We start from the raw sequence: 72,089 nt of genomic DNA on the forward strand, positions 1-72,089 counted from the left end.
TCTGCATTGTTATTTATGAGGGTCAAACAGTTTTACACCACAGGAAGCCTGGTACAAAAATAGAGTACTTTACCTCCAGACACTGATCTGATCCTGCATTTCCAGGGAATAAATTTGTGTTCTGTTTAAAATGTACCATATTGGCTTAGAAAGACAGTGCCTTCACTTTCTTAAAAACAAACAAACACAACAAAACAACAACCAAAAAAAACACCACACATTTTAAAGAAATTGGAAAATGTTTCTGTTATTATTCTTAAGTTTTCATTTTCAACCTAACTTTTAAACTTATATTTTATTTCTCTTTCCAAAGGAGATCATACAGAATTACTTTCCCCCATTTTCTTCAGTACCTGTTACTTGGTTTCCACTCCTCTCTCTGTATCTCGTTCTACAGAAATGGCCCTTTATTGCCTTCTCTATTCATTTGCTTCTTTTCCACGCTATCTTTTTTTTTTTTCCTCCTCCAAATACACCTCATCACAGTTCTCAGCTAATCAGTGTCTCTTTCATACCTTACCTAGTCCGTGACATTCTTCTCACCCTTGGAAAATATTGCCAGAAGCCAATAACCAGAGAAATAAATGGATTAGACAAAGATTACAAGAAAATGGAACAAAAGAGGCTCCCAAGTAAAAAGTTCATCTCGGTTCACTTTTCAGATTTACAGTATAGGCTGGGTATAGCTAAGCCTACATATTTACTTTTATTTCATTATGAGCTGTGGAGTTGCCAAAGAATTTGTCTATGTAATGGCCCAAGTACTCTCTGTATTTATTTCAAGGTCACCCACCTGTGATTTTGAGAGGATGCTCCAGGAGGGAGCAACAAGCCCCTGCTTGTTGCCATCCATTAAACATCATGAGATGAAGCTAGAATAAGGCCATTTGTGACAGAGTTCTAGTTCAGACAAGAAGAAAGAATCATGCCTTACTCTATCCACAAAAGCACTGCAGCACATACACCTCTGTTTTCTCAAGACTGCATTTTGTTTCCTGGTGGTATAGATTTTCAAACTGGATCTTATTGCTCCTACTGCCTGCCCTCCAACAGCATTTGGTGGCTTACCCTGGAGCTCTTCGCCCCAGCCCAAGAACTGGGATGCCTACAAAAATAATTGTTTCTTATGCATCCCAGACTGACTTGGTCCCTGTCACTCCTGCTTCTCCAACATAATTCCGGGGTGCCATCAAGTTTATCATGTTCCATGATGATTTCAGAGGTCAGATGGAAAAATTATGAAAATATGTAGTCTTATAAATTACAGAAAGAATCACCAGATCCACTTCTAAACGTGGACATACTGAAGCCACGTTTAATCAGGACTGAACACACTGTAGGTCACCAGGACTTCAGACTGTTCCAGATGTTGGCTGAAGGGCCAATCCTGGCTGTGACTCGGCTTTATAGAGGGCAGATACATCACCAGGAACTAATCTCTTAACTGCTTTAAAAGTCATTGTGACTTCTAGCATTGACTTCAAGGGACCAGAACTTCAGCCAGGTAACTTACAAGCAAACATCCTGCACTGTTTTGTAGATTTTTTTTTGTTGGTTTTAGTATTAGGATTATTTCATTATTGCTATTACTGTAACTCTTAATAAGACTGGAAATAGACTGAAATAAGACTAGGACATGTGATTAAAATGATACATGAGCAACGATCAAAACACTAGCATTAATGTGGCATAGTAATTTTCCTTTACAAATATATGTTTTGTTCTATATAGATGTGAGGATGTGTTCATTTTGCTTTTTGACAGTATTAAAATATTTTCCTGTCATTATATAATGGCTTGTCTGTATATGGAAGCAATATAATGTCCTGGCTCAAAGCTTGTGTTCCTGCAGCACCACATCCAAGCATTTATCGCCTATGAGTAACTGAAATAAGTTTACTAAAAAAAAAAAAAATCCTTAAAAATAGCATATGCAAATTGCAAGTTCTTGCTTTCTTGCTGCTTTGGATGCTGAAGATCTAGTAGTATGTTTACAATGGTAACATTATAATTGCAAGGTCAATTTAGTTTTAGTTAAAGCAATGACTGCTTGCAAGTGCTGCAAACCCATCAGCACTAATATACATCCAGTACATTCCATTTCTGGCAAAACAGCAGACTAATAGGCCACATCCAGACTCAGGTAGAACCAAGCTGTCTGTGTAACAGTAGGGCTCAGCACAGCCTGAAAAAAGCCCGTTGGGCTGCCGGAGTGCCATCACTGGCATATTCAACCTCCTTGACTGGGTTTCTGTGTGTGAGGTCTTTGGCATTCCCTTGGTGTCAGGAACATTACTGAAACATAAAAAACTTTTATTTAATGTCCTGAAGAAATAAAATTATACCAGAAGTGAGCCAAGCAGCCACAGCTACATGGCTATAGAGAAGAACAGGACCAGCCCTGAAGCTGAAGGTGCCTCAGGGTGTATCCTGTCCCAGGGCAGTGCAGTCTCCAGGGGGACCCTATGGGAAGGGGCAGCAGACACAGCGTAGTCACAGCCCCACAGCCCCACATCCGCCTGCACTGGATGGGGTGGTCCTGAGGCCTTTGGGGACTGGGTAACAGGCTGTTGAACTGCAACTGCACTGTTCTTTTGGAGCATGGAATTAACATTTATTATTTTATCTTTTCAACAATGAACAAATACAATCTACAGTGTGGTTGCACCACACCGTCCGTACATTTTTCTTTGAGCCCCAAAGCAAGATTTTTTTTTTACTGAAAGAAAACAAATTTGAGCAGTGAACCAAGTCGTTGTTAAACTAAAAAACACTTAAGTTCACCTCCTGAAGACTAGTATCAACTCCGGCAAAAGCTGGACCCGCGATGTGCTAACGCCGACGGCAGAACCGCCCCGGCAGCCCGGGCCCGTCTGCCGCCGCGCTTCCGGCCACCCAGAGCTTAAGGCGCCGCACGGCTCCCCCCGGGGCACGCACCGGCAGGGCGCTTCGCCCCGGCGCTGACCCGCCTCCCGCGGCAGCCGGGAGAGGCGTCGGCGCTGGCGGGGCCGGGGAGCGGCGGGGCCTGGGGGCGGCTGCCGCTCGCTCCCCCGCCCTGTGAGGGCGGTGCGCTATTGACGGCGTCAGCCCGCCGGGCCTCGCCAGCCCACCGGCCCCTCCGACCGGCTGCCGGCTCCCGGCGGGTGCTCGGGTGAGCCGCGCCGCGGGAGAGCGCGTAGTGGAGCGGCGGGGCGGGCTCCCCCGCCGGGAGCATCGGGCAGGTGTCGGCGGCCGCTGGATGGGAGCCCTTCTCCGCCGGGCACGGCCGCGCTCGCTCTCCCCGCCGGCTGCGGGAAGGAGGACGGCAGAGCATGCCACCGGCGGGGCGGTTCCGCAGGGACTGACATGCTGCTGAAGGAGTGAAGGCGCCAGCCCCTCCGTCTCTCCGCGCGGTAGCGGAGGCGATGCTGCAGGGCGCTTCCTGGGCTCTCCCGCAGGCTCCCGGCGATCGCCCCCAGCAGCCGCGCTCCCTGCCGTGAGCGGCGCGGTCCCGGCCGGGCCGAGGCGACGAGCGGCGCGGGCCCGCAGCCCTGCTCGGGGCGGCGGCGGCGGGGAAGGCGCTGCCCGCGCCCGCGGGGCCCCGCGCGGCGGGCGTCTCCGCGCGGCGGATGCGTGTGCATGAGCGCTGCACCGAGCGGGCGCAGGAAGCGCCCCCGCTCCGCCGCCTCCATCTTCCAGGGCAGCAAGACCCCGCCGCACGGCCGCGACACTGAACGCCGGGGCAGCAGCTCCGAGAGCGCCTACCAGACCCAGAGAGCCCTGGATGACTGCAAGATGGTGGGTACCACAAGTGTGCTTGCCTCAATTTTTATCCCTTCCGAGTGTTCTCGCCTCTGGCGGCGGCGCTGCCCCTCCCGCCAGCTTGCCTATTCCCATCACGTGCAGTTGCACTATTTTTAAAACTGCGGTCCCCGTCGGGGGTGCTGCCCCGTAGCCCAACTCGTAGAGCGCTTCGAAGGCGGGAGGGGCGGGAAAGCGAGAGCTGTGGGCAGCCGGCCGGGTGCTGCGGGACAGGGCAGGGACCAGAGCCCTGGCCCGGGCACACGCCGCCTTTGCGGTGCTGCCAAGCAGCTGGAGTTGCTTTTTGCTAGAGCCAGCCAAATTTGTCCCTAGACTTGCACTAGCTGAAGCCTAAATAGGTAAATAGTTGCCTCCACTGCATCACTGCACTCTCGGCTTGCTATGTGGTGCTGCAACCACACTCTTCCCCTAAAATCCTACTAAAACAGGACTCAGAATTTGACACTCTGAAATTCCACTCTGATATACATGATACCTGTTTCCAGACTCCCCAGAGTAGCTGGTTGCAAGTGTAAAACCTCAGATCAAACACCCACATCCATGTTAATATTTTTGGACTGTCACATTATGATACGACATGTTTCTCCATTCATATTAAAAATGCTTGGATCCTGACACTTTCCTCCAAACTGGCTCCATGTAGCCCATATCTGGCTCCTTGAGCTACAGTCAGCTTGACACTGGGCCCCAAAATTGCTTCTCTAACCAATGACTGAAATAGAAAACAAATGAAGTTGCTGTGCTACTTTGCTTGAAAAATCTGGATATTGCTAAAGCTGTCCAGTTGCATTAGGAATGTACCTGCTACTTCTGTTCTGCCGTATCCTGGCTTTTTTTTTTTCCCTCTAATACTGCAAAATGTACTGGCAGATATCTACTCTGATACTTCAAAATTGGGAGCAACTCCCAGTCCACCCAGGAACAAAAGCTGCCACAGTAGCTCTATAAATACACCCAACAAGTGGATCCTACTGGGTCCTGCCTTTTTTCTCATTCCCAACAGCATAATGCAGTTAGTTAAACAGAAGTGCCAGCTTTATAGAATTCGCTGATCAGAAATAAAATATGATTTACAGATGGGCTGTCAAGATGCAGTAAGAGTCAGGAGATAAAACCAATGTGGTTTTTTTTCTGTTTCACTGTGTTGATGCTGCAACATCAGTGTGATTTTGTTTTCGTTGGCAATGCTGAGGTGGCTGAATGTGTCCTCTGTTCAGACAAGGGATGTCAGGTGAGAACTGGTAAATGTGTGTGGCACAGCCAGTTACCACTTGCAGGATAAAACGCTTTTTTTCTTAATACAAAATAATTACTCGATGACACAAAGTAGTAGTGTTTGGGTTTTTTTTTTTTCCTCTAATTTGCTTTTATGCCTGGTCTTAAGATACAGAATGAGAGAGTTGAAGCTAGGTTTAGCAAATATTGTGCCTAGAGCTTTGTTTGGTGTGTGCTTTTGATTTTGTTTGGGGCTTGAGAGCAGGATGGTGCAGATGTACTGAAATGCACTGGGATTGTTTTGCTGCTCCAGAAGCAGAGAAACCTATTAGCTACTCTTATAATGAAATTTAAGAAAGTATGGCCTGGAAAACAGGTCCTGATACTACATCTCAGTTATACAGAGTAGTTACAGTGGGATGCATGAAGAGACAGAATGTAATACTGCAGGGAAAAGCAACTTACGTATTTTCTGATTATGAGAATTTGAGAACTTGACTTTAAAATTTGGTAGATCTAATGGAATCCAGGTTTTTAGAAGACTTGGATGTTGGCATATGTTGAACTCCTCGTGGTAGTGGTGACTGCAGAATTATGAGCAGTTGCTTTTGTCTGGTTTTATGTAGTTTGGAAATTGAGGTCAAATTAGCAAAACACGGGTAAATAAATACTCTGTTCTTACTGCTCCATGCCTTCCACCCCCATTCACCATGTGGAGCAAATGGTCTGACATGCTTTCTTTCAGAAGACAGCAAATGCTTCATTTTGTTAAAATATAATCCCACCTATGTGATCAGCAGAGCTAAACAAAAATTATTTTTCCATCACTGTAGAAGTTACCTATTAATCCACTAGCATCCATGTATATGTGCTGGATATTAGGTTTCTGTAACAGTTGTAGTGTTTATTTATTTTGTCTGTTTTCCCCCCTCCACAATGGAAAAAGTGCTTTCTAGAATCCTAACTGGAAAGTGCCTATCTCTTTCGTCTTCTCAGCCAATAATTTCAGATTAATTTTAAGTCTGAAGTCTGGGTTAGAGGCCAATGACAGAACAGAAATAATTACAAAATAAATTAGCAAAATTGCCAGTGTAAAAGCAAATGCTACCTTCCAGTCCCTAAATGTACTGTTAATCAGCAAGCAGGAGGGGCAAGGGTGATAATTTCTGGAGATATGTTTGTCTTTTATGATAGAAAAAAATGACCTCATGCTACTAGTAAAATAGCTGTTTTTTTGTCTGCTTTATATTTACGACTAATAACTCAAACACTTTCAGAGATTAGAAACAGAAACACTACTTTCCTTCAAATGAACAGAAGAGGCAGCTGCCATGGAGGCCCTAATCATTTACTAAATCTTGGGCACTTGATTCTGTATGCCATGAAAGTGGGAGCAGCATGAACAAGCCCTATATTAGACGCGTTTTTTTACAGTCTTGATTGTTTTTATTAGTGTAGTTAAATGTTTCATGTAAGTAAGTCATCTTTGTTTTTCAGCTTGTCCAGGAGTTCAATACCCAAGTGGCTCTGTATCGGGAGCTGGTTATTTCCATTGGGGATGTCTCAGTCACCTGTCCATCTCTGCATGCGGAAATGCACAAAACTCGAACCCGAGGATGTGAGATGGCCTATCAGGCTCATCAAAAACTAGCAGCAATTTCTGGGTAGGCATCTACTTATGTTTAATTGAAGCTGTACTCGTGTGCACGTCTTTGCTAAATACTACGTTAGGGAACTTTCAGCGAAAGCATTGACTTGTGTTTCTGTTTTCAGCATAGAGATGTATGACTGCAAATTCTACAGAATGCTCATATCCTTATGATAGTGCAACTTTGGGTCAAATCCTGGTTGCCTTACCAAGGTGGTATCCTACTGGTTTCACTGGATGCTTCTATGTAAGGTGAACAGGATTTTACTCTGTATCACTAGACAACTTAAAAGGATCTAGGGAGAAACTTTGTGTTTCAGGCATGAAATAGCAATAGCTTTCTGCCCAGTCCTTCATTGGGTATACCTAATTGAACATTTACAGACAGCTGGCTTAGCTCAACTAGAGAATTAACAAAATTAAATGAAAAAAAATAGTTAGGTGAAAATTATGTAAGGGGAGGAATACAAATATTATTGTGAAAACTTGTGTTTACATTTTTTATGGTTTTAAATCCTTCTTTGTGTTGAATGGAATCATAGAATTATTTTGGTTTGAAAAGACCTTAAGATCATAGAGACAAACTGTTAACCTAACACTGAAATGAGGACTGAAGCTATGCAAGCATATAATATTTTCATTTATTCTTTCATATTACATTATATACACTCCTTCCATAGTGACAGAATGGATCATCACATAGTTGAGACTATGCCTCATTACAAGATAAACTAGGGTAAATACGTGTGTCTTACAAAATGGGAATTCATGCTGCTTACACAATGTCTAATTATTTGCGGATTCTTCATATTAAGGTGACTGGGGTGTTTGTATTAACACATATACCTTCTAAGTTGTGTCTGACTGCACTTCATCAGAACTTTGTCCACCTGCCTTGTCCACCATGAACCATTGTGTACCACTGAAAAACAGCTTTCTTTTTTTGCAGTTCTACCTAATGCCCCTTATAGTTCTTTCACCACTCTGATGTTCATGAAAAATCTGTCATAGGTTTAGTGTATAAGAGAAGACCATACTAATAAGCTAAACAGAAGAAAACACTAGTTGGTTATTTTAGTAGAACTGTCAGTGTTTATAGATGTAATTTTATGCAAAGACTCTTGAGTTGTTATTGTAGCTTCTGATTGTTCCTCAGACATGTGCTTTACGTTCCTAAAGTCTATGAGGATTTAAGAAAAAAAACAAAACAAACAACAAAAAAAAGGCACCAAAAAAAACCCCAGCAACAACAACAAACAAACCACAAAACCACAACCAAAAGATACAGTTCTTTTTAACCAGTGTACACTACCTCAACATGGTAGCACTGAAAATGTGGAAGCAAACAGTAGTAAAACTGATCTTGTGCACCTTTAGGCTCGAAAGAGAGACCAACATAAACTAAAATAATACTTCTGAACAGCAGAACCTAACTCAGATTTTTTTAATCTTAGTTTTCCCCCATAAAGAAAACCATCAATATGTGCTAATTTAGAAGTATAGAGTTTTTTAAGTAATCACTTCACAACTGGGAGTCTGTCATATACACAAAAATGTCCTGAAGGTTGTGCAGTTGCTGCGAGATTGACATTTAACTAATCTAAAACTGTTTTAAATAACTCTGATAATAATGTGATACCCATAACAACTGGTAGGTGTTAGAAACCCTCTGGAAGTTACTTGTTTGGTTTGACAGATACTTTACAAGATGTGCTTCACATCCCCACTGCTCTACAGCTGAGGAAAGCTGTACGAGCCAACTTAACTGGTTTGGTGTATCTGTGAGAAAAGATGGGAGATGAAGATTCAGTGTAGAAGAGAAATAGAAGGACAGGAGTAATAAATAGTCTTAGAGGTTTAGTCATTATTTCAAGAGGAAGAACTGTGTTGTACATACAGCATAAGATCTGGAATGGGAACAAAATTTGGTAAGAAGAAAAATCATCAGGGAGAAAAACACATGGGGACGGGAATGTATTAAATCATCCTCAGTATCGAGTGATCAGGATTGCAGTGCATTGCTCAGGAATCACCGGTAGTCAGCAGGTGGGACAAAGGCTCATTTAGCTCACTGCTTTAGTTCATAGTGCACAGCACTGGACTGTGTGAACTTCTGGGTAACACAACAAATTCTGTCTTCCAGAGCTTGTTAAAGAAAGACGATTGCTTTCCCACCTAGAAATAATGACAGCAATTAGCTAATTTTGTTACTAGACTATGAAATTTCATTATATATATCAGCTTTCTGTTAGTTAAGGTCATCAGTAACATTCAGTTAGTCTCAAAGTGACATGCGCTGTTGCAGGGCACTGAGTTTCTTTAAAGAAACTGGCATCACTGTCTAGGACAACATTTAAGTTCATTAATCTTGTTTGTACTGATGTCTTCTTTGGAATATTAGCAGACAGCTTCATTTTATGGTTCCTGTTTGAATACATCAGGATTTGAGACTCTTAAACACACTCCTGATTCAGGCAGATAGAAGGAGCACCTGTTTCCCTACTTAACTCACGTGTTCTGCAAGACTAGGGCGAGTAAAAAAAGGTACAGAGACTTGGAAGGAAGTAAACAGGAACAGAACCACTAGTGGTGAGAAAAACAGCTCTGAAAGAAAATTTTGTAATTGTGGGAATGGAGAGAAATGAGGTGGAGGTAATGCCTAAGGAATTAAACAGGATAGAAGTCATGAGGAGGAAAAGAGCTTTGATGATGGGCATATCAGTTCTGGACATCAGAGTAGGACAGTGGTATACTATGGACAAGAGAAGACTGCAGTTGTAGCTGTAGGAAAAGTGTACAATGATAATGCCATCAAAAGGATGTACAGCTAGGGAGATCAAGGAAGTGAAAGCCACACTTAAAAGAGAGAAAATAAAACAAAGGAGATTATGACAAAGATAAGGAAGTAGCAAGGAAACATAACCCTTGTGAATTACGTTTACATTCTACGTGGTTTTAAATCCTTCTTTGTGTTGAATAGAATCATAGAATCATGAAGTTTGGAGTTTCCACTGCATTATGAAGTTCGCACTGCATTAGACTGCATCACCTCATGGAGCTCAAATCTGACAGCTGCCAGTAGCAGAGATTTCATAAAAAAGCCTGTAAAAAACAGGCTGTGTGTAAAACGATGCTTTCCATAGTATACTTGCCACCACCCAGCAATCTGTACTTCAGAGATTATCTGAGCCAAAGGCTGCATCTGAACAATTTGTGTCTGACAAATACGAGTTCTCACAGAAGATTTCAGGATTTGTCTAAGTATCAAGGTCTTTTACTCAGAAAACACTAAGGTTAATAACGACACCTTTACACTGTGGTGTGTTTAAAAATGTTACAAACCGATTTACTAAAAAAAACAAACAAACCAACCAACCAGCCAGCCAAAAAAAACCCCACAAAAACCCCTCACCAAGTGATTATTGAGAAATTAAACTTCGGATTCAATCTCCAACTTAATAGGTCCTCATAACTATTACATGCTCTTAACTTGCTCTATTATGTATTTTTCTTGTAGAAATAGGTGGATTTTTATCAAAGGACAGATGCAGTTTACCAACACTATCATGGCCTTCAGAGAATAAAGATTAGAAATAAAAGTAATTTAAATTGAAATATCCTAGTTCTAGTTGATGATCTTTTAGGAATGCAAGTGAAAGTAAACTCTTCTTTCAGTGTTGGTTTTCTCAGGACCTCAGGTCAGTTCCTGTTCATGACACTCTTACTAAAAATTCTTAGTGATTTTTAATGAACTGTATTCTAAAGAAAGTGAGTAAGGTTTGGTCTTTTCACTACATTTTCTGCTCTATTAATTTATCAGAAGTTAAATATCTCGAAGTAATTACATGATGCACCCTTGCAGCGTCAGATGTCATGATCAAAACTGGAGAAACTAAAGCAGCAAGAAAATGAGTCAGCATGATTTTTTTCCTGAAGGAAAATAAAAGGAAAATACTTGTAATAATTGGAAGATGGGGGGAAAAAAGTGAAAAATTTGTATTTTGGAAGGGGGTCTGCTTTATGGGATGGTAAAGACTGGTGTCATTTTAGAAGTCATCAAATAAAGAGTCAGCCTTATAGGTGAAGTTCACTAAGTCTGGGATTTAAATGGAAAGATACCTCAGAACTGTATTTTAAGATACAGGTCTGCACAACTGGGTACACACTTTTGTAAATGTCCCTTTCATATTCTCAAGCACTTGATACGCTTACATAACACAAGTACTTCTGTGTGCACTTGGCACACTGAAACCAGAACTGGCAGTATCTCTGTGACAGTCTGATATATATGTTGACGGTGTCTTTTTTTTTCATTAAATGAAACTGTGAGGGGAACTCAGGGGTGCATGGCAGTGTACGTCTCTGTGAACATAGCTTTGAACATGGTTGTCCTCTCTTGTTCAGACTGGTGTTGCAAAGTCCTGACTCTAAGGAGGAATAAACCCATACACCAGGACAGGCTGGGGGACAAACACCTGGAAAGCAGCTTTGCAGAAAAGGACCTGGGGGGTTCTGGTGAACACCAAGTCGAACATGAGCCAGCACTGTGCCCTTGTGGAAAAGGGGGCAAACAGCCTACTACGCTGCATTAGAAAGTGTTGTCAACAGGTTGAGGGAGTTGATCCTTCCGTCTACTCAGCACTGTTGAAGCTGTATCTGGAATGCTGGCTCCAGTTCCGAGCTCCCTCATAGAAAAGAGAATGGCAAATACTGGGGCAGGTCTGGTCAATGGCCACAAAGATGATGGGAAGCATGCAACATCTGATACACAAGGAGAGGCTGGCAGACCTGGGATTGTTTAGCTCGGAGAAGGCTTGGAAGGGGATCCTATCAATGTGTGTAACAAGTATCTGATGGGATAGCGTAGAGAAGACTTGGTGATATCCAGGGCAGCAGGCACTAGGCACAAACTGAAATACAGAAAATTGGATTTAAACATTTTTAAAACCCCTTTTTTACTGCGAGGTTGTTAGAATATTGGAACAGGTGCCCCAAGAGTTTGTGGAGTCTCCATCCTTGGAGACACTCAGAACTCAGCTGGACATGGTCTTTAGTAACCAGCTGTAGCTGACACTGCTTTGAGCAGGAGGGTTGGACTAGATTAGTTCTAGGTGTCCCTTCCAGCCTGTGACAAAAGTCACTGTAAATCTTTTCACTGGGAAGATTCCAGGATAAAGTTTCCTTACTTGGCATTGAGGTGCATCTTTTATAAAAGTTGTTAATGTAGCTTCCCCTGAGTTCAAGAAAAGCTAGAGAAGCAGAACTAAAAATCACGCCCTGGTTGCATTCCTGTAGTTATTGCAGTGGACAAAAATGTTACTCTAGTGTTGCTTTAAGTATATAGTTTTAGGTAATTTCTGCTTTTGTTTTCCTTTACAATCTATATTAGATTTCTGACATTCTCCATAAGCAATAGAGAGTAGTTTCTCAGACCAAATTAATATTAGATTGGTTCCTAAGGTTTTGTTAAAACATTCTATTGGCACACAATTGTAGCCAAATTTTTATTGAAATGTCTGGGTTTTCCTCAAATTATGACACTTTAAAATTATTATCTGCTTTCTAAAGCACACAGGCAAATTAGACTACTCCAAAATATCTTACAAATTAAAAGGAGACATCAGGCTTATAACTTGATGACGGCTGCATTAAGACAGACATAATAGAAACCATTTTAAGTGTTTAACTCAGATATTCAATAAAGCAGTGCTGGCAGGTGTTATAGCTGAGAGAAACAACACGCAGCAACACTTAGCTCAACAAGCAAGAATTTTTATAATCGTGATGCCAGCAGATAGAGCAACACACTAGCCTCTGCCCAGGCTACATACCAGCCAAGGAGCCTGTAGGGGGATGCCTGCCCTCCCTAGATGTCCTGGCAATCACTGCCGTTGTAGTCCTCTAACTGTATGTGTCAGAGATGCGGAGAGTGGGATTCATGTCGATCCCAGGAGTTCTGAATTACAGGCATTGCCCCTGTATCCTACTTCAGTTAGCATTGTTTCAACAACCAGATGAAAGTTAAGAATAAGGTAAGTGCTTCATAGAGCTTGCACCGTGATAACCAGAATGTGGCCTGTTGAGAGTATAGTTAAATATTAAAAATAATGTGATGATATCTAAGAAAGCAAAGGAAGCAGTTAATATTCATTGCAAGAATCAATAGTAACACATAATAATACCAACAGTATAGTGCCCCCTGAATGCATAAGGGGATTTTTTGCCAGAATATTAAAGATATTTAAAACGGTAAGACCATAAAATCTGGTCTTAAAAATGCTATTAAGTAAGTACAAAATGTTGATATTCTTCAATTCTGAAAACTGTTGGAAATATAAAATTTCCCATTTGTACTTACAGGCATATACTAAAATAATCTCATCAAGTTGTTCCAATCTGGCAAGGCAGATTCCATAATTCTTATAATCATTCAGCAGCACCTTACTCAGCAAGTTGTCCTGATGACTTAAGTGGGGCTGTCCAAAATGATAAAAGTCAGGGATACGTTTGTCTTCCTTTGAAGAAGAGCTTTCAGGTTTGGGAGCAAGTTCCTTCCTGAGCATTCTTGCCATACAAAGTCTCGTTTTCACTCAGCCTTTACATTCAGCTTCTGTAAACAGTAAATGCAACTTTCTTAAATGGTTTCAATTTTCTTGAGATTTTAAGCATATCAGATTCTAAGGGCAAATTCTGACTGTGTTTGTTCCACTTCATTTGGAACATGTTCAGTGATTTGTCAGTTGTGAAGTGGCTCCAGACTTGCTACAGTGTGTCAGAGACTGCACCTGTTCCAGTGACTCAAATCCCATTTTGACTAAATGGAGTTGGTCTACATGGGAATGTTTTGGAAAGCAAGCTCAGAAATGGATATTTTGCAAACATGATCTTTATGGACAAACTAGCGCATGATAGTACAGTAAATATACCCTATCTTACTCCTTTCTGAAGGGGATAAGACGCATATATATTGTTCTTACTAGCTTCCTTTGCAAAAATTTCTCTTAATTGTGCAAGCCATGTGCATATAAAATGATCAAAGTGACACTGAAAAGCTAAGACCATTTTCTAGGGAACCGAATTAAGGTGGGTTCTGTTGTTGAGAGTATAACCTGTTTACTCAATTTAAGTTGCAAGTTGAAAAATCATTTAAGTCAGATACCTCAGGTTCTAATAGGCGAATTCAGAAAGCAGATAGTGGAGGAGAAAACAAGGTTACTTACTAAAGCTAGAGATCTCAAAATAGCTAACCTCTACAGACTCACTTTTCCTTTGTACCTTTGTCTTTGGAACTGTGCTCTAATAGGCATTTGGGATTTGAAGACACAAGGTATTAATATCTCCCTTTATAGATCTATCTTTCATAACTGGAGGCCAGATTTAGTAAAGGGCAAACATACCTGTAACTGAATTTAGCATTTTCTTCTCTGTGTCCAAAACAGCAATTCTGAAAAACCTGAAGGTTCTACATCTACAGTGACACGATGTAACTTAGTTTTGACAAAGTGGAAGAGATTATCACCTTGCTTAATGGTTAAATCTCATCAGCAGGCCGAAGTGAGGCATTCTTGCTTGTCCATATTCTGGTGAGCTTGATCCCATATGTGCTGTCAGAATACCCTCAGAGCCTAACACACACTGACAATTTTGAATTCCTCACAAAACACAGTGGCACTTGCCTTCTTTCTTTTAAACACAAGCTGAAGGTGGATCAGCTTAATGTCTAGACCACTTGCACCTACCTCCCAGAAAAATGCTCTGACTACAGTCAGGGTAAAGCAACAGCTAAGAGTAGGACAGACATCATCTTAGTCAGTTATTTGCCCCTTTCTTCCATCTCAAACTCAACTAGCACATTTACAGCACCTCCCAGTGCAGCACTGCTGGGGCACTCAAGGACTGCACATGCTGGGTAAGACAGGTAAGCCTGTCTCGTATGTGAAAGGTCCTCTAACGGAAGAGATGCTGAGTCCCAGCCCAGGAGCCAGGGACTCTCTCTGTGCTCAAGGATCCCCACAAATAGCCATATTCTCCCTGGCAGGCATAGAGCAACACAGCTTTTCCTCTGTGATGTGACCTGAAGCTGTGAGGTAACTGCGGGGAAGGCGGGGGCGTGTTGCCATTGTGCATGCCGTTGTGTATTGTGCACAAGGGAGCAAGATGGTTCAGAGGTCTGCTCTGCACTTGGGTTTCAAGCAGTGCCACTGCAGGTAAACACAGAATACTGCCAAGGAGATTCCTTGGTGGTAAGGAGAATTTGCATTCCAGTCCTTGCTCCCAAGACTTTTTCTGTGCTTTAAGCAGATAAAACCTGTGAAGATGCCGGGGAACAGAGGTTCGGAACTCACATAAATACTGACTGAGTACTCTTCAGTGTTCTGCATCTTCAGCCTTGTGAACATAAATTCATCTACACAGCACCTTGGTCTAGAGCTGGAGTAGGCTGCAGCTTTAGGGTGGTTAGGCTTCCATTTTGACATGCCTTCTGCATTCAGCACTCCATTCTGGACCCACAACTCCAGCCTGGAAGAGGATACCAAAAAATAAGGCGTTGCTGTATTTTAAGTCCTTCATTGGAATGCTCTTCTCTGCTGTGCACAAGCAGCATTCCACTACGGTTAGATTCCAGAGGATTTGTTTTTCTAAGTATAATTTGGAAATAATGGGGTATTCTAGCTGTAGGTAAGCCTATTTATCTGTAGCAATTGGTGAAATAACTACTCGGTTTTACACTTCTGTTTAGAGCTATACAGAGCTTTTACATCAGAAACTAAAGTGAAGGAAAACAACATACAGAGCCAGAGAGATTTGAGGACTGAATGGCGTTGGCAGGTTCCCTTTAGAAATGTTGCAGCATCAGAGCTGATCTTGTTCAGACAATTCAGTGTTTCTGCAAGCATTTTCTAACTTCTTGCCCTTCTCTTGCCCCACTTTGTCCTTCCTTCAGAATTCCTGCTCTCACTGTTAGATATAAAAGGCTTTTTAGACTTCATCTATGAAAGCAGGTTTCTTAGGCAGTATTCAGCCAGAGGATCCATCCAGCTGTTAGGTACATCTGTAGAAGCAGAAACTGGGGAGTTTGAAATACCAACAAAACTTCAGTGTTGACTTTTTTTGCAGTTGCTGTTATCTTCACTCCAAATTTTCCCATACCCTTTTTTCCCTCGTTACCCTTTTCTTCAGTGTTTCTGTTTCTTGCCTTTTTTTTCCATGTAGCCCATCTCCAAACAGTAATTAAATTAAAATCAAATTTGCTGTTGTTAGCTGTTTGGGAACTCTTCAGGGCAGAGACCTGAACGTGCTTATAACAAACCCACTGGAGTCCTTTGACCTTTAGATCTGTGGCATTACTGTAACAAACATTGTTAACAAGAATAATATATTTTTAATATTTATTTTTTTATGTTTTGGGAGAAGTCTTGATAATCTTATATTCAACTTCTGAATGATGTTTTAGGTGAATCACTTCTTATATAGGAGTACCTGTACTTATTATCTCTGAAAAATACTGTGTATATTATTTAATGCTTTTACATCGTATTTCAGTCTTTCAAGGGAAGGCATAATATTAAAATATTCTATTTTATTATTCCTATGGTGTTTCCTAAATAAAGCATGTAAAGATTACGTTATTGTCATATGCTTTGCCTATTTTTATTATCGAAAATTGATTTTAAATGTCAAGTTGCTGGAATTCTAGGCCCTAACACATAACACCATATTGCAACTCCTGTATGTATCTTAGCATGTCGCAGGTGGAATCGGTCAGTAAGCTCTTCTTGAACTTTTGTCTGGAAATCTTGTATCTGTAAATAGTGCTTTAAGAAGGGATTTAGAACTAAAGTTTAAAAGGTATTTAAGACTTACAAGTGCAGCTGATTATGAATCTTTCATGTTGTGCTAATGACCCTATGCCAACAAAAATATGGGGTACCATAGAAGCCTACATGGGTTCAAAATTAATGCTGGACTAATCCAAAATCATTTTTTCATTTCAGTACTTCGGAGAGAAAATTTCTTTCTTGGCAACATTTTGCAAAAAACACATTTGTTGAAAATAAAAAAAAATATATATCAAAGCTTCATGCCTAGTTTCACAGATGTGTTTAAAAGTTGCAGTTGCACTGACTTATAACCAAGACAGTCAAAAATAATGTCTCTATGCCCTGTTTACGCCCACTACTTTGAGATCTATCTCACTAGCATATTTTAGTAGTTTTCGTCTCTAGATTTGTACTGAAACACAGCTGAGGCCAAAGCTGAAAATTTAGCAATGTATTTTAAGTGTTTCTTTCCTGATAATCTCCTTAAATACCATTTGATTAAGAAATCCCACATGGCTGCAATTTTTCATGTTAGACACTCAGCTTGCCTTGGTTCTGTATAGCTTTGGTTCTGTTGCTTTCAGAAAACTACTTCTGATTCTCACTAAGTCTTATAAATTCAGACTATTTTAGCAATATGTTCATGTATCTTAACAGAAGTGAGAACATGAGATAATGAAGTTGTGCTCTAGAAAAATATTTCAACATGGGCTCTTAGAATTCCACGTATACTGGGTGTTAGCTTCCAAATTCTTAACTCTTTTTTAAGTTTTGGACTGAAATTTTCCTGTTAGCAGAAATATTTTTACTAGTTCTCAGTAGTTCTCAGCATTCTGAAACTCTTTTTTCTAGTTACAAGAAACAACTTTGATTCCGTGCCCCTCACTGAAATCAGCTGTTGCAGGACCATGCAATTAAGTGCACATCCTTCTCACAACCGTGTTCTGTCAAGCGCCTTCAAGTGCTAGACTTCCCTCAGTCATCTCAGTAAAGAATTTGTATTTATCGTCAACTTTAGTGCATGGAGGTGTGCTCTGTTAAGATGTCAAGTACCAAACAATAAAGGATGCCCTCAACAGCATCATCAGTAACTTGCAAAATCAATCTCCAACCAAAGGAGATCTCAGATCTGTCAGGCTTACACAAGGAAAATCCTAACCAAATCTAAATTTATTATAAGGTGTGTGATATCTATTCTGATTTTTCTAATTGCTTAATAGTTCTGTTTCATAACAATTAAATATTTGAAACCATTATGTGGGCATTAAGGTCTTACATGGACAGGGCGTTAAATTAAGCAGTATTATCAATTAAATGATGTTTAAAGTCATGCTTTAAAATTAACATATACTGAAGTGCCAGCTGTTATTAGATACTGTTTCCTCTTTGGTGGATCTACATTTAGATTTTCTACATAATTTTTAACTATAAGAGAAATAATATACTCAGTTATTGGTATATGAACAGTTATTCACTGTAGCTCTTCAATTTCTCTTTATGTTTCGTTTTTTACCTTGCTGTTCTTATATTTCATATGAATACTTTCTGTATGAACATTCCGTGCCAGCACATTTGGCATAAGAATTCAAATACTGTCGTATTATATTAAATTATGTGCTCAAAGTTGTTGAAGAAACTGCCTTCCCATTGCAGAAGAACACAAGTGTGCATTTATTGGATGAGCAAGGGAAAGTTGACGCTTCATATCTCTCTCTATCATGGCAAGAAAGATCATTGCAAATGTGCTGTTGGTAAGCTTGTCAGCATGGCAAATGGTTGAATGGCAAAATATTTAGAAGTGCATTGTTTATATGGCAGCCTCCAATTATTTCCATAAGTTCTGGAGCTGTTATTTTGGAGCAGAGTTATCCGCTCGTATACATTTACACCCATTTCCAAAACACCCCAATGCTAACAAAACAGAGCTTAGTACTTTGGGATAGTGTGACAAGTGCAACCATAGGCCTGGCCATAGGCTGAGCAGCGTGAGGCTGTGTGCTGAGGAAGCAGCCCCTTCGTGCCCGCTGAGGAACACCAGGGCCCCAAGGCTGTGGACATCCAGAGTCTGGGCGGACCTACCCAAAGCAGTGTATGTACAGTCTTGCTATTGATTTCACATAATTCAAGCTGTGAAAATGAGTAGGGTGTCTGTGCAGCTGCTAATATAGGATACCTGATGCCTGGGAGGCATCCTTGCCTCCCAGTCAGATATAAGCATTTCAAAGATGAAAAAAAGTAAGACCAGTTCACAGAGTCAAGTGGAGAGTAGAGCAGGATACAAAACTCTGAAGTGAAAAAAATGCTAAGTTCTTTATGCTAAACCACTGCTTCCTGAACACATTTTATCACCAGATGGTTTTAAAAATGTCTTTCTCCATATATGAATTCAAACACTCCAGGAAGCTAATCTATTTCTTTCTCCTTTTTTTTTTTTTTTTTTTGACACATTCAGGTCTTCTTGCAGTCTCTCAGCTGTGATTTTTAACTACTGATACAGGTTTGATCTGTGAAATATCGGGTGGGGCTGTGCAAGATACTTCTGCTGACACTACATTACTATTTCTTTTTCACTTGGAAGATTTTATATAGAGATACTTGTTTTCAAAAACATAAATAAACCAGGGCCTAAGAATGTCCTGTTTGAAGTACTCCTAGAAGCATTTGATAAATCCACAATACTACCCTATTCTGGGCAACCTAGTAATGATCTACTTGATGAACTGTTTTCCTTCCAGTTTAGAATTGTAGCAGTCACATTGTTTTACTAAAAGAAAAAAATGTATGAGAATGTATGGATCTTTTCAGTAAATTTTAAAGCAATCCATCTCTTACCCAAATCCCAGTAAAGCTTTCAGAACATTTTCCCTTTAGTTTCAATAGTCCTTAGACCAAAGTGTTTTGTCATATTTCTGAGGAAATGCAAATATATTGTTCCTTACCCGTTCTCCTTTTACCATCTCTCCACATCTGCTCTGTTTTTCTCATTTTGAAATATGGAAAACCAGAAATCTAAGTTACAAACAACTAACAGGTATCGCACAAGTACTTTATAGAATGCCCCTTGTGAAAAAAAAAAAAAAAAATTGAAATTTATATTCAAAGTGGGTAGTAGAGACAGAAAAAATTGCGAAAGAGAAGTGTCATAAATCAAAGTAGTCATCTGGTTTAGTGTCCTGTGGATGGTCAACAGCAGATGGCATCACTTGCCTGCAGCAGCATTCTTTGAAATCCCGTATGTTAGTAGTTTGTTATGACCTAGATCCTACAACACCAAATACTCAAAGCATTGCAGTCATTTTCAAGCCTTTCTGGGAAGTCTGACCTTATTTGTCCGCACATATCAGAACAAATTTCATAGATCATGCCAGATGAGACACTTGTTTTGATAGTTTTCAGACATTCTCTTTCCAACCAAAGGAACTACACAGGAATGTAGGTATGAATTCTTACTATTTAAGTTTCGTGGGCTTTTGAAAGAGTTTATAAACTGTTTTTTAATGAGTAGTAAGTGATTCCAGGACATTTTAAAGAATTCAGGAGCCTAAGTAAAATCAAAGGGCAAATCCGTAGACAGGCATGAATTTCAACTGCATTCAAATTATAAAAGGTGATATGGAGCTATACTGGTTTTGAGCCTGTTGGGTGGCACAGACCTGTCTGTGTTCTCGCTACTGGTTAATCGAGAAATTCATTTGAGAACAACTTGTGTATGCTGACAAGGCAAGACGCCAATAAAGAATTCCTTGGGGAAAATTAAAAATTGTTGCATATTCAACTAATCTGCCACCTTCTTGATGAACACAGATCTTCTCTGTAAGGTCTGTGTCATGGTTTGGGTTTACCTATTATTTAGTAGTGTCTGTCATGTAATTTGAGGTAGTGAGGTTGTGAAATCTTTTGTCCAGCTGAGGCTACCGCTAAGCAAGGCTGATTTGAGAGCTCACCCAAGGACTTCTTTCGTCTAACCAGACACCACCTTTTCTCAAGAAGGAGCCTGATAATGTGCAGAGAGAAGGGTTGTGTTTAGTTCGTCTTTGGCTCATCAGACTTGTTTTGGATTTCCCAAAGGTAAAGAGACAGCCAGCTCAAGGAAGAAATTATGGAAAGTGGGCTTAGATTTAGTTTTCACAATGGTTTTGGTGGTCAAGCCCTGCATGGATTTTTTTAAAAATCTTGTAGTAACTCAAAAGCATAATTAAAGACTTGTGCAATTTCACTTGGAATTCCAAGTGTTTAGAAATACCCTGTTGGGTTTAGCCTTGACCAACAGCCAAACTGTCACCCAACTGCTTGCTCGCTCATGCCACAGCAGGACATGGGGAGAAAACAGGAAGAACAGGAGTGGGAAATCTGGGGAGGGGTTGGATAAAGAAATAGAAATAATTACTAGTTTCCATAATGGGGAACAAAAAGACATGTAGTAAAACAACAGCTTCTCCCCTCCACCCCCTCACCTTTCCCATGCTCAATTTCATCCCAGACTCCTCCACCTACCCCTCACCCCAGAGCTGTGCAGGAAGAATGGGGAATGGGGGCGTCACAGTCCGCAACAGTTCTGCTTTGCCTCGGCTTCCTCCTCACGCTTTTCTTCTGCTCTAGCTTGGGCTCATCCGTGGGCTGCAATCCTGTCAGGAAAATCTGCACCAATGTAAGTTCTCCACAGTTGGCAGTTCCTTCAGGAATCTCCATCTGCTCTGGTGTGTTCCTCTCTGCAGGCTGCAGGGAAGATCTGCTCTGCCCTGGACAACCTCCTCCTCCTTTCTCTGACCTTGATGTTCCCTCTCTTGTTTCTCACTCTTTGTTCCCTCTTCCTCTCTCTCTGTGTTTTTTCTGCTCTTTTTTTTGCAGTAAGTCTTCAAAGAGGTGCCATACACTTGGCTGATGGGCTCAGTTGTGTCCTGCCTTGGCTCTGCTGTGAGGAACTGTCTGGAGCCGGCCATGTCAGGCACAGCGCAGCCCCTTGCCTCCTCCCACAGCAGGCACCTTGCAGCCGCCACTGCTACCAAAACCTTGCCGCCTACACCCAATACACCTAGTCTTCCCTAAAGTGGAGCGAGTTTGAATAAAATGTCTTTCATTAATGCTGTTTGACTCAAGTCCAAGAAGTTTTACAAAGTGATTTCATTCTTAGTGCAATAGTTTGGATAGGCCTCTGGTAGTTTACTTGCTGTCCACACTTCAGTTGATTCAGCTGGTAAAACGCACTTCTGAGAGAACAAATCCAGAAAATTCCAATCTGTGATTCTGATAGTTTAAAAAAAAAAGTATTCTGACTAGCACTCGCAAATACTGGATACGCTGCTGAGTACATGCACAGCTCTTAAGTACGGTGTGTGATACTTGTCCTGATGACATGAAGTCAGGAGTGTGGAAGAATCATAGTATTAATTAATTAATAATTAATTAGTCCATTTTAAAAGTTACTGCATCTGTAGTAATTATATAGTAAGTTTCCAAAAGAATGGTAGAACTTCAACATAAAAAAATTCAAGACTCCAATAATCTAAGTGATGCTGTATTTTTTCCTTTGGGGTTATTTCTGAAAGAGGGGAGCATACCAGAATAAGGAAACAACAACATATTCAAAATTATTGTGATTTACAGACCATAGATGGATGGCCCTTAGTTTATCAGATAACTTCAATGGAAGGCAGTGAGATTTTCTTGAAAGGATAAGAAAAGTGTATTTCCTGCTGTTGTAGGTAAATTGTTCTAGCATGGAAATACCTAAACTGCCATCAACTTGGGAGTTAGAAATGTCTCTACAATATAAATCACTGCTTTCTATTTTTATTCTACTTGTGTTACCATATACCCAGATTTACTCCATCAGCCTTACCAGAGTAATAGGAGATTTATATTGGTCTAACTAAATAAAATTTGTCTTCTGTTATTGGAGAGCTCTGGTGTAACTGCTTCAAAACAGCAATCTGATTTAATAACAACATTGTAACCATTTACGAGAAAGAACTAGCCCTGGTTTTCCTCTAGCTGGACTGGGATGTTCTGTAGCAGTTGTATCACAGTATTACAGCACAATAGTAGAGAACAAATAACACACGATAATGAAATTGACAGCAGTTTGTGTGATAATCTTTTAGCTGCTATGTATTTTCTAAGCTGCAGTGTTTCTGATACTAAAGTGAAAGACAACCTACAGGGTAATATTTGTGGGCAGTGATTTTCCACACTGTATCAAGCCAGTTTACTTCTGTTTTCATGGGATGTACATATATTCATACATAACATAGACATAGGGCAGAATTTGGTTAATTCATTTTCACTTAGAATTTGTCAAAGGTTTATTTTCCTTTAGCTTTTGAAGACAAGCAGCCTTCATTATATGTCTAGGTAGTTCTTTTAACTCATTATGGTTCAGAGCTATTATATATGGTCTATTTAGAACTTTTTTTGCAAAAAGATGTTATCAACCCCTTCAAGTAACTTAGGTATTCTGTTAACCAAAGATACATCAGTATGTATTTTTAAATGTTGATGATTGTAAAAGTAAAATGCTGCTCTCTTGAAAATATGTGACTAAAATTTCTAAGTTACATTCAGAATTAGACCATAATCTTAGTTCAGTTTTAGTTGTCTTAAATTTCAGTAATTTCAGTGGAACTGAATGCTGGACACCTGTCGGAACTCAAGAAAGCGTGAAGGTGTTTTTCTGTTGTAATCAACATTTTGGCAGTAAAATAAAATCGTCTATTTTGTAAAAAATTATCAGAATTTTAAGTGGAATTTTCACTCTTCACCTTTTCGTGTTAACGAGGGGCATTTTAGTCATGTTTTTTCCTGTATTTTAAAATTAGTATACAAAGAGCAGTGTTCACCTTTCTTCAGTATACCAGGTACTATATGGTTGGTGTAAGAGCTCCCCCTATAGGTTTTATTTTAAATATCATCTTAGGAAAATAGGAAGGAAAATAAATTCCACCTCTTGTCAGTGCTTCATAAACATACTCCGTTGAAAAACATGACCTGATTTTGAAAAAGCAGGACTTGGTGGAAGGAAAACCGTCAATTTTATGAAAATGTAATTTTATAAGTTTATTTAAGTTGTATTTATAAAAATTCATACATGTGATTTTAGTAGCAGCTTGATGAGCTGTGTAACTTAAGCTACTGTTTTATAAAGAAATAAACCAGCATTTTCTCTTTCCTAAGTATTTTTAATTCATGTAGATATCAGTGTTCTCAAACTGCAGAAATATGGCTTACACAGCAGTATGAGTTTCTCACCGACTGAGTAGTGTTCATGTCTTTGAATATGGACTTCCATCCTTTATGGCACCCTGGTGGTATAATATTCATGCGATAACAACAGAAATTCCTAGTAAGGAAAGGACAGAGTATTTCAAAGTGTTTAATATATAGCTATAATTTAACAGAGAGAAGAAAAAGGAAAACCAGAAACAAATGATCTGCCAGTTTTCCCTAGACATCAGCAATTGTTTCCAGGTCAAATAAGTAATCTTACAGTCCTCAGGATGGGAAATGTGGTTGTTAGTAGTAATAAGCTAACCATCTGGCTTTCATTCATACATAGTTTCTGTAATTAAAAACAAACCCAAAAAATCTCTGCATTCTCTTAGCTTTATTTGAAAAGCGAAGACTACTGTTTTCTAGTGAAATCAGGCAGGAGTGAAGCCTGATAGTTATTAAGCAATATGCCAGCTTGTATGTACCTATAGACTTCACCCTACGTGTGAAATATTTGCATAAGCACATGTGCACCCATCTCACCATCCCCCCCCCGTCATGTATGGGAACACGTGTGTCTTACCGCTTCACTGGCAAGAGGCTTTCTCAGAGCAGTAGAATTCCATAAATTCTGTCTTTGGTCCCTGCCACATGGGCCATTCATTTCATTAGTCTTGTGAAAGGCAGCAGTTGTCCCCTGACAGGTAAGTATCCCCAAGAAGCCACAACCTGTGTATCCAAATCCTGTAAATCAAAGAATCACAGAATAGTTGGGGTTGGAAGGGACCTCTGGAGATCATCCCCTCCAACCCACCTGCTAAAGCAGGTTCACCCAGAGCAGATCACACAGGAATGTGTCCAGGTGAGTCTTGAATGTCTCCAGAGAAAGAGACTCCACAGCCTCTCTGGGCAGCCTGTTCCAGTGCTCTGGCACCCTCAAGGTAAAGACGTTTTTCCTCCTATTCAGGTGGAACCTCATGTGTTTCAGTCTGTAGTCTGAACATTATCAGTACCTCTTTACTTCACAATGGATGCAGGAAGTGAGCACAATTCCTGTTCACAGCCTTGTGGCAGCTGCTCAAAAGCCAGCGATGAAAAACTGGTCTTTGGCTCATAGGCAGGTGCTCAGTGCTGTGCTTAGCTCTCATATGTCCAGCTGCCCATAAGCTGTTAAACAGCTCAGTTGGAAACATGATTTAGCACAGCAGTTCTATGAGATTGCGTTATATGAAATTTCTCTTTAACGTCAAAGTGATCTCCATAAAGAAATTGACTGGACTAACTGAGACAGAGGTAGCCTACTTTGGGGTGTAATAATATAAGTTTGCATTAACTTTTCTTTGTAAATTAAAACAAATTTGATTTATAGCTATTTAATAATAAACATACCATAATAAACATTCTGAAATTTACGTCTGTACTAGTTCCCTATTCAACATTTCTCGCAGCTTGACACTGAACATATAGAAAATTACTGAGAGAGGTGAAATTGATGACACTTCAAATAGAAATTTTAAGCCCATTACACAGAAGGTGCTTCAAGGATTATAAAATAAATCTTTATGTGCATTGGCGTCAGAGCATGTGGCTTTCAGAGGTGAAAATGAGGTCTATATACATGCTAGGAGAAAATTATTTCATTTCAAGCTAATGGAATTCTCGTGATCATTATTGCAATTCAACTCTAATTAAACAGTTTGAGACAATCAGTGAGGGTAGTGGCCTGGAAACGATTCTCATTGTATGAACTTTGGATAATTAAAAATATTTTTCTTGGATGTCACTGCTGTTAGTATGGATTTGCAAATGAGAGAAGAATTTTGCCTACAGTCCATTTATTTACAGGTACTTCATATCCTTGAAAAAAACAAGAATGGGTCAGAACATGAGTATATGATAGATCTTCCTAGTTTTATTCTCATGCTATTCATAAATATACAAGAAAAATATACTAGATTTACAGCAGAAAAAAAAAAAGTAAATTAAAATGCCTGTTACTGTGCTTTCCAGTTACTCTTTCAGCTCATTTCTGAATAGGAAGCTACTGATAAATTCAAATTGTCTTCTTAGCCAATCATCTTGTATATAATTGCTGTTGTTTTAGTCTGTACAATTAAAAATTCTGTAAGACCAAAAAAGTTTTAAAGAAGGGTTTTCACCATTTTTGCTTCTTAGAAATGAAATAGCCATATGAGGAAAATACTGTTTTCTTACACTTGTATATAGATCCTCAGTTTTTTTGCCAGAGACAGCTAGAAAGGAAGAAATACATTCAACCTTGTAAATAAAGTTCCTGTAATGCCCATGACTTCTAAAAAATCTTAACAATTTCTGCCATTTGAAACCATGCAGAGGAAACTAGGACAGCCATAATCCATTTTTACCTAAATCTGCTACAAGGAAATTATCTTCTCATGATACAAGTTTCCATGCTCCTCATAGTGATAGACTCATGGTTAAAGTATCCAACCTTTCAGAAAAGCTAGACAGATTCAGCTCTACTTGCACAACAGAGCAGGGTAGATCTGTAGCTCCGTACCAGAAAGGGCTCTCATCACTGATCAGAAGGTCATCATTACCATCTGTGGTGGCTTTATTTTGTGCAGGTTCCACTTTGCACATGAATGTTTCTGGGGCAGTGCCCTGCAGGTGGAATAGGCAAATCAGTGACTCATTTGCCCATCACTGGTTGTATAACTGTTTGTCTTCAGGACAGATGAAACCCTGCTCAGAAAGAAAAGTTTAGGCATTTAGGAAACTCAAGCAGAGACAGATCTCTCTGTTGGTAAGGATAGCTCAAAGGAAATTACTGTAAATGCACTCATGGGGAAGCAAGCTGGAACAGCAGGTGATGCACGTGATGGGAAGGAAGAAAAAAAAGCTGGGTCTGCATCTACTGCATTAATTTGGTGGTGCTGAACTTGGGAATAGTGTTGAATGCACAGGTAAGAATGTGTGACACTAGAGGTTATAAAACAATCTCATCTGTAAGCTAAAAGGTAGGACAAATCAGGATAGTGAAAGCCTCCAAGAGGCCATGTATTATCTAAATATGTATCGGATGGTTCTTAAATTTAGCTACCAGAGAAATAAAGACAGGTATATATAGACCCAAAGTTCAGAAAGTTTAAATACAGTTCCAGAGGAAGAAAACGTGGTGTGCTGTACTTTTGCTGTATTTGCCTAGTTGCTTGTTCGTGCTGTATTTGGCTAGATGAATTCTGTAAGGTTACATCTTCTCCTGGGACTGCCTTTTGTATCAAACATCAGAATCCTATTCTGCTGTAAGATTAATCCAATTTTGTAGTAACTCTTTTACAGAAAACATTGAAAAAATGAAGGAGTAGATTCTGGTGTTGAAAATACTGTTATAATTTGAAATAACAGTCTATCTCTGAAGAACTGCTCCTGATCTATATAAAACAAATTAAATGTATATCTGGGCAATATGTATTTTATCTTCTTTGGTTAATACTAATACAATTGTACTAAAAACTGTTCTTGCCATCTTCTGATTTGAAGAGAAATACTGTTAAATTTGTGGTTATTGTTTATGTAGAGAGAACAGTCCATCTCTAATGAGCAAATTGGTCACAGATATAATAACATCTGCAATTCATATAACAAATAGATTGGTTAAAAATGAAAGAAACAGCAAATTGCAAAAAATGTTAAGATTTAAGTTTTGTTAAACCAGGACTAGGTACTATGGATTAATGCAAGATAAAAAAGTACTAGATAGTTCATGCAAGGTAAAAAATATAAAATATTGTAATCTATAAAGTAGGACTTCTAGGTATCTTATGAGTCTGCAATTAAGTACAGCTTTTAAAAAATCACATTTGGTTTATCCCAAAATAATTGTATATACGTGTGTGTTGTAATGCTCTGTGTCTTCTACGCATAATTTCCAACATTTCAGTTCTAGCATTCTTTGTTATACTACTGTTTATGCAGTCACTAAAAGTATTTTATGGATCCATTTCTAGGAAATATGTGGTTTTATATGAGTTAAGGCTTTGACTCTTAATAAGCAAACAAAAAGTCAGGCCGCTAATTTCTCAGGAAAAATATTCAGTATCTTAAGGCTATCAAATGTTTTCCTAATTGGCATCACTGAGAATAGGATGGAATATAGGAAACCTCTGAGAAGACATCTTCAGGATATTGGGGCTGAAACCCTTTCTGTTCTGACACTATAGCTTTATTCCATATTTATGCTAAGATGCAGGAAATACCATATTGTGCATGGTATAATTTTTCAATAAACACAAACTTAACTTTAGAAGTAGAAAATTAGATGTGGCTTAAGAGACACGTACATACTATAGTCTAGCCAAAAGAAATAAAGCTCCTGTGCAGGCTTATTATCATGTGTGGTATTGCTCCTGAAGTAACACATACCACAGCAGTTGCAATTTGCTCTCCAGTCATTCATTTCCTGCATTTTTAGGAGGTCTACTTTGAAATGGATTGGCACGTGGGACTGATCTTCCTTTGTCTCTTCTGACTAAGTCGTGATTTCTTTTCAATCTTCAGTCTTTTCCAACCTTGTTAGGTTTTTTTGTTTGTTTGTTTGCTTGCTTTTTTGTTTTGGTTTTTTTTTTTGGCTGCATTTTTTGGTTGGTTAAGCATTCTTGGTTGTACAGCTTAACACTGCTGTAGTTTCTACCACTTTTTCTTGGCATGTACAAACACCCGTAGTCTTTTCTTCATATGCTATGGAAGTGCTAAGGTTGCTCTTTCCTTTTAGGAAGGTTCTCAACACTTCTATGGTTCGATTTGATTTCTGGTGTCCTTTGTGGGGACAGGAACCCTTAAGAACCTTGGAAAACCACACAGCTTCTTCTTTGTTGAAGGCAGATTGTGGCAAATCTTGGCATCAAATACTCCTTTGAAGTAGCACCTCCCTCCTGCCCACTGAGCCACATGCATCAGGGCCTATCTTATACTGGCCCTATTTTCTTACCCCAGGATACAACTAAGTATATACTTCCTTGACATCACTGAAATCTGTAGCAGAACTTACACAATTTCAAAACAACTTATGGTCTCCTTTGCTAGAAATAAGACTGAATCTCAAATGCAAGAATTAACAGGTTTTAGTATGCAGTAATCATTTGAACTGCACTTCAATAAGATTGTATCAGCACAAACTGAGAAGATTTTCCTTAAAATGAAGTTTTGAAGTTTTGGTCTTGACAAAAGGGCTTACCATTTCAACTGTACCCTGGATCTAGGTGTAAATAATAACCTCTTGTCTTAGGTCCGAAAGAACCTGTTTTACTAGTTCAAGTAGACGTTGCATGCTGTAGGACTCAAAGCCTTTGGCATGGATTTGTATTGAAAATTATTCAACCATAGCAGCCCAATCTAGTGCTGCTGCGAATAATTTATCAGGTAAGTTGCTTTGGTTTGCATAAGGAAATCCACAAGACTAGTTTTGTTTCATATATGGGAGGGTCTGTTGAAGCATCAGTTTAACTCAGGAAGTTCAAGCACTGTAAAGAATGCGAGCGATCTTTTCATTGTAAAAGCATCATTTCTATTATTCATAGGCTAGAAATCTGAAAGTGGGCTGAAAATTTTTTTTCATTTCTTAGTAGTATTATTTAGAAATGCCATTAGGTTCAGGTTATTTAGAAAATCAGGTTTCTGTAGTTGTTATAAAATCCAGTTTCGAGGGTTATCTTACCATTTAACATTGCTGTGTAGGAAATCAATAGCAAGAATGTCTGAACACGAAATGGCTGAAATCTTAACTCTTCAATCTTTGCACTTCCTGGCCTATTGAAAGTACATTTAGAAGGAGTGTTGAAAACCTTATTCTGAGGTGTAAGTGAGTAAATCACTTCTTAAGCACTTACAGAAAAAAGTTTAAATTTATAAGCATTATGTTTATGCCTGTGAAGCATTCTCAGCCTACAAAAGTGAGATTTAATGTGTGGACCTGTTGGAGAGGGGCCAGAGGAGGCCACTAAGATGATCAGAGGGCTGGAACTCCTCTGCTGTGAGGACAGGCTGAGAGAGCTGGGGTTGTTCAGCCTGGAGAAGAGAAGGCTCTGGGGAGACCTTATTGCAGTCTTTTAGTACTTAAAAGGGACCTGTAAGAAAGATGGGGACAGACTTTCTAGCAGGGCATGTTATGATAGGACAAGGGGAAATGGTTAAATGGTTTTAAACTAAAGGAGAGGAGATTCAGGCTAGACATGAGGAAGACTTTTTTTACAATGAGGGTATTAAAAAACAGGGTATTTGTAAAAGATGGACCCAGTTTGAAATCATGCTATTATCTCTGCAACTATGGACTGCCCATGAATGAAACTCTGATCACTTGAAAGGGTAGGGTACAGAGTTTCAAATGATTACCACTAGATGCCTCTCCCAGCTGTTTGTAAATTTTTGTGTAGTTGTAACATGTTGCCATAGTTAAATATACTGCTTTGAAATTGGATCCATCTTTTGGAAACACTCTGTACTGGCCAAGGTTGTCCAGAGAGGTGGTAGATGCCCCATCCCTGGAGACATTCCAGGCCAGGCTGGACGGGGCTCTGAGCAACCTGATCTAGTTGAAGATGTCCCTCCTCATGGCAAGGAGTTTGAACAAGGTGACCTTTGAAGGTCCCTTCCAGCCCAAACTATTTTATGATTCTATGATTTTACAGCCAGGCTCAAGAACTGGTTCCTGGATCTGGGTAAATTCTTCTCTTAGTGTCTTAAGCAATTAATTGGAGGGGTAGGATTACTCTTGATTTCAGTTTTTGTTTTCAAGTTTATTACTACTTTTCTGAAAACAATTCTTGAGCATCCCATTCTCCTCACAGTGCAGTATCACTTGATTACTAATTTAAACACGGGGTGGGTGGGAAAGAAATTCAGGCAGAAAGTATAGAACCAAAATAATACAACTGACTTGTTTCTGATGAGAGTGTCTTCAAAGTACGGTTGATTATGCACCTGCACCAGGACCAATAGTAACTGGAACTGGATGGTAAAATAACCCTTTAATGTACCAGAAAATACTTAGCCCAAGCTTTTAAAAAGGAGAAGATATCTCAGACACTTACTTACCACTTTTCCAAAAATATACAGAGGAGAAGACATGAAATCTTACGAAGACCACCCAAGTTTAGCTGTTTCAAGTCTAGAGCTTTATAGAGCTAGAAAATTGTTTGTAAACAGAATTTGGTAGAAACAGGGTTTTTATCATATACACATAGCTTAATGAAACAGATTATTATGTGTTTGCTTGCAACAGCAGGGAAGTGGATTTGATGACCCTCTCTTCCAGTCCCATTCCTAACTAAAATTTTTCTCTTTTACTGCAGCCCAGAAGATGGTGAAATTCATCCTGAAATCTGTAGACTATACATCCAGTTACAGTGTTGCTTAGAAATGTACACAACAGAAATGCTCAAGTCCATATGTCTGCTAGGATCACTGCAGTTTCATCGGAAAGGTATTGAATTGCACAAACATACAGATCCTGATTTAAAAAACCAAAACAAAGCAAAACAAAAAAGTCTTTATAGGACGTGCATGGATATTCATGAAAGACAAAGCACCAAACTGTAGAATGAAGTATTCCACTGAAGCTTTTCAGCTACTGAAATAAAGCTGTATTCCTATTTCGTTATAATTGTTGTTACAGAAATGTGCCATATCAGGCATGTATCACTAATGCCCTTGTAGATTAGAAGTCTGAATATTTCTTTTTTTAAAATAGCGGTCCCATATGTTTTAGCTGTCGGTCAAATCAGTAAGAAGACTATCTCAGTCACTTTATTAGGTGTATTTTTTGAGTGTGATATTTGAAGGCACTTGGTGGAGCAATATGACATGGTTTTAGTACTAAACTCATTCTTTACTATCCCTGTTATTTATCCAACAATGCTAGTTTATAGCAAAAGACAGATAAACATAGTTAAAAAGCTGCCAAACTCTGTAAAACTAGATACTAGATTCAGAATTGAAATCTATGTCATAGAGTATTTTTACCCACAAAGTAGATGTCCTTGCTTCAGTGAAAATGCATCTATCCAATGATTTCGTATTTGATTAGACACTTAACTAAAGGAAGATGGAGAAATGCCGATAATTTTGTTAATTAGGTTACTTAGTAACCTCATTACTCAGTGACGGTACACACTGATTGGGACTCTATCTGTGCTCGTTGTAAATGCTCTTTCTGCAGATAATATCTCATCAGAATATACTAGGTAAAGACAAGACAGAGTTCTGTAATGAGCTGTAATGAAGGCCTTGTAATGAGCCTTATATATTTCCTGCCCTGCTGAAAGATCCCGTAATGTATTTTTCACATCTAGCTATAGGATACAGCCAAAGCCAGTCATATTTTTATTATTAAAATAAGAATTAGAGTTTTATAATTGCTCAGTTGAACTTCTCAGTCGTTTTCTCAAGTCGAAATCTTTAAAATAGGAAAAAGCAGAATTAGAGAGCCATTGTATAACAACATGCCAGTACCTGCTAAAATTAATCATCGTTTTTATAAGATAGATTGTACTGCAGTTCCTTTCATTGGTTACAGTTGTCAGACCACCTTCTGTAATCATAGAAAGAAAGTAGCTTGAGGTACCATCGATAACCCAGATACGTCTTGTCTCTCCCTCTTGGCTCTGTATGTAATCCAAATTAATAACTTAAACTCAACATCAAACTATTAGATGTCTAAAGTTGGATAAGATGAAATACAGCATTACAGTATGGGCCAGCTTAGTTCCTGTTCGGCAATACTTTTGATACACGTTAGTTCCTCATCTCACCATAGAGAGAGTCATGGTAGCTATTCTGCTATTGCTAAATATGCTGTATGCATATAGATAACCACATTGGCTCTAAGTTTCTGTGACATTCTTTAGGAAAATTTATTAATAGGCAAAAATTAATCAGAGGGATTCAAATAATTTCAATTTTGGAATTTAGCCAATAGAACATTGCTCTTGTATATTAAATACTTGGTATTTACACCACCTAGAAGTGTTGTAAAGGCATCATGCGACAGGTTACATGTTAAGTATTTTTTCACAGTGAAGGTAGTCATATACGAGAACAGGCATCCAAAGAGGGTGTGAAATCTCCGTCTTTGGAGATACTGATCGCTAAAACAGCTCTGAGCAATCAGATGCAAGTTGGCCCTGCTTTCAGTGGGGTGTTAGGCTAGATGACCTTACAACCTATTTGTTCTTTTTCTGCCAGAACATACTATTTTCCAAGGAGTAGAATGAACCTGTATATTTCTTTAATTTCTTTACTTACAGAGAATGGTACTGCAGTATAGGCAAAGTGCATAAATTTATCTCTAGGAATGAAAGAGATGGTAATTTCACCATTATATGGCATATTGTGCTGTTGCTAGTATATAGCTTTTTCACTTTTTCACCTGGTTAGTTTTTCACTGGTTTCTCACCAAATGTCCATATTAAAAAATAAAAAATTAAAAAAAAAAAAGTTTTCCCTTTGTAGAAAGATTACTACCCTTAGAAATTTAGCTTAATTCTTAAATGTCTGTTGTCTGATGTTCTTGCTGTGTTTTGAAGCTCGTTTTTGAAGGTAACATTTTCCATGTGGATGTAATGTTTTCCATTTTCTAGTCCTTTTACCTGCTGGGTAAGTGATTTGTTAGGTTTTTAAATCTCCCATGGGATTTCACGTATTTATGTACTTACTTGGAAGCCATCAGAGATTCAAGTAGAATGACATCCAGGCTGTTCTAAGCAACCTGCAGCTAATAAATACTAACGTGGGTAACTGGTATCATGACCAGACATTATCAAACAAACTGTAGAACTGATAAAGCTAAGGCAGTGGGCTCATGCTGATGCTCTTTTTCCAAGAGAAATTCAGCCAGTGCTCCCTGCTGGGAAACAGGTGCTCTTTAGTGAAACATCACACTATGGTTTGAAAGGCTGAGCTCTGGGTATTTTCACTGACTTTTGCAGTACTGGTCTTCTCATCTCCCCTTATCTTTTTGTTCTACTGAACGAACATTCCTATATATACTGCATAGTTCATATCAAGCTTCCTGTACAGAAATTTCTTGCCTACTTACAGTGCTTTAGAATAACTTACTACTGTCAGACAATCTCTGCTAGAAAAGTCAGTCGGTTATTTCTTTGAGATATAACAGTGGCAGTCTGGCCAAAATCCATAAATATTTCCCGCTGTGTTGTGCAGTAAATAAGCTGAGGTAAGTGTTTCCACTGATTTGGGTGTTTTTCTAAGATACACACACCACAAAACCCCAGTGTTGAATCTACATTATGTTTGCAGAGTTCAACATTTAGAAAGTTTCAAAGGACATAATGAAACATGCCCAAGTAGCCTTAATTCAGGCTTTTTGTAGTTAGTCTGTTCAAATTGTTCAGTGTTCATACATTGCATTATGCACAAATCTGTTCTAAAAGCATAATTCTTCTGTTCCTCAGACCTTTCTCAGTAACTCCTGCACTGATGGGATTATCTTCGGAACTGCCTCAAGTAGTGAGGTAGTAGCAGAAGGAACAAAGAGAGATTAAGCTAAAGATTGCTAATTTAGAATTTGAGATTGCAGTTACTTTATGCACTGCTGCAGTGTTTATAATTTTTCAGTAGCTTCGTTTAGAGCTGAGTGCAAAGAGTCTCTGGGTTGAGCAATCGGTTAGAAATCCTTTGTCAATAACTATTTTGAGGACCTGTGTTTGACCAACTTGGATAGAATCACGTGAAAACTTTGGGCAGGTATAGAGTCCAGTTTTCAGGGCAGCACTGTGAGAAACTCTCTTGTGTCTTCATGCTGTTTCTAATACAATGGCTTTAAGGATCTTCCTGTCTGTTCTGTCATAGCCAGTACCTTTTGGGGGTGACCACAGCAAATACCTATGGGAGGGTGGCAGATAGGGCAGAGAGCAGCTCTTGTTCTGTCTCTTCCAGCAAATCTTCTGAAGCTTCTCACTGCATTTGTTCACCTAGTTTTCTTCTGCATCACTGTCACACTCTGGCAGAACTTCTTTGGATAGCATCATTTTTCTCAGACTTTGTCAAGCAACAGATGAGTTCACTTACCTAAGACCTACAGCTTCTCCCTTTATCTTGGTTTTGCTTTCTTTGTTCCCCTCTATCATTTGCATTATATAGCTTTGTGCCTTAGGCAGAAGTGTCAAACACAGTTCTTTAACCTAGCAATACCTCTTAAAAGTTGAATTGGAGTTTCATGGAATGTAAGATATTCTGAAGGAGCTTAGGTACCTCTCTGAAGTGTTTACAAAATTCAGTTCTAATTCCATGAAGTGTTATTTGTCTACTTTACTGATATTGCATGGTCACAATATTGATTAAATAAACAAATCCTGGATTAGCTAGCAACATCTTAGAAGAAGTAGTCAGCATATTTTCTCTCCATGGAAGCTGCTGGATATGATTACCCATTTTCAAAATTAATACTGAGGTTGTCACAGTCCCACATTGAGAAAACCCAGAACTGTCACAACATTCTTAAATGCACTCCAGCATACATTTCTGTATTCAGCCACAAGTATTTTGGGATCGTATGTTTTCATTGATACTTTTTAAAGAACTTAATTGCATTTTTAATGTGTAAACATTTTAGATGAAAGAGCTTTTCTGATTCATATGTCCACAATCATAATATAATCCTTTTGTTGTTAGGAACTGTAGATTATTGTTGTTGTTGTTGTTGTTGTTGTTATTATTATTATTATTATTATTATTATTATTATTATTATTATTATTATAGCATGTCACTGTTTTTAATGTGTAAACATATTAGATGGAAGAGCTGTTCTGATTCATATATCCACAATCATAATATAATCCTTTTGTTGTTAGAAACTGTAGATTATTGTTGTTGTTGTTGTTGTTGTTGTTGTTGTTGTTGTTGTTATTATTATTATTATTATTATTATTATTACTACTACTATTACTATTATTATTATTATTATTATTATTATTATTATTATTATTATTATTATTATTATTATTATTATAGCATGTCACTGTGGTGGTGCACATTAATGAAATTTAATGTCTATACGTGTTTACATAGAAACCATAAATTTCTTAGGATCATCTACAGATATAATTGGTTTGGTTATGAAATTACATATATCAGAAAATATTTTTTTAAACTCTAAATAGCAGATTGCACTTATTCTATTAGCTAGCTATGCAGCATTTGAGCAAAGTACTCGTTTTAGTAATTAAGGGAGTAGGCCCATATAACAAATCAAAAGCAAGAGGGGACAGGTAAAATAAACTGGAAGTGTTTTCCAAAGTTCAAAACATGCTGTAAAAGTAGTTAAAGCTACCTTGTCAAAGAAGTGCGACATTGGAAAGTGATAGCCATTTATGCCAAGTCTGAAAAAAATAACTCATAGTTCATGTGTAATTATAAGAATATATTCTTGTGGTTGAGAATCTGTTCAACCTTGTATATTGTTTGAAACTTGTTGAAAAAGAAGCATACACACATGGAGAGGTAATTTATGCTGTCCATTATTTACACATAGCTCTAGTAATTTTAAAAGAATTTGAATCAATGTATGGGAAAAAATGAGTCCGCAATATATTGGATTCCCAGAATCTTGCAGTTTCTTGTATGAAATGTTCTCAAAATCTTACTCTTTCTTGTGTCTTTTTTTTTTCTAAATGATATCTTTATACATTAATTTCTCAGAATAAAATGCAAAATGCTTTAATGCTTGTTACCTACATATTGTTTATTTTTACCACAAGCCTATTTGTAAGCCCTGAAGAAAGAAGTACAGCTCTACCACTGTAAATAGAGATATGTGCACCCCATCCGACATCCTGGAATGTCCTGAGTTGGAAGGGACCCACAAGGACCATCAAGTCCAACTCCTGTCCCTGCACAGGACAACTCCACAGTTCACACCACAGGTCTGAGGGCGTTGTCCATTCTCTTCTTGAACACTGTCAGACTTGGGGCCGTGACACCTCCCTGGGGAGCCTGTTCCAGTGCTCCACCACCCTCTGGGAGAAGAACCTTTTCCCAGTGTCCAACCTAAACCTCCTCTGGCACATCTTCCTGCCATTCCCTCGGATTCTGTCACTGGTCACCAGAGAGAAGAGATCAGTGCCTGCCCCTCCTTCTCCCCTTGTGAGGAAGCTGTAGCCATGATGAGGTCTCCCCTTAGTCTCCCCTTCTCCAGGCTGAACAAACCGAGTGACTTTAGCCAGTCCTCATACAGCTTCCTCTCCAAACCCTTCAGCAGCTTTGTACCCCTCTTCTGGACACCCTCCAGTAGCTTTATATCTTTTTTTATCCAGTGGCACCCAGCACCGCACACAGTGCTCCAGGTGAGGCTGCACCAGTGCAGAGCAGAGCGGGACAATCACCTCCCTTGCCCAGCTGGCAATGCTGTGCTGGATGCACCCAGGACACAGTTGCCCTCTTGGCTGCCAGGGCACACTGTTGGATCATGTTCAACTTGCCATAAACCAGAACTCCCAGATCCATCCCTACAGAGCTACTTTCCAGTCTCTCATACCCCATTCTGTATGTACAGACAGGGTTGCTGGGTCCCAGGTGCGAAATCCAGCACTTGCTCTTGTTAAAGTACATGTGGTTGGTGGCTGCCCAGTTTTCCAGTTTGTCCAGATTCCTCTTCAGGGCCTCTCTGCCCTTGAGAGTGTCAGTTGCTCCTCCCAATTTTGTGTCATCGGCAAACTTACTTAGCATTCCCTCCAGTGTTGTGTCCAAGTCATTTATGAAGACATTGAAGAGCACTGGCCCTAAGATGGATCTCTGTGGAACCCCGCTAGTGACTGGTCGCCAGCCTGACATAAACCCATTTACTAGAACTCTTTGAGCCCAGCCGATCAGCCAGTTGCTCACCCACTGCACCATGTGCTTATCCAGCTGGGTGCTGCACATCTTGTCCAGGAGGAGACTGTGAGAGACAGTATCAAAGGCTTTACTGAAATCCAAAGAGATCGTATTGACAGGCTTCCCTTGGGCAACTAGATGGGTAGCCTTGTTGTAGAACGAAATTAAGCTTGTTAAGCAGGACTTTCCCCTCATGAACCTGTGCTGGCTGGGACCAGTGACTGTGTTGTCATTCAGATGTATAAACATAGCTGAGGGCAGAATGATACCAGCACTAACAAGAGTGGTAGGTGCCTGCATGTTTAGGTAAAAAAGAGAAGGATTGAATCTTATGGGGAAATCATGTGTGCATACTATGGACAGAAAATATTAGGCTTTTGTGACATAAATTCAGACTGAACTCATCCCTGCATTGTTGGTACATGAGAATGATAGCAAATCACAAGTAACTGTGTATCATCTACCACGTAAGAAGTTCATACCATTATTGTTCTTTTTCCAGTATGTGTTTTGTGATAACAACAGATATTTCTTTAAAATAGTAACTAAAAGCCTGTGATAGCTTGTATTACAGTTTATAAAAATAAATCCTCAACTTAGTGAAGGGATTTTTGTTTTACTTGGCTTTGTTTACATTACATGTTATTTAGAGTTTTGAAGGAGAAAGGAAGGATTGTTTAATGGATGTGTTGTGATTTTAGCATTCTATTTAAAGACTGGTAGATAGGTGTAATTACTTACACATATTACTTACACAAGAGGGATAAGATGCATGAGGGAAGAGAACCACACAGGTATGGAGGAACAAGCGCTTAAAAAATCCAGAGAATCACCCGTTCTTGTGTGGACACTGCGAAGAGGCCAAAATGAATAGAACAAAAGCAAGCATGGAAGGAGGAAAATACAATCTCTACCATAGACTTGTTTCTTTTGCATTTTTCTTAATAATAGTATTTCCAGTGAGACAACTTCTGAGTTCTGCAGGTCCCAAGTGTAAGTCAGAAATGAACTTCATCAGGTTGTTAGCCATATTTGCCACATTTCTTTTTTACTTCTTACGCGATTCTTTCCTATTCCCCTTTGTATGTTCTACATTTAATTTACTTTAGCTGTGACCTATAGCTTGTGCATTTACCCTTAATTGCCAGGTTAGAAGTCTGATGCAAATGCTGCCTTCTTTTTTGAGAGAGGGTTTCTCTCAGCTTTGTTAAATTTTGTTATTCCTCTTAAAGATCTTTCTAGTTCATCTGCAGTGTAGCCTATCTAGCTCTGAGGGACCTGTAACAGATTTCTTTTTTTCATTATGAAATTTTCTCTGGGAAACAGGTGATGACTAAGAGCAGGTACACAGCGCAGCACAACAGAAGCACATACAGATAACCACAGAAGCAGTAAGGAGCACAACAGGTGGGACACACGAAGACCAGTGGCCACAGATGATATATGTATCCTTACTGAACTGATCATTTGCTACCCTCTTATTTATTCTCATGCAAGTTTAATCTGCAACATTATTTAATTCAGTGAATTTAATATCATACCAAAGGCATTTTCTGCTTGTTAAAAAAGAAGACAAAGAGAAGACAAACTCTGTCTGGTCCACTGGCAGGAACAAGTGACTGTGGATGCCTCTGAAAACACCGTGCATGATCAAGCTCCAACTGAAATTAATGAAAGTCCACAACCTAAATTGAAAGTAAAATTCAGGGTTCAAATCTCTATTTTAAGAATGTGTAGTACGAAAGATATCCTTACCCCCACAAGAAGGATGAGAAGATTGAAGAGCTTTTGTTTCTCTGCGGGCTGTGTAGTAGACATGTCATATACGTTATTATTCAAGCAAAGCCTTTATTATTAGCTGTTTTCAAGTGATTATTAGCTGTTTTCAAGTGACTGAGCAGATGCTCTGAAATTCAATAAAGGCTTCATGAATTGTTCACAATACAACAGAATTACTGGTTAAAAGCTATTTCAGTTGAAATCTGTGCTGTTCATTCTGTTAAATCTGCAAGAGCTTGCCTTTGTGCTAACAAGAAGAATGTTACAGTTTCAGTGCTTCTTGTTCTCAAGTTGTGAAAAAGAGCCATTTACTTTTATTTCATCTTCTATTGTTATTGTTTCCATTGAAACACTTTTCACATCCCTGAAGGATACATCTATAGACAGGGTTGTTCTTGACAGCATGTCACCAAAGGCCAGGTCAGATTTCCAACATAACATTTCAAAATAATGGGAGAATTAACTAATACCTGGTTCCAGCAATAACACCTTGTGATATCAGTGGCAAATTAGATGGTTTCCCTGGGGCAACCCTCTTTCACAAAGAAGGGATAAGTGAGATATTGGTTACAGTGTCTTGTGTTATAGGCTTCTTATAATGGAAAAGATGAAGTGTGCACAAATTAACAATTTAAATTGTATGATATTTACTACCTTAAAGTAACAGCATACTCTGCAGTTAAGAACTAGAAAAAATTGCAAGTGGTACAGAGTAAAAGCTATCTGGGAAGTAGGCTTAGGCTGCTGTTCTACAAGCAATTGAGTCAGAATAATGACTTGTTATGAACAGAAAGATCTTGATCCCTTCCTCTCCATCTCCCCTCCCTCATCATGCCTTCACTTCTTCCCTTCCACTGCATTTGGCAGTGATCATCCTCCTCCTCGTCTTGCACTTGCTCTGGAACATGTCGTGTTGTTTACTGACCTGACTTAAATCACTGCAACATCAGAAAACTTAAACATTTTACTTTTCCTATTGTTGAAGTAATCTTCTACCATTTGATGGGTTAAAGTGCCTACCTGAGGGATCTTGCGAAGCACAAGTTAGCAGTGGATGCCAAAGTAACCAGCAGAGAAGGGACACAGGACATAATTCTTTTATAGATTATAAACTTGATATGTGAGATCATGCAGTCTCTTGGAATCATAGCTAGATGACTTTGCTGGGGGGAAGCAGGGAAAAGGGCTTCCTACCAACTTTAAAGAGTAAGGAAAACGTCTGGCAAGGATTTTCTGTAATTTAAGTAATGTCTAGTTTGACATTCAGGCAAATAGCTAAGAATATTTTTTTTCAGCAAAGGAATAATTTACCAGAATACAACAATGTAGAGAATCTGCCAAAAAAAAAAAAAAAAAAAAGAGTTCCTTAAGATCCAGAAACTTCTAGTTTAAAAAAAACAAGGTTACAAGCCTGATAACAGAGATACTTACTTGTGATGTGGAAGAGCAATATAGCATGATCTGCAACCTTGGTCTCTAGTGTACCAGAAGAATGGGCTAAATGACCACTACTTTATTAGCTGTTCTTGTTCTTCCTGTTCTTTGTCAAACCTTATAGTGACTACTCAGGTTACTGATGTGAAAGTTTTTTGAATTGCAACAGTTTGAGATGAAAAAAATATTTCCTACTCAACTCCTTATACCACTGGTTTAAACATTCACTCTCTTTTTCTCTGTTTTTAGAAAGGTTTGGGGTTTGGTTTGGTTTGGTTTGGTTTTTGTTTGTTTGTTTGTTTGTTTTTTTCTGGGATTGTCTGCTTCATTTAAGGAGAACTCAGAGGGGGAAGAGCTTTTAACTTCTCGATAATGGGTCTGAGATGCACTCCAATTTGATTTTTTTCATTTAAATGTACTTGGTGCCAGGACTGTACGTGCCACTACAGAAAAGGAATACCTTCAGACAGCCCACAGGAGGTTTGCAACTTTGCCAAAAAACCCCACCAGTGCTTAACTCTCCTGCATGCTCCACTATCATGGGCCACATACTTTATCTCCCTGACAAAAGCTCTGGCAGATCTGTCAGGAAGCCCCCATTCAATTCCAACACCGCATTTCTTTTTCATATAGTGAGCGTGAATTAGGTAAGTGTAAGCATGGAAATTCTGAATACAATGCATATTGGACTGTGAGCGGTTGCAGCTATGTATTGCTTTTAAAATGTTGAAGTAAAAAGCTGCACATTTTCGTCTTTTGTTTTCCCTTAGTATTGCTGTAATTACAGTGTTCTTTAGTGTCAAAGATTCTCAAATTGCTTTCAGAATGTATGCTCTATTTTCTGTACTTGTTTTGTTCTGTTTTGTCCTCTGGCTCTTATTTTTGTGTCATATGTGAGTCACTGGAGTTTAACTGAAACCTTTCATAATACTGTGTAAAATTCTACAGGTGACACATGCTTGCATGGGTCTTCTCTTAGTTTTGTTTAGTATCAGCACTGATTAGCAGATTGGTGTGGTCTACTCTCTTTATGAACAGTTCTTCCTCAGAGTTTGCATTCACCGCTTCCTTCATTTATATAGTGCAAGATCAGGCTCAAAAACATCAATTACATAATCTGAGTACACAACTTAATAAATAATGGGGGTATATGTTTTGTTTAAATATTTTAAAGGAAAAGAACCTTGTGCCCCACCCAAGATCCTAGATACTAAAGTGGAGGAGAGTTCTGAAGTACCTATTTTAGAAGACACATCGTCATCACCAACAGATATTCAACAGCATTTATGGCAGGTTTCCACAGATATTGAAAACACTGACAGGTATGTGTAGCACTTCATTCCTAAACAAAACAAATTTCTGTCTACGGTTTATTTAGTTTTTTCCAATTAGGCAGCCAGTGTTGCTACTATAAAAGGCATTAGTAAATCAAATAATCTGTTAGCATTTCTGTTACATTTAATGCATCTGAGAGCAACTCCTGAAGGAAAGACGGAGAGAAGTGACATCCTTAATTACGCTGCTTGCCAGAGGGTAGTTGTTAAAAACAAAGTATGGGAAACGAGGCTGCTAGTGCACCGGGTTCTCTGAGAGAGGCAGCTTATGTCTCATCTTCAGTGGTTTCTGATTTTGTATGTGAAATCTGCTAGCCTATGGTTCTGGTTTCATAAATCAAAAGCACAGAATCTAGTTCATTTGTTTCTGCCCATAGTTATCAATGTGGAAGTCTTAGGAGGGGAGGGGAACATCATCCACAGGTTTGGACTACTTTTACTCTCTTAACTGTGCAGCTGAAAGGCAAAAATGAGAGCATGCAGTAGGGAGCAACCTGATTGCCAACGTTTCTTTGCCAAAAATACCTGGTTTTATGGCTTTAATTATTTAGCTACTGCTGCTGAGATTTTAATGGTTACCATGTTTATTTATATAAAATGAAGTTCTATGCTACTGAAAGATTAACTTGGAGAATAGAACAGCAATTTATTATTAGTCATGCCGCTTCATTTCTAAGAACCGTTTTGTATGTAGATGAATGAGTCAAGACCACATTGTTTTTAAATCCTGAAAGGCTTAAGACATAACAACCCTGCACACAGAATTGCTAGTCTGCCATCTATCTATAAAACAGGAACCTTTTTGCAACTTCTTGCTTCTCAAAATATATCCAAATGTAACTTGCTTTGTGAGATGGTATTTTGTTATCATATTTTCTGTCTTCTGCCTTGTAGAAAATTTTGTGCCAGAGTCCTAAGAGGGGTGAGAGTGACAGCTCTGTTTCTGAAATTTTCATTTAATGTGCAGGGAGCTTAAATGTCGGGGATTTTAATTTCCTTTTGAACAATGAAATGCATTCATGGCACAAGATATGAAATGCTGATAAAGAGTATTAAGTTGACATTAGTACTTGCTTGTGCTAATTTTAAGGCATGTGTACTTCGCCACTAGGATCACTTTGTGCCCATCAACTCGCTTAGTATGGAATACACAAGTGCCATATTAGATGATAAATTTGGACCAGATTCAAGTAGTTAATATCAGGTGGGCTTAAAAGTGCTCCCTGATCAAATCTACTGCCTTTTATTGTGATGTGCTTCTTCTGTTACATGTATGTGAACCAAATGCTTGCCCAATAGGTTTTTGTATTTATTGCTCCATTATTTCAGCATATAAAGGTATACTGTGAGCCATTCCCTATTCATTTTTCAACTGCTGTTCCATTGTATCTCTTTCAACTTTTGTTTCCACAGAGATATGAGAGAAATGAAAAACCTTTTAAGTAAACTCAGGGAGACTATGCCTTTACCACTGAAAAATCAAGGTAGGTTTTGTATTTTCTTTCTGTAGGGAAAATTAAGATAATGAAAGGTTTTGCCTTCTACTAGATAAAAAAATCTAGTGTTGATTTATAGAAGTTATAAAAAGAAAAATCTGTGTGAAATCTCTTCCCTACTGATTAAGTTGAGCCAGAATTTGGTATGTGAACTTTGGCCTCTCGAGTTTCATATGAGGTATTCTGGAATTTTGTAGATACGGCGTCTATAGATAAAATAATAGACTTTTCAAGGTGACATGAAGGCAGCAGCACAACTAATCCCTGTGTCAGGAGGCATTCTTTTTCAAAGGTAATGAAGGTACAAGTTGCACAGACTGTGATAGGGATCCTGCTTAGTAATGGGGTGTGCTTTACCCTTGCAAGGCTTGTAACTGCTGTGACATGACACTGACTCTGCAGAAAAGATTCTTGCCTTGAGTCTGCTAACAAGCCTGCTTTTCCCGGGGACCAGTCATAAGGCACTATGTACCAATGCACAGGGGGACAGTATCTCCATCCTGTGCATATATTTAGCAATTTGCCTTCATTTTGTGAACCAGCAATGTTAAATTTTCCGTGTCTACAAGGACTCTTTTCACATGAACAACATACAGTGATACCCTTTTTGATTTCTTCTTAATAATGTGGATTTCTTAAATGCTGCGTAGTCTTTGCATAGTGTTATCTGATGAAGTCTAACGTGTCATAGATCTTGCCCAAAGTAACTGAGCAGTCAGTCTAGCATTCATCATAATATGGTAAGAGGTTAATATAGAACTGATTAATTGATTATACAAGTAAGAGTTTACAGCAGGATGGCTTGGTGGAAAACTATGTGAAAGGAGAAAGGAAATCGCTTATGATAAATTATACAGATGTACCGTTATAGAGACTGGAAAAATGCCAAAAACTCTATGCCTAGCCTAGAAGAAAGGAGCGTGGTGGAAATAAGGAAGGAGGAGACAAACTTGAGGGATGTAAAGCCTGTAGAAACTTGAGTTCAGAACACATACAGGCATACAGAATTATTCTCCACTGTCTGCTGTCTGCACTGCCCTTCAATACTGGCCAGAAAATCAGTGATCGTTGGTGCAGCAGGATAGGAAACATGTCAGTTAGAGTTCAAAAGCTCTGAGACGTGCCTCAGGACCAGGTAATCATAAATGGTGTTCTTGCAGCTCTCACAGATTCCAACTGTGGTCATAGTTTACAGGTGACCTCTGAGAATGGATGCCTCAGGAACGGACAGTCATACTCGTTAGTCATACAGCACTTAAATTTTTTTTAAATGTTCCAAGACCTTTAATTAGTTAAAGCTAGTTAACAGTGTAAATAAATAAACAAAATCCATTATAGGTAATTACAATGATCTGAACTACAGTTTTGCCATGTATATGAATTACAAGTACTGTTTAAGAGAATGATTATGAGACGAATGAATGCCATTGAATGAGCTCATCTTTACAGGACCTGATCATGCTCTCAGTAAATGAGTATTTTGGTGTTAATTTCAGTGACAGCCAGAATAGAGTTAAGGTTGCAAGCCCACAAAAGCTTTACGTAGTGTTACTGACTGCTCACAGAGCTGTTTTTTTGTATGGAATTCTCTTAAGTGACAGCAGGAAAGTTATTATGCTAAGAAATTTAGTTGATGAGGTTTGTAATCTAGAGTCACAACATTGAATGATCTCTTATCTATGTTACTGTAGTTAAGTATTTGTATTAGAGTACTGTCTCGAGCCTACAATCAAAACTAGGTCCCTGATGTAACCAGAATGGGAACATAATGAGGCATAGCTCCTAGCCTGAAACCGTGCCTGAATATGGCTCAAATTGGAAGTGAATTCTAAAGATTTTTCAGGATAGCTTGCTGACAGCGCATGAGTGAGTTAACGTAAGTATAGGCACTAATATGTACCTTTTGTATTAATTTAGAAGCAGTTAATATAAAAGGTAGAAAGCTAACCAGAAACAGAGTGAGGATATTGTGCTGTCATTCCCAGACAAGTGTTTTTTCTCTAGATGTGACAAGATATTCTAGTGTTGCATTTTTATATGGAAGTTCTCACTGATTTGCATGAAGATTTCAAGCTACTTATATTTAGGTTTCATTTGGGACCCTAACATTATTCATCCATGCAGTAAGGTCTCCCAGTACTAAAGATGGAATTTTATTTAGGTTTTTTTGTAGAAGTAGTATTCTTCTTGCCAAAATTTCTATTGTATTATCACGGAGATCGTGATAATTAAGATTGTAAGACTCTCATATACAAAATTCAGGTTATTATTTGCTTTATGCCTAGAAAAATGGGATCTGTTCCTTGATCATGTAGGTGCCGTTAGGACACAAAAATGATACAAACTCTGTGTGTGCATGTATACGTGCTTGTATTAAAATGTGTGGTTTTTCATCACAGATGATAGCAGCCTCCTAAACTTGACTCCGTATCCATTGGTAAGAAGACGAAAGCGAAGATTCTTTGGACTGTGTTGTCTTGTCTCAAGTTAGAAGACTAAGTACAGAGGCACAAAGAAAATCATGACTTTGATTAAACCACTGTTATTTGACCACTGAAAAGATGAACATTGCTACTCTTGATTATTAAGTACATTTTCTACACTAGCCTATTCCTTTTTCTCTTCTGCTCTATCCCACTTTTCAAAATAAGGGTTTTAATAGTTTAAGGTTATAGTGGTGAAAAAACAGCTGTGGAATAAATCTAGCATAACTAAGAATGTTTTTAAAACTTTTGAAAGTATGTTTTGCATGCTTACTTTCAGCCACGCAAAGACACATGAATTATGGTTAACCTATAATTTTAAAGTTTTTTATTGTTTGATCTGCAGCTAAAAGTTTGTGCATAGTACAGTACTCTTATTAGTATCATATTAAAATACTGCATCATATTCTAACAGTCTTTAAGCATAGAAAACTATTTAACAGCAAAAGTATTAAAGTTCTAAACCATTTAAATAATATTGTAACAGAATTTGCACAAAATCTCCAGTTGCTTTTTGTGCTTTCATTCATATTTAGTCTTCCACTGTATCTCAATTTAAAAACTTCATAGAAAAATATCTTAATTTGTGATACACAAACCATATATGAAAATACTTAGAACCTGTAAATACAGAGAAGTCATATCTACATACTGTACAATGCATAGAACCAACAGATTTCCTTTGAAGCCAGTAGGATCTCTATAAGCTTTTGGAAAAAATAAATAATTTATTAAAATAAGGTGTATTAAAATAAACAATGTAAAACACAACACAAACTCATTTTGTTTCCAGTAGAATTCAAAGCATGGTGTCTGCATCACTAAGTATTAACTCTTATAGGGCATGCCAGAATTATCTCAGATTGTAAGATATTAAACGTTTTACATTGTTAATAAATTTTTTATTTAAATGTTGTCTTCTTTCTAGTTACATTGCCAGAATGTCTTTTTGTTGTTGTTGTTTTGTTAGAGCATTACACAAAGTTTTGATAATTTTTCTATTTCAAGAAGTATGTTTGCAAAGACAGATAAAAACTTTTGATGACTCTATAAATCCTGAAATAACAGCTAGCAGTAGCAATAGCTATGAACAGGTCAGACTCATTGCACTGATTATTTCAGGATGATAGGCAAGAAATAAACTTGTGCTGGACTGCAACACTGCGAAACCTGTAATAATCTGTAACTACTGTACCAAGCAGGTCACTATACCCTTGTAGTCAGTTATACGTGAGGAAGGTGACTATGAGCCCTTCTGCCATATTCCACCATGACGCAGCCTGTCAACGGGAAACAATTTCCTTCTTATTGTGTCAGGGTTTAGTGGTGGATAAGGAGGTACTGTGCCCTTCTGGCAGGAAACACCCAAATAGTTAAGTTCTCAGTGTTTTTTGGTAGGATGCTAGTACACTCCCCAGAGCAGTTTGTTAGGATAGCTATTCCCTGAACTCTATCTGGCACATACAATGTTTGATCTGCCTGATTTTTCCGCCAAGTTTTTCTCCTGGAATGATGTTTGCTGAAGAAGGAAGGAAACACCCACATTATCAGAAATATTAGTGTACTTTCTATAGCAAGGACAAAAAATTCGTGAAGGCAGGAAGTTTTCTGGGAGAGCCGTACCACTCCTGTTCAGGCATTCATATACCTGAGATTCCAGCATTTCTCTGGAAGGATTTTTTTCTTTTCGCGCAGATAAAGCAGAGTGGTTTGTTTTATTCCGGGTTGGACTGGTCTCTTTACCTTTCGCCTTTCAGTCTGCCAGAGAGAAAATATGTTTTTGAATAATCAGGTCCCCAAATAAATACTTTAAATGCAATGAGGACAAATAAATCTAAAGTTGTGTCTTGCCATAAGCAAAATGAATTCCATCTGAGGAATGCATGACTGTATTATTTAAATAGCACAGAAAAAGGTAGCTGCAATGAGTGTTCAGATTTCAAGTCACAAACTATTCTTCAGCATACACAGAATTTAACATGGGGAGATCCCTGTGCACTCACAAATCTGTGTGCTTGTCAGCATGAATGCCTTGTTAGGGAGAATGGCATCGAAGTCCACAGCAGAACATTTCTGCAAAGTTAATTCTCTGAGGTTTTCCAGACATCCCAGATGAACAATGTCTTCATTGGTCAGTTTTCTATAAAAACTAGTTAAAGAATGTCCAAAAGATGGCAGCACTGACATGTTTTCATTAGAAGTCTACAGACCAATAGACTTGGCTCTGTGACTCCATCCCCCCAGAAACAGCAGGTTTTGCAGCTGTTGAAACTTCGGGAAAACAACTCCTGTTATCTAATGGGTATTAAAAAATATTGTCTGGGGAGATGATCTGTAATTACAATTAACCAATTAATTTTGGCTCTGCATAAGTTAACAAGACAGACTGATATTATTTTATTAACATTAATCCTGTAGATATTAATGCTAAAAAACAGTGTATGAACACAAGACCGAGTATGCAGTGATGCTGTAAGAGAGAAAGGAAGAAAGAAAACGTCATGCAAGCAAACTGTGTCAATTCTTTTAAAATCTTGTTATATTGGTACGCACGCAGAAATTGCTGTATGAGGTCAGTGATGTCTTTTTAACAACTATGTTCAAAGGAAGGTGGGCAAATTAAGCAGTAAGCGTGTCTAGTGCAGTACCAGTCCACTTATGATCACACAGAAGTTAACATGCCACGTTACATGGCAGGTCCTATTTCTGTACTTTTATCGCATCTATTGCAGTGGAATATATATTAGTGAAATGTATAGATGTTAATTAAAAATGCAAAGCTATTGACTTCTGTCGTATCACAACAAATTGCACAACCTTAGCACATACGGTGACAGAAACAGATTTACATAGGTTGTCTTTAAAGTCAGTTTTGTTTGCACTGTTTTAAAGTGTACAGTAATATGCACATCGTTGTACCTTTTGTTATTCTGGAGACTTTAGTCATGTATCTTCTTCCTGAACTAAAAACTACTAAAATTTCAGTCTTTGCTCATTTTGAAGCCTTTCTATACTTCTATTATGTAGTTTCTTCCAAATCCCTCATATTTATTATACATTTTACTAATCCTAGTGGACACATGCTTTAATTTCCAAGTTTTTATGGCCACTTAAGGAACATTGCTGGTTGGGGGTGAATGGAATGTCCTCCAGTTATCTTTTAATAGAATGTGACCATGAACCAAGGCCTGGTAAGTATCTGATGGAAGGGGTGTTAAGGAATAAATTGGCTTAGTTAGGAATGCAGAAGATTATGTTTCACTAAAATTCAAAAGGTAACAGAAGAAACTTTTTTTAAGCCCCAGAACATTACCTAGGTCCGAGAAGGATAAATGTTAATGATATTACTACATTTTAGCTAATTGGAATAGGGCAGTGCGGGATCAAAGTTTAAAAGTTCCCACATGAAAATTACATAGATACTTATAGTTTATTTATTATTATTATTTAGAACCACTGTTTTATTTGTTTATTTCCCAAGTATTACCAAAAAACCCAAACCACAATTTTACATTGATAAATGCCTGAATGCATAGAAACAAGTAACTTAGGGAAAATACTGGGGGAAATACTGAGGAAAACACTACTTGCTTTGTAAATTCTTAATGGGGTTTAAAACATCTCACTTGAAAATGCTATAGGGTAAAGGCACCACAACTCTTCTGCAGGGTAAGAAACAAGAAGCACAATTTCTGTACACACCAAATATGTCAAGTTTCACTGGGTATTTTTTACTAAAACTTTGTGCAGCTCCAGCTTCTCAGAGTAAAACCAAATTCTTTATAAGCATCATTCACTTGCAGTACCTTTCTTCTTTTCACAGATACTTCACATCATAAAAAATAACTGTCTAAAAAGTCTTGTCTATGTACAGTATGAAGTCTCCAGTTTTCAGAGCAGAAGCAAAATACAAACGTACAGAATAGACAATCTTCTGCCATTTGAGTATTTCTGTGTTTCAAAACCCCAAGATTTTAATGCATTCTCTATAAAGATTTACTGTTATAGTATTCCTTTCTTCTCAACAAGAGAACTAGCTGGATACAGAATTTCGTTAGCTATTTTGGTTAAAAAAAAAAAAAAAAAAAAAAGCTAACATGTAATATGAAGTAACATCTTTGCCATGTGGGATCAGATCTTCTCTTGCATAAAACAGAAACAATTTAGGTGTGATAGTCTTTTCATCCAGCACAGATCACATCACTGTTGCACCATGTTTATGTTTTCCTTAGATCACAGAAGGAATGAGGACATGTTACTTACCAACCTCAATGCCATCATGGTTATGTCCTTTTAGACTGATGTGGGTTGTTACCTAGTGTGCACTTGGAAAAGCTTTAAAGTAAAAACTATTACAAATGCATTTTTGTGGAAGATAAATATCTGAATAATAAGGAAAGTAGCACACATTATGAGGAAGTGAGTGGTAAAAACAACTGGTGAAACACTTTCCGCAATCACATTGTAGAAGTCTGAGTAACTCAAGAGTTCTATAAAAGAAGCCAATGGACAAAATCCTGTATCCTGTCAGGATTTGAATCCATCTTTGGACACCTGAGGGACATTAATTGCATCCAGAATCGCCATGCTGCTCAGGCACAGCTGAGAGGACATTTGGCACTAGAACAGCAACCAGTTGCTCCACCAGTTTCCTTATAAAGCAGAACAGCATCCTCTAATCAGCTATGATAATAATACAAGTAACTTACAATTGTGCCCTTTGATAAGGGTGGATCCTGAAGCGAGCAAGCAAAATGCTCAGAGGCACAATACAAAACAAGTTTTCCCCTGTCACAGCTTTCCCACAAATAACCCTTCTCAGGATTAACAGCAAGAGAAGAGCCATCTGCTTTTTAAGTGGGAAACACACCGTGATTGCCCCAGTACTGCCACCTTCCCCACCCCAGTCATGGCACCTGGACAAGAGGCGACCAGCAGCTGGGAAGCGCGGGCTGACTCTGCCGTGGGGCCACCCCTCGCACTCAGTGCCTGACCCTCCCCACATTTTGTGTGGGTAGCCTTCACAACATTGACAAGGCTGTAAGAAACTCAGTGTGAAACACAGACTTCAGTTCCACAGCTGAATCACTTACATTAAATCTAGAAATATTTTGCCTGAGATTCTATTTCCTTGTAGTATGTTTAAAATCTCAATTACTGCCTCAGTCATAGCTCAAGTAAGAGGTATACCTTCACTCCTCAGCTGGTGGTTGTGCCCTCTAATGTATTTTTTCAGCTTAACCTGCTCCCAGCATATACATAATGGGCTGTCCATATCTAGCCCCAGGTTCCCAGCCTCAAATATGTTTTGTTTTCCTGTCTGAACTCATCTAGCTGTGAACTATCAGTTCACTAGTACTTGAGACTTCACCTGTTTCCTGTATATCTGTACATTTTCTTGGTGTGATATTTTTATATTTTCCATTCTTTTTAAATATACTTAAGTACCAGTAGTAACATGAATTCTGGGGTCCAAAAGGCCACCTGGTGCTATTTGTCCAGTCTGCTTCTGTCTCATGCAACTGTGTTTTGGGGAGCCAGGCAGTAACCGCACCATCCCCTTTTCCCTCCCTGCCATGGATGTGGGTTTTCCTTATGCAGCTTAAGCAACAGCTGGTCCCAGGGGTGCACGGCTGCCAAGGTGACTCCCTCTTTGGAGACCAGGGTGATACAAAGAGCGGAGTGAAAACAAAGGGTCAGGAAACTAGAATGGGCTTGTTGGCTCAAAAGAGCATTTTTCCAAAACATCCAAAGTGGTTTAGAGACATAACACGAAACCAGAGCAGGGTATTCTGTGGAAAGAACTATCAGAAAAAATCGTCACTGCCCAGTGAAATGAACGTGCAGACATTCTGCATGGATTTAAATTAAGTAATGTCTGGCCATAGATACACCATTATTTCCACTGAGTGAAACCTAGCAAAATTTGTATGGATGACTAAAGTAGTTCACCTGAGAAAACAAGGTCACTTTCCTCTGAGCTTCAAGAATGGAATATTTTATTGTAGACATTCAGCCAGACTCACTCAAAAATAATTTATGCTGATTTATTGAAAGTTACAGTTCATAAATGTGTACTACTATGGTATTACCAAGAAACAGTTGCTCATTTCAGATGAAAAAAGGAATGACAGCACATGTATTTTTATTTGGAAATATTTCTGCAAATGACTTCACACAGTAAAACAAGATTACTATGCATCACATAATTCAGTGTTTCTTCATTCAAAATAACCTCTTCTAGTAACTTAATTCAATTATGGAAACACTTAAATCCACTGTGGATATAAAATACACTATGCAATGCTCGTTGCAGACCATGGCATAGACAAGTTGCAGTATCGCCATTCATGGAAAAAGCATTTACCTTCAGTTTTACACACTGTCTCTTAAGTTGTTGCTGAATGACAGAAGTCCAAGGATGAGCAGCAGTAGCTACTGGCTGACTCTGTTTTCTAAGTGTGGTCTCAGAGGTCACTAGGAGCACTGATGCACTGTGGCACCGAGTGTACAATTAGAGAGCTCAGAGGCAAGCTGCTTTTTTTCTTTATAAATAATCATTTAAGAACCAGCATAATTACCTCCTTGCAGTTGAACTTCCAGTGCTTCAGTAGCTTTAAGAAAATCCCCTAGATCTGTTCTCCAAACACTACTCGTCCCTGAGAGGTCTTTCCTGAGTTCAGATGCTAACAGCAATCCTGAATGCATATCCAGGAAGTTATGTGCAACTTCATGCGAAAATGTGAGAAAGCAGAAAATACAAACAGGAAAGGAAGTCAGAGTGCAACTGAACAACAATTTCTGAGAAATTTATTAGAACCAAAATGGATCTCAGCAGTCTGGGGTCTTTTCCCTTAGTGCTGTGCTGGGCTTATCAGGAGGTGGAGCTCCGTGCCCTTTAACACATCCTCCACCTCCTCTCTGTGACTCCTTAGCTTGTAAATCGCAGTTCACCTTGTCACAAACGGTCCCATCTGTTGTGGCTGGATGTTACAGAACTGCTTTTGCCACAATGTTTGAGACATTACCTTTTCTGTCTCCAACAGCAACTTATTTTCAATCCAGGTTAAATTTTCCACAGTAACAGATGTGTGATAGTGCTCACTTAGTCTCGTTCTGTCTGTGCTCATGAAAGAGCATCTAGAGGCACCTGTCACACCTCCATTAGCATCATACTATGTTTCAACAATGGATTGGATTAGTAAGGCTTCAGGAAGGGAGGAATTTGACACAGCACTAAATCTGAATCAGATCAAGTATCATCCCTGGTTTTTGTGTCTCTACATAAGGAAATTCCCTTTTGCACAGCTTCCAGGTGATGATCAAGTTCTTCCCAGACAGACAGTGTGAAGTGGGGGACCACACGTTACTCTAGTTCCTCCACATTAGCCTGAGAGCTTTTAACATAGCAGGGGCTGGAGTCTTCTCCTCTATTGCAGCCCCAGTGTCCTGCTGGGTGTGGGCCAGGTCTTTTGATAGGTAGTTACCTTGGGGTTCAGCTGCATTCAAAGGCTGCTCAGTAGTGCTAAGGCAATGAGCTAAGAGATAAGATAACAAGATAATAATAGTAATAGTAATGGTAATGGTAATGGTAATGGTAATGGTAATGGTAATGGTAATAGTAATGGTAATAGTAATAGTAACAACAACAACAAGAACAACAGATAACAAGATAATAATAATAATAAGAGATAAGATAACAAGACAATAAGATAACAAGCAGGGTAACTCTTCCTTTGTGTTTCTGTCTTTCTGACTTTCTCTAATCAAAGTAGAATCTGAGGTCCACTGGCAGGGCAAGGTCCCAAAATAATGAACTACAGGGCGAGGGCTGGTCACCATGCAAGGTACCGTACCATATCCCACTTCTGTCAGCAGAGTGTAAGGGCTTAAGGCTGCCCTGCCAAATTGTAGGTTTGGAATATGGTAACAGACACCAGACCAACAGCTTCAGGGATAAAGCATTTATCTCCAAATAACAGTGCAGGAAAAAAGCTAGATCAATAGTATAGTTATCTGCATTATAACAATAGCAAGTCAAGTAATTCATCAAGACTGGGCTAGAACCAGGCATCTGACAACGGCCATCAGGCAGGCAACAGGGTGTGACCTCTTCTCCAGAGAAGTGACCCGGACCAGGCAACAACCTTGGGGAGTGCACGTGCCCTGGCTGGACTGTCCTTTTTACCACTGAGCCGCAGAAGCACTCTTTGGGCTCTGCACCAGCCCTGTCCCTGGTGCACATGAGGCCCAGAAATCCTGTACCAGGCAGCACAGCCCCACGTTCCTGTGTGAACACGAGTCTGGAAGTCTTGTATCGTCTCCAGACAGGCCATATTAGGTGACAGAATCCATACAAGGAGCCAGTTGGTCTTGCAAAGGCAAATCCGACTGTTTAGGTATGGAAGTTACTATACTGGATGCAAGAGTGAACACACAGGGTACTCTCAACTGTGTGAATACTCTCAGCAGACACAAAAAAAACAAAGTAGAGGCTCAGAAAAAGCTCTCAGTTTAATCTAAGAATGACCACAAACATAGTGCAGTGAGCAGACTTAATTTATGGCAGCCTTATAGTACAGTAAGTTAATGACTAAGGAGAAGTCAAATAAAACAGAACAGTAGTATAGCAGAATAAATTAATTGAAAGAAGAGCTATAGCAAGCAAGCATGAAAACTACACGGAAAGATGAAAAAAGTTGTACTAGTAATTTTATTCTTTTCTAAAGAAATAAAAATCCTGCAATAGTGCCCGAGTTTGTGAACTGTTAGAGCACAATTTGGCAGCAGGCCTCTGAAGACTGTTACAGCTTGGCAAAGTCTGAGTATTTTTCCTAGGTGAAAAATAACTGAAATCGGAAACACGCATTGGACCAATCCATGCTCAAAAAACTCATGCTTCTATATTTAAATTAAAATTTTACAATCTCCAGACGTGCAGTTGTTCGTATTAATATATCCTGCTCTCTCGCACAGTGCATCTATAAGGTCAACAAATGCTTATGGAATCTTCCAAAATATTAGGAAACGTGAAGCGTGTGAGTACCACCCACATTGTGCTGCAGCAGCAAGTGTGGTAGCTCGTGCAGCAGGGTGCAGAGGTTCTGTCCCTCCTTGCTCGGTAGACCATCTCACCCATTGGCAGTCTCCCAGACTGCAGCTGACCATGGTCTTCTCCAGACATGCTTTCCCATTCTCAGGGGGCTTGCAAGCATCCTTGCAAAGGTCCTGACACACCGAGGAAGGGATGCAGTGGTCGGCCTCCCCTCCTGGGCTCATCCCTTGCAGATCTACTGCCACCCGATCCCGAGCACACACCCCCAGCCTCCTGGAGGGCCCGGGCTGCAGAGTGTGGTGCACAGCATGCCCTCACTGATGTGAGTCCTGTTCCTCGTCACCTGTTCTCCCGACAGCACCAAGGTCGATCCGGTGCCTCAGTTGCCCTGGTCAGCAGGGCCCTGACAGCTCTGTCCATGCTGGGTGCTGGTGACGCTGAAGTGGTGCAAGGGGACAAAGTCTCCGTGGCTGTAGCTCTTGCATTTGTGTGCGAACCACTGCAGAAAGGCAGCACACCTGTGGTGCGAGGTGACCCGCTGTCTCTCCAGCCACAGCTCATAGGCAACCTCCCACTACAGCGGATCACAGAAGGCCAGGCCATGATCTTGGTGCTCACAGAGGCACTCCCCACACCTGCAAGGCAAAGGGCCTTTGCATCAGCCACAGCTGCACTGTGGCAGCGGACCAGCACTGCTGCACTCCGAGTTTGCAGCATGAGTGAAAGGGCCCGGCTTGCCTTGCTGACACTAGCACAGCCCTGGGGACACGGTGCTCAGCTGTGCTCCAGGCAGGAGCTGGGTATGTTGCCATCAGCCGAAACAGGCCCTGGCCTGCCCTCCATGCCCTGGGGTGCCCCACTGGGACACAGCTGGGAGCTCCCTTGTCCACCTTACTGCTACCACTTACCGCCTTCTGCGTGCACAGCTGCATACTTCAAAATCATCTGCTCTGCTGGTCTTAATTGGTCCAGCTGAGCCAGCGCAATCTCTGTCAAAAGAAGCAACATGTCTCTGTCTTGCCTGTTCCCCATGCAGAGGCTGAAGAGGCTGGAAAGTGTCAAAACACGGAATGGGGTAGAATTTGGCCTTGGGACTCTCTCCTTGCACCCACTGGGAAATGGCAGCCCACATTGGTTGTCTTCAAAATGGCTCAGCCCCTCACATTTCAGCATGGTGGGCAGCACCGTGTTGTCCAGGCTGTCAGCTGATCGGAGCCAGCCCAGCGAGAGCCGAAGCCGGCGGGGTTCAGCCGACCACGAGGTTCAGCCGAGATTAGGAAGCTCAGAGGGAAACGCACAGGGACAGCGTGATTCCCAACGGGTCCCGATCCCCGCAGCCCCGGCAGCCATTGCAAGAGAGCGGCTGATGTGGCAGGGGGCGTTCCCACGGTGACAGTGACCACACCCCCTCCCCTTGCCTTGAAAAAGCCTTTGGGAGGGCAGCGACTAGTCTCTGCCCACCAGATGCAGGGCGGAGCAACCAGCTTGTGTAGCGGGTGGGTCCCACCGACACTGTGCCGCAGCAGCGGGTGTGGTAGCTTGTGTAGCAGGGTGCAGAGAGCACTTGTCGCTTGTCAGCCCCTCTAACTTATTGCCAGCATCCCAGACTGCTGACGACCATGGTCGCCTCCAGGAGGAGAGCTTGTCTCAAACAGACTGTGGCTACGCAGACTGAGGTTCTGTCCTGAACCGTGGCTGTTCAGGTCTCCGGCTGCAGGGAGTGCCAGAGCCTGCTGCTGCCGGGGGAGGGAGGCAGCATTCCACCTGTGTGAGGTGTGAGCAGGTGCAAGATCTGCTCAACATGGTTGTGAAACTTAAGGAGGAGGTTGAGACGCTGAGGACCATCAGGGAGTGCGAAAGGGAGATCGACTGGTGGAGTAACACCCTGACGTGCCAGTCGGAAAGGTCCCAGGGAGGTATCCCCCAAAAGGAGATGGACCTCCTGCCCTCTTGGACAGAGGCGGAAGTCCTGAGACGGCCCCACCCTTGTCGCTGTCGGGCAGAGGTAGGGGACCTAAAAGACGACGAGGGTTGGAAGTGTATTCCGGTTCGGCGTCACGGGCAGTCCCCCTCCCTGCCTGCTTTGTCTCCCCAGGTGCCCCTCCGTAATAGGTTTGAGGCCCTGGATCTTGAAGAAGAGGTAGGTGAGGAGGTGGCATCAAGCCTGCCTACAAGATCACATAGGAAGAGGCAGTTGACTTCACAACTTAAGACTGCCTCTGATAAGAAAGAAAGAAGGGTGATTGTAATAGGAAATTCCCTTCTGAAAGGAACAAAGGGCCCAATATGCAGAGTTGACCCTTATCTTAGGGAAGTTTGTAGTCTGCCTGGAGCCCTGATCAAGGATATTGCTAGAGAGCTCCCCAAACTGGTGCACCCGACAGACTACTACCCACTGCTGGTCTTCCAGACAGATGGGGAGGAAGCTGCTTCCCGTAGTCTGAGGGGAATGAAGAACGATTTCAAGGTCTTGGGAAGAATGGTGAAAGACTCAGGGGCTCAAGTGATCTTCTCTTCACTCTTTCCATCTTCAAGGGACGATGTGGGATGGAATAGGAAAATTTAGTCTCTTAATGGCTGGCTCCAAGACTGGTGCTACAGGCAGGGCTTTGGATTTTTTGATAATGGCTGGTTTTATAAGACACCAGTCTGGACAGTGTCACGCGGAAAAGGTTTATCTCACAGGGGCAAAAGGATGCTGGGGCAGGAATTAGCTGGGCTCATTTGGAAAGCTTTAAACTAGTCTCATGCAGATGGTGGAGGAGCCGACTAGGAGAGGTGCTCTTCTGGATCTCACCCCCACTAACAAGGAGGGTCTGGTCGAAGCAGTAAAGGTTGAGGGCTGCCTGGGTTGCAGTGCCCACGAGATGGTGGAGTTCAGCATCTTGTGTGGCAGGAACAGAATAGCAAGTAGAATTGCAACCCTGGACTTTAGCAGGGCTAACTTTGGCCTTTTCAAGCAATTGCTGGGGGAAAACCCATGGGCAAGACTGCTTGAAGGAAAAGGGGCCCAAGATAGCTGGATTGCATTCAGAGATTGCTTCTTCCACGCTCAGGATCAGAGCATCCCCACACGAAGGAAGTCAAGGAAGGGAGCCAGGAGGCCTGTGTGGTTGAATAGGGATCTGTTGGGTATGCTCAAGCAGAAGAGGAGGGTTTACAGGTCGTGGAAGCAGGGGCTGGCCACTTGGGAGGAATATAAGGCTGCTGTTAGAGGATGTAGGAAGGCAGCTAGGATAGCCAAGGCCTCCTTAGAATTACAGCTGGTGAGAGGGGTCAGGGACAGCAAAAAGAACTTTTTCAAATACATAGCAGATAAAACTAATACCAGAGGCAATGTAGGCCCACTGATGAATGTAGTGGGTGCCCTGGTGGCAGAAGATAGAGAGAAGGCAGAATTACTGAATGCCTTCTTTGTCTCTGTCTACTCTGCTGGAGGCTGTCCTGGGGAGCCATGTACCCCTGAGACCCCGGATGAAGCCAGGTCAATGGAGGAGTTTGCTTTAGTCGATGAGGACTGGGTTAGGGAGCGATTAAATAGTCTGGACATCCATAAATCCATGGGTCCAGATGGGATGCATCCGCGGGTGCTGACGGAGCTGGCTGAAGTCGTTGCTGGACCACTCTCCATCATCTTTGCCAAGTCTTGGGAAATGGGAGAGGTGCCCGAGGATTGGAGGAAAGCAAATGTCACTCCAGTCTTCAAAAAGGGCAAGAAAGAGGACCCGGGTAATTATAGACCAGTCAGCCTCACCTCTGTCCCTGGGAAAGTAATGGAACAGCTTATCCTTGGTGCCCTCTCAAAGTATATCAAGGATAAGAGGGTTATTAGGGGCAGTCAGCATGGCTTTACGAAGGGTAAATCATGCTTGACCAACCTCATAGCCTTTTATGAGAATGTAACAAGGTGGAGGGATGATGGCAGAGCAGTGGATGTGGTCTACCTTGACTTCAGTAAAGCCTTTGACACAGTCTCCCACAGCATCCTCACAGCTAAGTTGAGGAGGTGTGGTCTAGACAATAGAGTAGTGAGGTGGGTTGCAAACTGGCTTAAGGAGAGAAGCCAGAGAGTGGTAGTCAATGGTGAGGAGTCTAGTTGGAGGCCAGTGTCTAGTGGGGTGCCTCAGGGGTCAGTACTGGGGCCAATATTATTCAATGTATTCATTAACGATATAGATGAGGGAATAGAGTGTACTATCAGCAAGTTTGCTGATGGCACTAAGCTGGGAGGGGTGGCTGACATGCCAGAAGGCTGTGCTGCCATCCAGTGGGACCTGGACAGGCTGGAGAGTTGGGCAGGGAATAACCTGATGAAATTTAACAAGGGAAAGTGTAGAGTCCTGCATCTGGGCAGGAACAACCCCAGGTTCCAGTATAGGTTGGGAAATTACATATTAGAGAGCAGTGTAGGGGAAAGGGACCAGGGGGTCCTGGTGGACAACAGGATGACCATGAGCCAGCACTGTGCCCTTGTGGCCAGGAAGGCCAATGGCATCCTTGGGTGTATTAGAAGGGGAATGGTTAGCAGATCGAGAGAGGTCCTCCTTCCCCTCTACTCCACCCTGGTGAGACCGCATCTGGAATATTGTGCCCAGTTCTGGGCCCCTCAGTTCAAGAAGGACAGGGAACTGCTGGAGAAGGTCCAGCGTAGGGCAACGAAGATGATTAAGGGAGTGGAGCACCTCCCTTATGAAGAAAGGCTGAAGGAGCTGGGTCTCTTTAGTTTGGAGGAGACCGAGGGGTGACCTTATTAATGTTTATAAATATATAAAGGGTGAGTGCCATGAGGATGGAGCCAGGCTCTTCTCGGTGACAAACAATGATAGGACAAGGGTAATGGGATCAAGTTGAAACACAAGAGGTTCCACTTAAATTTGAGAAAAAACTTCTTCTCAGTAAGGGTGATGGAGCGCTGGAACAGGCTGCCCAGGGAGGTTGTGGAGTCTCCTTCTCTGGAGACATTCAAAACCCGCCTCGACATGTTCCTGTGTGACCTCACCTAGGCGTTCCTGCTCCAGCAGGGGGACTGGACTAGATGATCTTTTGAGGTCCCTTCCAATCCCAAACATACTGTGATACTGTGGTACTGTGATACTGTGATGTCTGGTCTGATGATGCAGACCCTGCCACCACTCCCTGCAGTGGAGCTCGAGGTTTCCATGAGGAATGAAGCCTCAACTGCGGAAGTCGGATGGAGCAAGGATAGGATGGCTTGCCTGTGAGCGCTGCGTTGCTCACGGGTGCAAAGGAACAGCACTGCCTTTAGTTCCGTTGTTCACCAGAGGTCGTGACAGGTTTAGGTTTGGGGATTGAAAAACTCATAGCATAGAGAGAGCATGTCAAGAATGCTGCATGATGTGTTACGTTTGCCTTTTCAATTATCTTTCAAGAAATGGAATTTCCCTCTTCTTTCACTAGTACTGAAAGAGCATTTGTTCACCGGCTCTGTCAGCCTGTTGGACTCATATCGAAAAGTAAAGGGTAAGTTAGAATCTGACTGTTATTCTGTTTTTAATTTCTTTGGGGCAAATATTTGGAATTTCATGGCTAATGTTAAAATAATCTGTGTTTCTAGCATGTCTGTCACTGTTGCAGGGAATAGTACTAGGTAAAAAAGTTTTAAAAGTACAATAAAAATCAGTGTCTTTGTACTTTGCAAAAAAAAAAAACCACGCAAACTTGTGACTTGCTTAGTGTGAGATATCTTGCTATGATAGTGTTTTGTGGATTTCATGGTTCCATAAAAAAGACTTCTCACCAGGGTCTGTTCTGCTTTTCATGCACCACTGTGTGTCCAAGGGTTTTGTGTGGAATCTCACATCTTGATAGATAAAGTGTAACGTAGGGTGGCGTCTCCAAAAGAATGCATCTGTTGAGAAGTGGAGGAAAGGGGGTTCATATGCAGGTATGGTTCTGTTTCTTTTACTCCACTCTGATCTTTAGAAGAGAAAACCTATATTTGTTGACATTATGAGCTTGTGTGAAAGCTGAGAATCTGTTTCCCTTGGGAGTTCAGGTGGCAAAGTGTGGCGGTATTCTGACATCGAGCCTGTGAGAAACCATGAGAGTTGACAATGTGGGAAGAAGCATTGGTGGAAAAACACAAGAAGCAAGGACTGTGTACTGATTGATTCCTTAAGGACAGAGGGATTGATACAGGATTGATACATCAAGGACAGGGGGGTAACTTGCGATAGATCATGGTAGCAACTTTGGTGGGAACGCAAAATGCATCACTTATGTAACACATAACTGATCAAATCAGTAATGCTCGAGCAAGCATCCTAGCAAGTATAAATGCAAGCCTGAATTGGTAATAAAGGTCTCTCATTGCACCTTACCGAGAGTCCATGCCTCATTCACTACAAATGGCTCCCTGGACAAGGACTTTCAATGTAGCTGTAAAGGAAGCAGCCACTCCAGTGGAGAAGCCCAGTCGAACCAGGACTGGGAAACAGAGCTGGGGAAACAAAGCCGGGAAACAGAACCGGGAACCAGGAAAGTGCACACTCATCGCTGAGAAAAGGTAAGTGACTAGGAACCATGGGAGGGAAGTTATCCCTTGAACAAAGACAAAGCCTAGATGTCCTTCAGTGTTTATTAAGAAAGCAAAATCAGGACATACCAGGAGTCCAATTAGTGACTTTATTAGAATGGATTGCTAATCATGTGCCGGACTTTCCTACAACTGGTACATTTCAGTTGGAGGCATAGCACACAGTTGGAAGAGAACTATTTGAACAGGCAGTGTCTGGAGATAATGCTGCTGGTGAACATTTATCTACTTCGGGAAAAATAATGACTAATTAAAAGTGGCTCAGAAGGAGGTAGCTGTGCAGGTCACAACTAACTATGAACCTTCTGCTCCTCCTTTGCCAGGGAAGGAGGGGAATCCTGTAACTGTATTGGGCAAAATACACTAACCATGGATGCAGTAATGGAGAAAGCGCTGGCTGATAATGAAACCCCTGCTTGTAGGCTACAGGGAATGCTTTTGACAAAAGATGGTTTGTGGGAGTCGCCCGACAATGCCCTTGATCCTGGCCCAGCAGACTTGGAGTGAGAACCTGATTTATTCCTCCTAGATGTTACTTTGCAACCAAGAGTGCACACCAATTCAACCATGTGGGATAAATGCAGAGAAGAGGCTTTGAAAGCAGGAGACTGGAAAGTGGTTACGGCATGCCCTGTGATCTGTCATGAACGGCAAACTCCAGGCTTTCAACAGATATTTTTTCTAGTGGCAGAGGGTTGTTAGACTCTTGTCCAGATTTCTCGGGCTAACATTCCTCTAAGGGATTCAGACTGAACTTCAGAGTAGACTGGAGCAGAACTGCAAGACCAAAAGTAAGGAGAACTCTGGCCCACAGGCTCTCACCTCACTTCAGGTACTACATGGAAATTTTCCAGGCTACTAGAGTTTCCAACACTTTAATTCACTGTCTTTCCTTAAGGCTTGGGATAATCCAGGCAAGTACAGCTCATGTCACTTTATCATCATCATCTTCTTCCTAGGCCAGGAAGAGGAATTGTAAAGGAATTGTAAAGGAATTGTAAATTGTAAGTTGTTGTAAAGGAGTTGCAGACATGAGCTAAAGGAAATGGAGTTACTTCATAATTTGTTATAAATTTTTGGGGAGTATTAAGCTCTTCCTACCTACTTACTCTGCATGTCTGGCGTTCTTTGTTGAAAATTATTTTGTTCACTACTCAATATACTGTATGGCTGATTTTCGGAAGAACTGTACTGTGGAGACTAGTGATAATGCATATCAGCAAAGAGGGAATGATTGCAGTCATTTAGTTGGGAAAGGTGCTCATGCTTTGCCAGAGAATCAAGTTGCATATCCCAGGAACATATATGGTGTAAGAGCAAAATTAGCAATGAAAGCAGTTCAGAGGTTACCAGAGGTTGGGAGAGATGCTAGCATGTCTTTTTCAAAAATCTTGCAAGAATCACAAGAAACTTAATGTGCAGTTTTTAGACTGCTTGCAAACTGCTTTGGAGAGACAAATTGATAATGATGCAGCTAGTGAGTTGTTACTGAAACAATTGACTTTTGAGAATGCTAATGCTGATTGTCAGTGTGTGCTACAGGTTATAAGAAATAGGGAAAAGTGTGCTATAACAGAGATGGTGGGAGCGTGTCAAAACATAGGGTCAGCTGAACATTATACTGGCTCTCTAGCTGCCACTTTAGCAGCACACTTTCAAGTGTTGGGAACAAAACTGAGACCAAGATGTTTCCATTGCGGGGCACTGGGTCACGCAAAGAAAGATTGCATGAAGTATGCACGCCAGGCTTCAAAGGGTGTACCTCCAAGAGATTGTCCAAAATGTGGAAAAGGCAGGCACTGGGCGAGTGAATGTTGTTTGAGGGTTAATGTAAAGGGGGAGCCACTTAAGCCTTCAGAGCAAATTAACCCTTCCCAGTGAAATGGGAGGTGGGGGGCAGGACTGCATGCAAACTGATGTAATGTGTTATTCTGAATGTGGTAAATGCAAATATGTACATGTTTCTGTAGACACTCATTCCAGATTTCTTGTTGCTACTGCAGACACTGGTGAAAGAGCACATGGTGTCTGCAGACATTGGTTAAAACATATTTTGCTGTTTTAGGAGTCCCACGATGTGTAAAAACAGAAAACGGTCCAGCCTATTGTTCCAGTAAAGTTCACTTCTTTTTAAATGAATGGGGCACTTCCCACGTTACATGAATACCTCACTCACCAACAGAATGAGCTCATAGAGACCATGAAGCTGTGTTAACTAAACAAAAGAGGGGGAGCCTGGGCTCTCACCCCAGGAGCATTTATGGGAAACTTCTTACATTCTGAATTTTTTGAATTGCAATGATACTGGGCGAAGTAGTAACGAGCAGCAACATAGTACCAGCACACCAGAAGAGCAGCAGCCTCTAGGGATGGTAGAAGATCCTGTGCCTCAGGAATGGTCAGGACCTGTTGATCTAAGAACCTGGAAAAGCGGCTGGAACAAAAATCTTTCAGAAACCTCTAGGCATAATGTAACAAGACTAGGCATAAGGTAACAGAAACCTAACAGAGAAACAACAGCTCTATAGAGACAGGACATGAGGCAAAGCAGGATGCCCTTGTCTTGCAAGCTGAGAAAGCGGAATGCATGCCCGATTAGAGGAGTAATCCTCTGAGTGTCTGGCATGCTGTAGTAAAAGTGCCTTCTTTTTATCACTTTCAGTGTTAAAGAGTCTTTTTGCCAACTTTTCAGTATCATTTTCTGATGACGAGGATGGGATAATCTGCCTGACCTCCTGTGGATCCCAAGACCTCTGGAACCTTATGCTGGTACCAGGGACTTCCTGGAATGGACCACAGATCCCTGGACCAGCTTGGGATGTGGGTAAAACCCCACCAATAGAGATAAGGCAGTTTTCTTTGTTTGGTTGATTTGTTTTGCATACTGCCTACGTGAGAGATGTGTAGTGACACCAGCACATTGGGTCTTTGCATTTGGGTCTTCGCATTTTGGTAACTTTGATAACTTCAAAAAAGAAATTAAAAAAAAAAAAAAAAAAAGAAAAGGAGAGAAGGAAGGAAGAAAGGAAGGAAGGAAGAAAAAGGAAGAAAGAAAGGAAGGAAGAAAGAAAAAGGAAGAAAGGAAGGAAGGAAGAAAGAAAAAGGAAGAAAGGAAGGAAGGAAGAAAGGAAGGAAGGAAGGAGGGAAGGAGGGAAAGAAGATAAGAAAACAGTAATCTTAAAGAGAAAACAGTAATTTGGTAAAGGTACCTTTAGTGATTTTGTTGTTTGTGCTTTAGTAATTGTGTTGTTGTTTGTGTCTTTAGAGATTTGTTGCTGTTGTCACTTATGTCTTGGGTGATTTTATAGTCCAATACTTATGGTTAAACAATTGTCTCTTATTGTGATTGTGAAATAAGTAGTGGACAATCGACAGGAGGGATTTGGAAGAAATCCCAGCCTCGGTTGTATTTTTTGACATGAGAAAAAGATTGTTTGACTCCCTAGGGAACAGCAAGCAGGGAGAATATGATTGAATATTGTAATCAATGATGGCTACTGTAAATAATATTAGTATGCTGCCCAGATCTAGGTGGGTATACTTTGTGATGTGTAGTATAGTAATGCATTACATGCAATATATAATAAGATATATTGCATGTTACATAATGCATATTACACAATACAAAATGTTACATATGGATTATATTTGTCCCCTTCAAATCCATTCTTTTTGGCCCTTGAAAAGGATAATCAGGGAAAAAAACTGAAACTAGTAAAAGGTTTGTTTAAGAACACATATTGGCAGGGAAAGTAGAGGGAACATTAGATCAAAATTGTACCTTGGCAGATCCAGGGTGGGATCCTAATATCCTTATATCTAGGGACAGCCTGAATCGGTATTGACAGTGGATTTTATACAGGATTAGACACGCTGTGCCTAAAGTAATAAATACGCTAAAACTTTTTGAGACTAAACAGGATTATAAGGAATCTCGCATTGAGTTTTTAAATTGTCTTAAAGAGACAGCTCAAAAATATACTAATATAGATCCTGACTTGGAGAACTGGGAAATAGAATTCTTACTTGACACAGGAGCTCGTTGTTCTCTGTTAAACACTGTGCAGGGAAAATTAAGTTATGACTCTGTAACAGTTGATTCTGTAACAGTTATTGGTGCTACAGGGAATTGCAAAACATGACCTTTCTTTAACCCGGTGCTTAGAATGTTTATTTGTGGAGTCTTGCTACTTATTCTGATTTGTATACCATGTGTTTTATTCTGTGTACAAGGTATGATTGAAAAAAAAGTTTCAATCACGTAATGACTGTACAATTACATGCTGCTATCACTATACAATTATTAAACAAAGAAGGGGGAGATGTGGAAGTATTCTGTCATTGGACCTGTGAGAAACTACAAGAGTTGACAGAGTGAGAACAAGCATTGGTGGAAAAATACAAGAACCAAGGACTGTATGCTATGTGATATGGCAAGAACAGAGAGATTGATACAGGACTGATAAATCAAGGACAGAGGAACAGCTTGTGATGGACAAAAAATGTGTTTATGGCAGTTTGGTGGGAACACAAAATACATCACTTACGTAATGACTAACCAGCAAACTAGCAAATGCTTGGGCAAGCATCCTAGCAAGTATAAATGCAAGCCTGAATTTGTAATAAAGGTCTCTCATTGCACCTTATTGAGAGTCCGTGCCTCATTCGCTAGAGAAGAACACACTGCCTTATCGTTTTTCATTGGGGGCTACTATTGCTGCGTCAGTGGAGATGCCCTGCTTCCTTCCAGAGTCTCCAACAGCTCCTGCCGGGCATTGACAGTGCCCACGTGGGGCTCTTCTGCCTTCCAGAGAGTCTGAAAGATTTTGCCAGATTTGTCAATGCCTGAAGGGCCCTGCTTCTCTCCAGAGTGCCCCAGGGATGTTGTCAAGGGTTTAGATTGCGGGGTGACAATAAAACCCTGGCAGAGGTATTGTTAACCTCCTCTCTCCCCCCTTCCCCCGTTTGCCCATCCCTCTCTCCCCTTGCCACTCAGGACAGGCGATCAGGAGGAAAAGGAGGACAGAGAGAAGAGAGTTGGAAAGATTAAAAATGTTTTACTAATGCTACTAACAAGAATAGATAAAATAATACAAAATATACAAAACCAATCTTGAAAGTCTCAGCAACTGCAGAGCCAGCACCCGAAGTCCTGGATTGGACTCTGCAGCCGTATGGAGCTGGATTCAGTCTCTCATTAGCCCTCAGTTCGCAAGGACAACTAGCAAGATCCTCTCCTAATGTCGGCCATAAGCAGAAGGGACAAAGAAGGGCAAAGAGAAAAAGGATGAGATCCTCGTGATCTCCCGCTTTTATATGAAGTATTCACGTGAAAGGAATGTTATACACAGTTGGTCAGTTTCTTGGTCACCAGTTTCTCATTGCCCCTCTCGCAAGATGTCCATCCGTGCTTATCAATAAGTTAGTATTCCATTGCTATGTTTACCAAAACATGTATCTGGTTCTCCAGGAAAAGGCAGCTAATACGAACGAAGGCTTTAGCTGAAAGGCAAAATTCACTAAAAGAGAAAAATTGTTTTTTAACAAAACCAGGACAAAGGTAAAAGATGATCAGTTAATTGAGATTTTGAGTATGGCAATGATTCAAACTGATAGGCAAAGCCTAATGCCTCAGGAAATATTGGATCAAGTATTTCCATGGGTATGGACTTCAGGAGTTCCTGGTAAATCCAAGAATGCAGAACCAGCGAAAATTCATTTGAAACCAAGGGTTCGATCAGTGAGGATCGAACAATATCCCCTAAAATTAGAGGATAAATAAGGCCCAAAAGAAATAATTAGTAATTTCTAGCAATTTGGACCATTGATGGAATGTGAGTCAGAACTGCACACTCCAATCCTACCTGTAAATAAACCAGATGGTAAAAGTTATAGCTTAGCGTGGGATTGGAGGGCAATAAACAAAATCACTGAGGATTTACACTCAGTGGTAGCCAACCCTTACACATTGTTAACTGAATGGTTTATTGTGTTGGATTTGAAAGACGCCTTCTTTTTTTTAGCCTTGGCTAAAGAAAGTCAGAAGCTTTTTGCTTTTGAGTGGGAAAATCCTGGCACTGGGAGAAAGACCCACTTAACTTGGAGAGTGTCATCCTAAAGATTTAAGAACAGCCCTACTGTTTTTGGAAACCAGTTAGCATGAGATCTTGAAACCTGGGAAGCTCCTTGAGGAAATGGGACTTTGTCCCATTGATGATCTCATTATAGACACAGAAACTAAAGAAGATTGCATGCTATGGACTGTAAATTTGTTGAATTTTCCACGGTTAAGTGGGTATCGAGTGTCTCAACAGAAAGCTCAACTAATACAGTGCCAAGTCCCTCACTTGAGATTCAGGATATCTGGGGGACAGCATGAATTGGGGATGGAATGAAAAAAAAAAAATGAGCCTACAACAGTTAAGGAACTCAGAACTTTCCTTGCAATGACAGGTTGGTGCCAGCTGTGGATATATAACTATGGACTTTTGGTAAAACCCTTGTATGACCTGTTGAAAAGTAACCCTTCTAAATTGAATTGGACAGGGGAAGCCAGAAGGGCATTTGCACAGCTGAAGAACTTATGAAAGCTCCTGCTTTAGGCCTTCTTGATGTCACAAAACCATTCTGGTTGTTCTCCCATGAGAGGCAAGGAATTGCCTTAGGAGTTCTGGCCCAGTGATTGAGGCCCTATAAATGGGATGTAGCTTACTTCTCTAATCAATTAGACAATGGAAGCAAAGGTTGGCCAGTGCGCCTGAGAGCTGTGGCAACCATTGTCCCCAACATATAGGAAGCGCACAAGCTTACTGTGGGTCCGAAGGTGACTGTGTTGGTATCTCATACATTCACTGTGGTACTGGGAAAAAAGGTAACCATTGGTTATACCCTTCAAGGTTTCTGAAATACCAAGCAGTATTAGTAGAACAAGATGATGTAAATATTGTTACCAGTACTATTGTTGATCCAGCCTCTTTCCTCAGTGGGTCTGTTTTGAAACCTGTGGTCCATGACTGTCTGGAGACCATGAAGGCCATGTACTCAATTAGAGCAGATTTAAAGGAACAACCACTAGGGAATACTGAAGACTTCTGGTTTACTGATGGGAGCAGCTTTGTAAAGCAAAGAGTATGTAAAGCTGGGTATGCTGTGACAACTACCCACAAGGTAACTGAAGCCAAATCTTTACCTTCAGGAGGAACCTCTGCCCAGAAAGCTGAGGTAATTGCATTCACACCAGCATTAGGATTATCCAAAGGGAAGAAAATTAATACATGAACCGATTCAAAATAGGCATTTGGAGTATCACATGCTGATGGAGCTATTTGGGAAGAACAGAGACTAGTAACGGAGCAAGGAAAACAAATTAAACACACCAAAGAGATACTTCAGATATTGGAAGCTGTGAGGTTACCAGAAAAGATAGCCATGATGTATTGCCAAGCGCACCAAAAGGGTAGCTCTGACCAAGACATTAGAAACAAACTAGCAAACTACACTGTTGAACAGGTTCCTGAAGAGACAAATACAGAAGTGATCCCAGATGGCTGATTTCTTGAACCAACATCAGTGAACTATACAAAGGATGACAAGAAATTAATAGAAGATTTACAGGCAAAAATAGAAGAAGGGTCAGATTCAAAACTGCTGATGGAAGAGTAGTAATACCTCACAGTGTGTTACAGGGAATTGCATTAGGAGAACACAACAAAACTCATTGGGGAGCTCATTACCAGGATTTGATTAAAAGAATTTTAGGAGTGAATTTGTGTACCATAGTAAAACGAGTAACTCAGCAATGTGAGGTATGTTTGAAGAATAATCCGAATACTGTAAGTCCAGTACAGATAGGAACAACTGAGAAAGGAAACATACCAGGACAACACTGGCAAATAGATTTCTCTCAGCTCGCTAGAAAAGGCGGGTATTGGTAGTTGTTAGTGTTAACAGATACCTTCACAGGTTGGCCAGAAGCTTTCCCTTGCAGAACTAAGAAAGTGAGAGAAGTGACTAAAATGAAATAATTCCTCGAATCGGGGTACCTGCTGTGGTGTCCTCTGATAGAGGTCCACATTTTGTTGCACAGGTATTACAAGAGGTTAGCAAAGCTCTGGGAATTAATTGACAATTGCATACACTGTATAGGCCATAAGCCATTGTACAGGTAGAGAAAATGAATAACTTGATCAAACAGCAGTTCAGTAAAATTTTTTGAGAGACAAATCTAAAATGGAATCAAGCACCTTCCCTTGTGTTGCTTAGAATTAGAGTTAAGCCTCGAACCAAAGAGAATTTAAGTCCCTTTGAAATTCTCTATGGTAGGCTCTGTCGTGCTAAATACCAAGGAGAAGATTTGAATCAGTTAGGAGAAGCGTATTTACAGAGATGTATGATAGCTATAGGTAAACTGTTAAATAAAGCAGCAAAGCCAGTGCTTGAAAGTAAAGCCAGAGGGTCAGATCAACTAATCAGTCCCTTTAGGCCAGCAGATTGGGCTTACATTAAAGCTTTTTCAGGTCAGCCTTTAGAAGGGAAGTGTTGCTGACGACATTTAATACAATCAAGATAAAAGAGCAACCTGCCCGAATTCACTGTTCAAGAGTGAAGAAAGCGTCAGATAAGAAATGGATGCTGGAACCAGTAGGAACTACCAGTTTAAAGTTCTCTCAGCGTTGATCTTAGTAATTCTAATAAGTACAACGGCAGTAAAAAATGCCTTTACTCCAAGCTGCCTTTTATATGAATCTTTAGCAAAAACTATTATAGCCCAAAATGAGCTAAAGGAAATATATGGACAGGTTCAATCCGAAGCTGCACGCTAACAGATGTTTCAAAAGAAATCTATAGAATAGAGAAGTATAATTCAAGGCTTGCACTAATTAATTACCTATGTAAGTATGTACTAATTGCACTTGTGTGAAGAGCTGCCAACGTGGAAAGTCCAACGAGTGGGCACGTGAGGTAGAGTATGAGAAGACCCTCGGAGGAAGTAAACACCCTCCAGACAGACTGCAGTGCCCATAAAAGGACACCAGACAGCAGCAAAGACCGAGAAATAATTAATCTCATGTTTCTGTAATAATTTATTAGAATAGGTGTATCGAATGCTAATAATTTCTAAGAACTGTAATGAATATGCAACACATTTGTAAATACAAGCTGCAGGAGAGCGTCCTGTCGTGGCGAGCACTTACAGTGGAAAATCGTCAGTGCGACCCCAGCACTGCACATAACGAACGCCCGCCTAAAGGTGTAATCTAATCTAGTTAAGTCTATTTCTTTGTTCAAATCAAGGCTAACTCTGCTATTAAATTAATCTTTGTGTTTCTGCCAAATGTAAGGATCCTAATTATCAAGGTGAAACTTCAGCCTCCTTTACTATTAGAAAAAATGAGCTTCCAATGAAATTTAATGAGATTTCATTTATTACCTATTTATTAACCTATGCACTAACAGTACACTCTTCTGCTTTGCAATAACAGAATTTTTAAAAGGCATTCTTTCCCAGCCAATTTGAGCTCTGACGGAAGGACAGGGAGGTAAAGAGTGGCCTTCGCAGGCATGATAACCATTGGGCTTTCCTTGTTCTCTCTTGTGTCTCTGTACCAATTGAAAAGTAGCACAAAAGAATCTTCTCATTCCTTACTATTAGGCCAGCTTTGTTGCATGGGGAAGATTTGTTTATTTGTCAGTCTGGTGCAAGGCTGATAATAAAGTCCAGAGTTTGCTGGGTTTTTTTTTAAGAAAAAAACAATCCCTGAGATCTTGAGTAAATATCCAGCTGAGCTGACATTAATGCTGTAAATCGGCTACTTGAAGAAAGAAACTTCTAAAACCAAAAAAAGATGCAAGGATGATGCCAAAGCAAATCTGGATTTCATGTGTACAGGGGAGGGCGAGGGCAGCAAGATGAGCTGACATTGTTTCCTTACAGTAAAAGGATAGACAGGGTGAACGTGGGCCTGCTGCTGCACTCTCTGAGATTAGAAGCAGACAGCACTGAGGTACTTCATGGCTCCTTTGCCTCCGTCTTCACCAAAAGGTCTCCTGGGACACTGTTCCTGAAGGCAGGAGTCTGGAGACCACCCAGCAGTGGGGTTACCTGATCAAAATCAGACACCATTACAGAAAAGGAGATGGGTCATTTGACCAGCTCCCTGAACACAAGTATCGCTGTGCTGTGGCACCTGAGATTCCCAGGAACACCCACCTCTTGGTTCAGAGGAGTGTGATTCCTCTTGAGGTGTCCTGGACTGTCTCCTCGCTCAACTGGGGCTTCAGGCACCCCCTTTTCTGACATATTGTGCCTGCATCAGGAGATGCTCCAGATCTGTAAGAACTGAAGGCTGCTGATACCACCTCTTCTGGAAATGGGGAGGAGGGAGAGGGGGGAA

The 72,089-nt window shown here is 40.4% G+C and overlaps 1 protein-coding gene across 1 annotated transcript; it reads left to right on the forward strand.

The window, feature by feature from the left end:
• Positions 1-2,964: 2,964 nt before the first annotated feature.
• Positions 2,965-46,995, forward strand: RGS7BP (regulator of G protein signaling 7 binding protein). The gene is made up of 6 exons (XM_013370532.3): positions 2,965-3,777; positions 6,514-6,680; positions 31,020-31,150; positions 41,946-42,093; positions 43,519-43,589; positions 46,001-46,995. Exons 1-6 carry the CDS (start codon positions 3,619-3,621, stop codon positions 46,090-46,092), a joined length of 768 nt encoding a protein of 255 aa, XP_013225986.2. The 5' UTR covers positions 2,965-3,618; the 3' UTR covers positions 46,093-46,995.
• Positions 46,996-72,089: the final 25,094 nt, after the last annotated feature.

The sequence above is a fragment of the Columba livia genome, chromosome Z (genome assembly GCF_036013475.1).
Source record: "Columba livia isolate bColLiv1 breed racing homer chromosome Z, bColLiv1.pat.W.v2, whole genome shotgun sequence".
Classification (NCBI taxonomy): domain Eukaryota; kingdom Metazoa; phylum Chordata; class Aves; order Columbiformes; family Columbidae; genus Columba; species Columba livia.

Coding starts and splice junctions, on each gene's coding strand:
- RGS7BP (XM_013370532.3), top strand. CDS start 3,619: ATGAGCGCTGCACCGAGCGGGCGCAGGAAGCGCCCCCGCTCCGCCGCC. Junction 42,094..43,518: donor GATATTGAAAACACTGACAG/GTATGTGTAGCA, acceptor TTGTTTCCACAG/AGATATGAGAGAAATGAAAA. Junction 43,590..46,000: donor TTTACCACTGAAAAATCAAG/GTAGGTTTTGTA, acceptor TTTTCATCACAG/ATGATAGCAGCCTCCTAAAC.